The 71,603-nt window shown below is 48.3% G+C and overlaps 1 long non-coding RNA gene and 1 other non-coding gene across 2 annotated transcripts; both read left to right on the plus strand.

The window, feature by feature from the left end:
• The first annotated feature begins 14,470 nt into the window (after nucleotides 1-14,470).
• Nucleotides 14,471-39,201, plus strand: LOC130541168 (uncharacterized). The gene is made up of 3 exons (XR_008955214.1): nucleotides 14,471-15,107; nucleotides 34,925-35,096; nucleotides 37,007-39,201. It is a non-coding gene; the product is annotated as an uncharacterized LOC130541168 (long non-coding RNA).
• Nucleotides 36,575-36,678, plus strand: LOC112438616 (small nucleolar RNA U13). The gene has a single exon (XR_003027018.1). It is a non-coding gene; the product is annotated as a small nucleolar RNA U13 (small nucleolar RNA).
• Nucleotides 39,202-71,603: the final 32,402 nt, after the last annotated feature.

Raw genomic sequence — 71,603 nt, forward strand, 5'->3', positions numbered from 1 at the left:
CCTGCAGTAATAACCCTCGCAATGCATGGAGACTGTTACCAAGCCATTCCTTGGCCTCTCCGTCCCCACTTAAGTAATTAGTTCCCTCTCAGGGCTTATTTTCTAACCCTCTAATCAGAAGCTGGCATCAGAGGGAGAGGATGATAAATGAAATAGGGGGTGGTGGTGCCGCGTGGAGCTGAGCAGCACAGTCACCTGGGAGCCAGGAGCAGCGGGAAGCTCCTACTCAAACCGGAATGTCAGGACCACCGGCTGAAGACACTAATTTGCGTCTCCTTTCTGCACATTTACACCCTGAGGTCAGGAGACTTAATACCAAGAAAATAACATTAGTTAGTTCTGCTTGCTGCAGATACATTAAAGCCAACAGAGAGAAGGTTGGATATGTGGGAAATACAGAAGAGACTATTCAACCTGTTCATGTCGTGCATCGTAGATTTGGAGGGGCAGGAAGGCGCTGAGTGCACGCAGGCCAGGGAGGTGTGTCTGCCCTGGTCTATCACAGTATCACAGAAACAAAGCAGTTGCCAGGAACGGCTGTCCCGCCCCACTGCCTTTTGGTCCAACACTTTCTCGATAAATATCTGTTGACATCAGAGCCTTTGTCTTTCTCTCTGCAGTGCAGTTCCCCGAACAGTATCTCTCCAGAAACTGTTTTCTTTTTTTTTGAGATGGAGTCTCACTCTGTTGCCCAAGCTGGAGTACAGTGGTGTGATCTCGGCTCACTGCAACCTCCCCCTTCTGGGTTCAAGTGATTCTCCTGCCTCAACCTCCTGAGTAGCTGGGATTACAGGCGCCCACCACCACTCCGGGCTAATTTTTGTATTTTTAGTAGAGATGAGGTTTCACCATGTTGGCCAGGTTGTTCTCGAACTCCTGACCTCAAGTGATCCGCCCACCTCGGCCTCCAAAAGTGCTGGGATTATAGGTGTGAGCCACCCATCCCAGCCCAGAAACTGTTTTCTAGGGAGCTAATACTGCTGTAATGGTGGACGTTTCCCTTTTACCTTTCCTAATTCTCCGAAAGAAGCCAAGTGATACGTGACCTATTCCTTCCCTTTGGAGGTCAGGGTCTGCCAGTGGGTAGGGGACTCACAGCCAGATTTACAGCAATAGGGTAACTGACATGGCCTAGAAAGGGGACAGCAGATATCATATTAAGGACACTTTTTGGTTATCTAAAAATTATTTATGATTTAAATACAAAACATGATACACTAGGGGGAAACATCAAGAAACACAAACGCCTAGGGGCAATTCTAGCAACTTTCTGTATAAATTTTATTTCACAAATAAATGCTTACTCGTCCCTTTTTTTTTTTTAAGAGACAAGGTCTCATTCTGTCACTTACGCTGTAACACAGTGGTGCGATCACAGCTCACTGCAGCTTTGACCTCCAGGGCTCAAGTGACCCTCCCTCCTCAGCTTCCCAAGTAGCTGGGAGCACAGGCACATACCACTATGGCTGGCTGATTTAAAAAAAAATTTTTGTAGACACAGGGTCTCGCTATGTTGCCCAGGCTGAAGGAGAACCTTTAATTTACTCTCAGCTAAGTTTTACTGAAGTTTGAAAACCATCAGTCCTGGGCAAATCTTCCAAACTCTTTCATAACTGGGTGTGCCCATGAGGATGATCCAACATCATTTACTGTTTTCTCTCTCTCTCTGTCTCTCTCTCTCTCTATATATATACACACACACACACACGTACCCCCACATACATACATATACCATTAGTAGGTTTTATTTTCTAAAGCAGGTTTAGGTTTACAGGAAAACTGGGCAGAAAGTTTAGAGTTCCCATATAGTGCCCCCCAGTTTCTGCTATTATGAATATCTTGCATTAGAATATTGATTCAATATTGATGAACCACTATCAGTACTGATTACTAACTAATTGCTGACACTTCTTAACTAATGTCCATAGTTTACATCAGGGTTCACTCTTTGTGTTATACATTCTACAATTTTCCACAAATGCATAATCACCATTGCAGTATCACACAGAATAGCTTCACTGCCCTAAAAATCCCCTCTGCAGCTGGGCGTGGTGGCTCATGCCGGTAATTCCAGCACTTTGAGAGGCTGAGGTGGGCAGATCATGAGGTCAGGAGATCAAGACCATCCTGGCCAACGTGGTGAAACCCCGTCTCTACTAAAAATACAAAAATTAGCTTGGCGTAGTGGCACGTACCTGTAATCCCAGCTACTCGGGAGGCTGAGGCAGGAGAATTGCTTGAACCAGGGAGTGGGAGGTTGCAGTGAGCCAAGATTGCACCACTGCACTCCAGCCTGGCAACAGAGCGAGACTCCATCTCAAAAAAAACAACAAAAAACAAAAAAAACAAAAAAACAAGCAAACCCCTCTCCTTCATGAGTTCATCCCTCCTGCCCTGCCCCATAACCCCTGGCAACCACTGATCCTTTGACTATCTCTATGGTTTTTCAATTTGCAGAATGTTATATAGTTGGAATCATGCAGCATACGGCCTCTCCAGGTTGGCTTCTTTCACTTAGTAAGTGGCATTTAAGTTTCCTCCATGTCTTTTCATGGCTTGATGGCTCATTTCTTTTTGGCCCCGAATAAGATTCCATTGTCTGGATGTATATACCCCTTGCTATGTACTAGACATTGATGTCAGAGCTAAAGAGATTCAGAGGAGGCTAAAAATTGGTTTCTACTTTCGAGGAACTTCTAGTCAAGGAGAGAAGACATGCACCCATGCAATGTCATTAACATGAAACAGTAAGGCAGACACATCAGAAGACACACGTGAATGAAGAACCGCTGTGACACTTAGAAGGAAGGAGGGGTGACTGGGCACGGTGGCTCAGGCCTGTAATCTAAGCACTTTGAGAGGCCGAGGCAGGTGGATCACGAGGTCAGGAGATCGAGACCATCCTGACTAACACAGTGAAACCCCATCTGTATTAAAAATACAAAAAATTAGCCAGGCTTGGTGGCGTGCCCCTGTAATCCCAGCTACTCGGGAGGCTGAGGCAGGAGAATCGCTTGAACCCAGGAGGCAGAAGTTGCAGTGAGCAGAGATCACATCACTGCACTCCAACCTGGGTGACAGAGCGAGGCAGAGGACGGAGATGGGCTTTGAGGAAGGCAACGCTTGTCTTGGGGCCTTCTTAACTTTCTTTTTTGTTTTTGAGATGGAGTCTCACTCTGTCGCCCAGGCTGGAGTGCAGTGGCGAGATCTCGGCTCACTGCAAGCTCTGCCTCCCAGGTTCACGCCATTCTCCTGCCTCAGCCTCCCGAGTAGCTGGGACTACAGGGGCCCGCCACCACACCCAGCTAAATTTTTGTACTTTTTAGTAGAGACGGAGTTTCACCGTGTTAGCCAGGATGGTCTCGATCTCCTGACCTCATGATCTGCCTGCCTTGGCCTCCCAAAGTGCTGGGATTACAGGCGTGAGCCACCGCGCCTGGCCTTTTTTTTTTTTTTTGAGATCGAGTCTCACTCTCTTGCCCAGGCTGGAGTGCAGTGGCGCGATCTCGGATCTTGGCTCACTGCAGCCTCCGCCTCCCGGGTTCAAATGATTCTCCTGCCTCAACCTCCCGAGTAGCTGGGACTATAGGCGAGTGTTACCACACCCGGCTAATTTTTTGTATTTTTAGTACAGACGGGGTTTCACCGTGTTAGCCAGGATGGTCTTGGTATCCTGACCTCGTGATCTACCCACCTTGGCCTCCCAAAGTGCTGGGATTACAGGCGGGGGCCACTTCTCCAGGGCTAAACTCTTTATCTCTTTATTTGTTGGGGAAGGGGTTGGGAGTCCTGTTGCCTATACAAGATATGAACTGTGAGTGAACTCAACTCTGCTTGTTAGAGGCCAGCCTTCCCACCTTTGACAGTTCACCTGTGGGGCCTGTCATTTAAAATATGGAGAAAATGTTAACGTCCCTTCCCTACCCTTCCCTGCACTGCATTCTTCTTCCCCAAAGGTTATGGATCCTATTTGTTCATGTGTAAAATGTTCTTCTAAATAGTTAAATGCACACATATATTCGCATATAGTTGTGCCTTATCTTTTGTTAATTCATTTGTAAAATGGCAAGCAAGTCCAAAATACAGGGGCCCCAAAGCCAGAGTTGGGGCAAGGACTGTGCCACCCCAGCAGAAGAGGGCTGGGTGGGTACTGGTAGGGGTATGGCAGTTGGGGGATGGGGGTGACCAGAGGGCCACAGAATTGGGAGCCATTCTTCATGTTTTCCTTTTTCTCCCACTTCTGGTAGCAAGATTTTTTTGTTTTTGCAGCTCGTTCCAGTGTCTATTGTCAAGCACACACAAGACAAGGCAAAGCTGAGGCCAAGGCCTGGTGGATCCAGCTGCTAAAGATGCAGTAGCCATTTTTAGACTCGAACAGTTCATTACTCACATAAACAGTGAAAGGAGGCCGGGTGCGGTGGCTCACGCCTATAATCCCAGCACCTTGGGAGACCAAGGTGGGAAGATCGCCTGAGGTCAGGAGTTCAAAATCAGCCTGGGCAACATGGCAAAACCCCATCTCTACTAAGAATACAAAAATTAGCCGGGCGTGGTGGCAGGTGCTTGTAATCCCAGATACTTGGGAGGCTGAGGCACAAGAATTGCTTGAACCCAGGAGGTGGAGGTTGCAGTGAGCTGAGATGACACCACTGCACTCCAGTCTGGGTGACAGAGTGAGACTCCGTCTCAAAAAAACAAAAACAAACAAACAAAAACAGTGAAAGGAAGATTAGCCAAAGGTGCCAGCTCTCCTGGGTCCTTGTCCCACACCAAAAAGAATGACCCTGAAACAAAAGGGACAGAATGACTGCAACAGAAGTTGAGGGCTGCCCCATTGCCTAAGGGTTCATTCTAGACTGGCTGTATCCAACTGGCCAACTTGATAGGCCTGCTGTACTAACAGGGGGTGGGGCAGGAAGCCTCAGACCTCCTCAGAACCCAGGTGAAGAGAAACTGTCTCCTGACAGTCTCTAAAGAGAGATAGGGAGGCGTTGTGAGCTAAACTGTGCCCCCACCCCCATTCATTCATATGTTGAAGTCCTAACCCGCAGGATCTCAGAATATAACTGTATTTGGAGACAGGCTTTTTACGGAGGTGATTAAATTAAAAATGAGGTCGTGAGGGTGAGCCTTAATCCAATTTGACTGGTGTCCTTATGAGAAGAGGAAATTACGACGCAGACACACACGCAGGGAAGACCACGTAAAGACACAGCGAGAAGCCAAGGACAGAAGCCTAGGACAGATCCTTCCCTCACAGCCTTCACAAAGAACCAACCCTGCCAACACCTTGATCTCAGACTTCCAGCCTCCAGAACTGTGAGACAATAAATATATTTTGTTGAGGCTACACAGTGCATGGTACTTTGTCATGGGAGCCCAAGCGGACTGCTCTAGGAGGCGAGTGGAAGATGGCCTCTGAGCAATTCCTCACAGGCCTCCTGTCTTCTCGTGTTCTGCCAAGAGCAGATAAGTTGCAGTTCAAGCCTTTGCCTGCATGGCCTATGTGGATATGTGCAAGGTAACTGGGGTGCTATGGTAGAGCCCTTCCCCCAGCTGTCACTAGCTTTGTGGATAGTGAGAGATGTTGTGCTATCTGGCAAATATTTCAATGCACACGTGTATTCACTCATATTATTTTAACTTGTTTTTGTTTTTCTTTTTGAGACAGAATCTCATTTGGTCGCCCAGGCTGAATGCAGTGGTGTGATCACGGCTCACTGCAGCCTCCACCTCTCAGGCTCAAGTAATCCTTCCGTCTCAGCCTCCCACATACTTGGGACTACAGGTGTGCACCACCACACCCAGCTAATTTATTTTGTGTGGAGACGGGGTCTCACTCTGTTGCCCAGGCTGGTCTCCAACTCCTGACCTCAGGTGATCCACCCACCTTGGCCTCCCAGAGTGCTGGGATTACAGGCGTGAACCACCACACCTGGCCCTAATTTTTGTATTTTTTAAAGTAGAGACGAGGTTTCACCATGCTGGCCAGGCTGGTTTTGAACTCTTGACCTCATGTGATCCAACCTCCTTGGCCTCCCAAAGTGCTGGGATTACAGGTGTGAGCCACCTCGCCTAGCCTTATAATGTTTTTTAAAAAATATTTTTTATATTTTTAAATTTATTATTATTATTTTTTAGACAGGGCCTTGCTCTGTTGCCCAAGGCTGGAGTGCAGTGGTGCAATCACGGCACACTACAACCTCAACTTCCCTGGCTCAGGTGATCCTCTCACCTCAGCCTCCTGAATAGTTGGGACTACAGCTTCTCGCCACCACATTTGGCTAATTTTTTATTTTTTATATTTATTTTTTGTAGAGATGAGGTCTTGCCATGTTGCCCAGGCTGGTCTTGAACTCCTGGCCTCAAGTGATCCACCCACCTCAGACTCCCAAAGTGCTGGGATTACAGGTGTGAGCCACCAAGCCCAGCTAGAACTCATATTGTTCTCTGTCTTGAGCTATACAATGATTACATGAATGTGTCCAGTTTCTGAGCCACACACACTTACGATGTGTATACTTTTCTATATGCACGCTGTACTTCAATAAGAAGTTTATTTACCTGGGAGGCCGAGGCGGGAGGATCTCCTGAGGTCAGGAGTTCAAGACCAACCTGGCCAATGTGGTGAAACCTCGTCTTTACTAAAAATGCAAAAATTAGCCAGGCGTGGTGGTTGGTGCCTGTAATCCCAGCTACTAGGGAGGCTGAGGCAGGAGAACTGCTTGAACCCAGGAGGCGGAGGTTGCAGTGAGCTGAGATCACACCACTGCACTACAGCCTGGTTGACAGAGAGAGACTCCATCTCAAAAAAAAAAAGTTTATTTACATTTCTTTAAAGGTATATATAATTAAAATAATGACTGGAACTGCCAAATCACCCTCCAAAAAAGATTGCACCAGTTTTCACGCTCACCAATAACACACACAAGTTATCTTTTCCCACATCTTTGCCAACAGCGGATGCTGGAAAGCTTTTTGATTTTGTGCCAGGTTGATGGCTTTTTTTTTTTTAAAGAAAAGGATCCTCTCAATTTCATTGGCATTTTTCTGGTCACCCGTCAGTTGAGCATCTCTCATGTTTATTGCGCATTTGCATTTCTTTTTCTATGACTTACCTGTTTATAGTCTCCCCTTCCCCATGTTTCTATTGAACTGTTTGCCTGTTTCTTGTTTATATATAATGGATATTCACTTTTTGTAGGATGTGTAGCAAATGTAGTCTCCTGAAGTATCTTTTGTTTATTCCTTTTGTTTATTCCTTTTGTTTATGGTAAATCTTGGGCAAGCAGCACAAATAAGTGAAGCAGGTGTGGAGGGCAACTGTCTAGGATTGGCAGCCCCTCCTGGGCTCCAGCCAACCACTGCTGGGTGGGAAGGTGGAAACCTGTGTGCCAAATCTTCTGATTTTTCAGGAGATGCCGTATATACGGGTTTTTACAGGAAAATTTCCATTTTTTTTTTTTTTGAGATGGAGTCTCGCTCTGTCAACCAGGCTGGATTGCAGTGGTGTGATCTCGGCTCACTGCAACCTCTGCCTCCCGGTTCAAGCAATTCCCCTGCCTCAGTCTCCCGAGTAGCTGGGATTACCGGCACCCGCCATAACGCCTGGCTAATTTTGTATTTTTAGTAGAGATGGGTTTTCACCATGTTGGCCAGGCTGGTCTCAAACTCCTGACCTCAGGCGATCTGCCTGTCTCGGCCTCCCAGAGTGCTGGGGTTACAGGCGTAAGCCGCCACGCCCAGCCAAAAATTCCAATTTAAAAACCCTGGCAACTCGTTCAAAAATTTGTAAGCACTATAAAAGACACCACCTGTTTGGGCTAGGTTGCATTTGCAGGACAGCAGTTTGCAACCTCTGGTTGATGATGTATTTTTGTTGCACAGGAGTTTTTTTTTGTTTGTTTTGTTTTTTTAAAGAGTGTTCTTGCTATATTGTCCAGGCTGGTCTCGAACTCCTGGCCTCAAGTGATCCTCCCACCTCAGCCTCCCAATGTCTTGTGATTACAGGCATGAGTCACCACACTTGGCTGCAAAGTTTTGTGTTGTCACATCTGTCCATCTTTTCCTTTATGACTTTGGAGCCCTGTGTTATTCTTTTTCTCTTTCTACCATTCTTTTTTTTTTTTTTTTTTTGAGATAGAGTCTTGCTCTTTTGCCCAGACTGTAGTGCAATGGCACAATCTTGGCTCACTGCAACCTCTGCCTCCCGGGTTCAAGCAATTCTCCTGCCTCAGCCTCCTGAGTAGCTGGGACTAGGAGTGCATGCCACCACGCCCGGCTAATTTTTTGTATTTTTAGTAGAGACGGGTTTCACCGTGTTGGTCAGACTGGTTTTGAACTCTTGACTTCAAGTAATCGGCCGGCCTTGGTCTCCCAAAGTGCTAGGATTACAGGCGTGAGCCACTACGCCTGGCCCTTTCTACCATTTTAGCATTAAAAAAAAAAAACAAAACTCTTTAAATCCTTCTATTTTAAGGATATATACAGAAGCTATCATGCTTTTTATTCATGTGTCCTTAATGAGAAATGAAAGAAAGTGCATACATTACTGGGCTTGGAGGGTAGGGCAAGTCCTGACCTTGGGGACTTGGGTGGCTAGGCCTTGGTATGGCTGAAACACCAGTATTAGAACTCCCATCAGCTCCCCATTTTCTTTTCCTTTTTTTTTTTTTCTTTTTTGAGACAGGATCTCCCTCTGTCACCCAGGCTGATCATAGCTCACTGCAACCTGGCACTCCTGGGTTCAAATGATCCTCCCACCTCAGCCTCCTGAGTAGCTGGGACTATAGTAGCTGGGACTATAGGCATGCATCACCATACCCAGTTAATTTTTTTTTTAAGTTTTTTTTTTTTTTGTAGAGATGGAGGATCTTTCTTTGTTGCCTAGGCTGGTCTCAAACTCCTGGCCTCTAGTGATCCTTCCATCTCAGCCTCCCGAAATAATGGAATTACAGGCATGAGCCACCTTGCCCGGCCTCCATTTTATTTATTTTTTTTCTTTCTTTTTTTTTTTTGAGACAGGGTCTCACTGTGTTGTCCAGGCTGGAGTACAGTGGCATGATCTCGGCTCACTGCAATTTCTGCCTCCCAGACTCAAGTGATTCTCCCGCCGAAGCCTCTGAAGTAGCTGGGGCTACAGGCACATGCCACCATGCCTGGCTAGTGTTTTTGTATTTTTTTTTCTTTTTTTCTTTCTTTTCTTTTCTTTTTTTCTTTCTTTTCTTTTCTTTCTTTCTTTCTTTCTTTTTTTTTTTTTTTTTTTTTTGAGATGGAGTCTCGCTCTGTCACCCAGGCTGGAGTGCGATGGCGCAATCTCAGCTCACTGCAACTTTTGCCTCCTGGGTTCAAGCAATTCTCCTGCTTCAGCCTCCCGAGTAGCTGGGATTACAGGCGCCCACCACCACACCCGGCTAATTTTTTGTATTTTTAGTAGAGACGGAGTTTCACCATTCACCAGGCCAGTCTTGAACTCCTGACCTCAAGTGATCCGCCTGCCTTGGCCTCCCAAAGTGCTGGGATTTCAGGTGTGAGCCACTGCACCCGGCCTGTATTTTTTTTTTTTTAAGTAGAGACACGGTTTCACCATATTGCCCAGGGTGATCTCAAACTCCTGAGTTCAAGCAATCCACCCATCTCAGCCTCTCAAAGTGTTGGGATTACAGGCGTAAGCTACCATGCCTGATCTTCCATTTTCTTATTTAAGGCGAAAGACCCCTGACATGGTGACATTTCAGGGGGAAATAATAAAGCTTCTCATTCCACGATGAAACCAGAGGCCCTGGGACACTTAAATTCATACTAAAGCGTAAATGACTTACCTCAAACTCTTTCTTGGGAGTACATGTGTGAGTTAGAGCAGGGAGAGAGCAACTGGGCACTGTAAGCCTGAAAGTGCAGGAGGGCAGAGGAGTTCAACTTGAGCCCCACTCCTCCGCCTGGGGGAACTTCCCCATTCCCAATTATGCGAGGCCCTCCCTGCAACACTTGGCTTCCACTCTGGATTGGTGCTGGCATAGCTCCAAGCAGAGTGGATGGGAAGCAAAACAAACACCCCCAACCATCTGGGGCTGTTTTATGGCCTTTGGTGGCATCATCTGGGCATTTGTCACCCATCATAATGCACAGCTTGCTTTGGCCAAAGCAGCCCATCCTAGAAATTCCTCCAAGGGTTATTCGGCTGTGTAGAAGGTAGGATCTGATGAGGGGCAAGACAGGAGATCACTGGCTGGGGATGGGGCAGGGCTCATTCCTTTTTCTGGCACAGGATGAGAGAGGTACTGGGCTCACCCAAGAGAGTTGGTGCTGATGGGCATGCATTTATTCCTAATGATTATAATTGCATTTATTGAGCACCTAGTGTGTCCCAGAAGCTGTACTAAGCACTGGATATGCACCACCTCAACTCCTTTAATCCACACCCAGCTTTCGAGGTAAGGCTGCTACTATATATGTGATAGGGCCCAGTGTAAACCAGGAAGCATGCATGAGCCTGGCCTCTCAATGCTAATTCCAGCCCAGGGCTTCCTGTCCTCCCCACCCCAGGCAGGCAGGAGTGGCCCTCCATTCCAGCAACCTCTCCAGCAGGGCCTTGCAGGGCCCTGGTCCCATCTCTCCAGTCCGGAGGAGGGTGGGAAGCAGCCCTAGTTGCTCACTGCGCAGGCTCCATCCTCGCTGGCCCCACCCCTTTTGCCTTCCTGGTTGCTGTTGCTCCCTGCCCATCTCTCCCCTTGTTGAGGACTAACGTGTCTTGAGCCACTCGCTGATAATCCAGGTGTGAACCAATAATGAAGGTGCTGGATGGGAAGGGTTTTAAGGTGTGACTTTTCCAAGCCTCTTGGATTTGTAAAAATCAGCACAGACAATAACAGTTTATGTCCTGATTATGAAAGCAATTCATGGCCTTCATAGAGAAGTCAAAGATACAGAAAGATATAAAGAAGGAAAAACCACATCCTACCACTTGGAGGTAATTATCGTTAATATTTTCAGGTGGTTCTTGCCAGTCATTTTCATATATTTATATATAAATATATAATTTTAAGCAAAATTGAGATCATTCTAGCAATATACTTTCGGATTAGCTCTTCCCACAAATTGCTTCGTGTGCGAGCACTTCTGAAAGGGACCCCTTGAAGGTAAAAGTCTTTTGGGGGCCAGATGTGGTGGTTCACACCTGAATCTCAGCACTTCGGGAGGCTGAAGTGGGAGGATCCCTAAAGTCCAGAAGTTTGAGACCAGCCTCGGCGAGACACTGTCTCTACAAAATAAAAATACAAAAAATTAGCTGAGCATAAAGGTGCATGCCTGTGGGCCCAGCTACTCGGAAGGCTGAAGTAGGAGGATCACTTAAGCTTAGGACTTCAAGGCTGCAGTGAGCTAAGATTGTACCACTGCTACATGCCTGCCTAGGCAAGAGAGAGAGACTCTGTCTCTCAAAAAAAAAAAAAAATTCTTCCTGAGTCAGATGGGTAGAATCAAGGAAAGGAGAGGATGTGGAAGTTTGATCAGCTGGGGAACCCTCACCTCACCTTCACCCTGGACCTCTGCCTGGGGTGGAGAGTGGAGAGTGATGCCATCAGCTTGGGATGAGGGTGAGGGTGAGGGAAGAACGCTCTGCCACCCTGTTCACTCACCAGTTCCAGGGAGGTGGGGAGCCTCCCTGTAACATTCACCTGCCTTTGAGGTAGGGACCTCTGGTCATGTCTCACCCCCACCCCATTGTAAGCCAGGCGCCCCCTCGCCCTGCACAGTCATCCCCTCCCCCGCCCCGCCTCCTCTGTGTGTGTGTGTGTGTGTGTGTGTGTATGTGCGTGTGTGTTGAGGGAGCTATGTCACACAGGGACAAATGGGCTGGCTTCTGGATCCTTGAGGCACTCTAGTGGCGGGGGCAGGGCACCCTTGGCCAAGGCATTTCCTGTCTCTTGAGAAACAAGCTGCCTTTTGGCCGTGATCATAGAGCTACTGATCCCCATTAGCTGTTTTCCTAGAAGTGAAAATGGATTTGTTCTGAGTTGTGTCATCTCTTGTGACCCAGGGCTCACAGAGGCAGGGCCAAGAGCACAGGACTCAACACCCAATGGAGCCATGTTAATCTACTCTCAAGGGGACCTGGGCTTGATGCCAGCCGTGTGAGCATGCTCCCTGGCTCCTTCCTCTAACCACCTGACAATGACAAAGCTCTAGAAAGGTGTGACAGTGGCTGGGTGCGGTGGCTTACGCCGGTAATCCCAGAACTTTGGGAGGCCGAGGTGGGAGGATCACAAGGTCAGGAGATCCAGACCATCCTGGCTAACACGGTGAAACCCCGTCTCTACTAAAAATACAAAAAAAAAATTAGCCGGGCATGGTGGCGGGCGCCTGTAGTCCCAGCTACTCGGGAGGCTGAGGCAGGAGAATGGTGTGAACCTAGGAGGAGGAGCTTGCAGTGAGCCGAGATCGCGCCACTGCACTCCAGCCTGGGCGACAAAGTGAGACTCCGTCTCAAAAAAAAAAAAAAAAGGAAAGAAAGGTGTGACAGTTTGGTGCTTTCCTGGAAGGTGATCCATTCACCGGTGCCGATAGAAGATGCCCTGCTAGATCACAGTGGTTAAAATCCAAGAGAACTGGGTTAGAGTCCCAGCTCTGACCCTGGCTGGGCCACCTTGGACAAGTTACTTAACCCCTCTGAGTTCTGCTTTAAATGGCATACATTCTGCATCTCCCACAGTACCTGAAACACAGCAGGCACTCCATAAATGATCATTATTGTGTCTTAAATTTACTCCTAACTTTTGGCAGCAAATATTATCACCCCATTTTGTGGAGGGGGCCACAGAGGTTCAGAAAGGTTCACCAGTGTTTCAGTTCCTTTTTGCTGTGCAAAAACCACCCCAAATCTTAGTGGCTTAAAATGACAATTAATGATAATTTCTCATAATTCTGTAGATTAATTGGGTGGTTCTTGGGTTCCATATGGTGTCAGCTGGATCTCTCATGGGGATACAATCAATTGGCAGCTAGATTGGGCTGGAAGGTCAAAGAAGGCCTCTCACATGACTAGGGCCTTGGTGCTGGCTGTTGGCTGGGTGGCCTGAGCTCTCTTCTTCACGACCTTTTCATCTGGCTGGCTTGGGCATCTTCAAGTATGGCAGCTGGGCTTCAGGAGGGAGTGTTCCAAGAGGACAAGCCTCAATATGCGAGCAATTATCCTTCCTCTGCTTTTCGTCATGCTCATTAATATTCCATTAGCCAAAGAAAGTCACATGGCCAAACTCAGAGTCAATACATGGGATGTGGGAGGTACGGCTCCTTGAGGGCTGCCTGTGTAACAGTCCAGCCACAAAGGCTTGCCTCGGATGCCACAGCCATTGACTGGTATAGCTGGGATTTGAACCCAAGCCTGTCCGACTCCAGATCCACGCTCCTTCCTCAAGTATTGGTTGAGGCTGGCGTTTGTGGTTCCACTGCCTGAGCCTAGTGGTTAGGCGATTTTCCATCTTGTCTCCAGCCCACCCGTGTCCCTGGTACTCTCTGTGATGTTCTCATCGTACCTCTCCTGCTCCCAACAGAGGGGAGAGAAGCACCCTTCTTCTGCTGGGCTCCCCCTGCCCTTTACTCCTCCATGTTGACTGCAGAGAGCTACTCCTGCTTCCTCCAGAGTCCCAGCCAGGTCGGTGGTGGCCCCATCCCTTCTGACCCCTCCTGCAGCAGCAGCAGCCTGGCTCTGTGGGCCTCATGACCCACATGCCCTTCTGGGCCTCAGCTCAATTTTCAAGGGTACTTTTATTGGGAAAGCGAGGGATCACGAGAACAAAGACAACATCCTTGAGATAAGCCCAAGTTTACAGCACGCTGTCGTCATCCCAGTGGACTTCCGGTCTGCCTACCAGCTGGGCTGTCCCCTGAGATGGGCCCCCTCCCCTGACCCCTGTCTACACTCAGCCAGAAGCTGATTTGAGCTGGTCCCACAGTGCTGCCTGTGGGAACCCAAGCCCTTCCTGCTCCTATCTGCCTCTGGCTGGATGACGCCCCGGGCAATTCCGCCCACTCTTTTGACCCCAGGCCCCAAACCTAGGTGAGGAACGCCCTCCTCACAGTCCTTCCCTGCTTCCAGTTCAGTGTTGACAGTGAGCAGTGCTCGCTTTGCTATGGCTAGGCCCTCACTCTCCTCTCTTTTCAAGGCCCCAAGAGAGTAAGCCATTTATTCACACCCTATCTTGACAGCAAAGCCGGGGCCTTGAACCTGGGGCACTGCTTTCAGCCATTATTCTTGCAGAGGCCCCAGAGCTCCCAGCCTGCATTTTTGGAGTCTGAGCAGGGCCCACAGCTGTTTTGCCTCAGCTAGGAGTGAAGGCTGACAAAGAGCAAGGTCTCTGGAGAAGGAGGAAATGTTTTCTGGATGCCAAACTGGTGACTGTGGGGAGGTGTGGGGCAGCGGGGAGGGAGGAGCTCTCACTTGTGCCTAGGGAAAGGTCATGGTCAATGAGAAAGCCTTTGATGGGGAGAGTCTGAGATGGGACCCAGGAACATCACCATGAAGCTGTCCAGGATGGATGTGGGACCCTCTGTCAGACCAGGCCAGTTCTCTTAATGTAAGATCAGCAGGCCAAGGTCCTGGGATATGGGAGCTCCCAGGAAGTGGACTGGGATGCCTGAGGGATCCAAGAATTAGCAGTGTCCTGTGTGGTCTCGCTGAGGGAAGCCAGGCAAAATCTAGCGGCTCAGCTGTAACAGCCGGAGCTCTTGGCTCCCAAGCAACAGGAAACAATTCTGGCTTATTTAAGCAGAAAAGGACTTTATCAAAAGGATCTTGGGGAACTCACAAAATAACCAAGAGGGCTGAAGAATCCAGTTTGGTGAGTCGACCAAGGAGGCTGCACAGCAGTCAGGACCACAGCCAAAGTCAGGCAATCCAGGGATGACCTCGCTGCCAAATCCAGGACTCCCTGGCATACACTGCCACCTTGGGACGTGGATATGGTCCCTGTTGCCCCAGGAAATGGAATGCCATTGACTTGGCGACTGCCACCATCCACCAGAATGGACTTCTGTGCTCCTTGCATCTCTGTATTATCAGTTCCCAACTCCAAGCCTTTGATGGGGGCATCTGATGGATTGAGCCTAAGGTAGGAGCCTATACCAACTGCAATGGCGGCTGGGAAGGTGCCCCTATCTGGGATTTTTAGCTTTTCTGGTGGGAGGCAACTAGGAAGATGAAGGATTCTCCAAACGTGGGAGGAGAGGCTGGAAGCTAGATACCTCACCTGGAAAAATGCAGGGCAGCTGAGTGTTGAAGAAACATGTCTCCAGGGACAGCCTGCGCGTGTATTCCCCCTCCTCCAGATGTCGATGTCGGGGGGCAGGGAGGTGAGGTCAGGAAGTATACGTGGAGTTAGGAACCCTGGGTTCGATTATGAGTCTCCTCTGTCTGTCAACCTGAGATAAGCTATTCACAACCCCGGGGCCTCAGTTGTACCTCAGTGCCCACTGTCCAGCCTTTGAGCATGCAGAAGGTGTGTGCTAGCTTCTGCTGTCGTGTGGGCCCTCTGGCCGAAAGATGCCCCAAGACTGCCAAAGCCCCAAATGGAATGGGGCTGTTTGCTCAATATAATGATTGAAAGTATGGGTTTTGGAGTCAGGGAGATTGGGGTTTACCAGCTATGTGCCCTTGGATGTGTTCTTTAACCTCTCTGAACCTTAGTTTCCTTATCTGCAAAATGTAGGCATGGTGGCAGGCACACAGCCTCCCTTCCAACCTCGTCCTATGGTGCCCCCATGGTCTGCAGAGACTGGAAGGCTAAAAACTGGATTTCCCAGACACCTTTGCAGCTGGGACTGTGGATGAGAATTCAGTTTTACCAGTTAGATGCACTCGTGTGAAGTCCGGCTGTACCTGCTAGAGGTGTGTGTGTGTGTGTGTGTGTGTGTGTAACAACATTCTAGTGTTTGCTCAGTTACCGGCTTTGTGGGTGTTGAGAGGGGTTGTGGTGGCAGTGGCTTCCTGCTCCTTGGATCGCAGCTATGGTAGTGCACTCTGGAAATCTACATTTCCAGAGGCAGGCTCCCTCACGCCCCACCTTCCTGATGGTGGCAGAGATGGCAGTAGTCTTGGCAGACCAGTTCAGTGGTGTTGTTTTGGGAGTCCAGAGACTGCTCCTCCTGCACCCTTCCAATAATTTTGTCAGCACCTAATTTCCTGTGTTAAATCTCTTCTTGCTTAAAATAGCTGGAGAGGTTCTCTCTTTCCTGCAATTGAACTCCAACTGCTGTCAGGGTAACCCCCATTTGCTCATTGATGGAATGAAACGAGATGGTAAAGCCCTTTATGTATGCTAGGTGTTTTTCTTTTTCTTTTTTCTTTTTGAGGCGGAGTCTCGCTCTGTCGCCCAGGCTGGAGTGCAGTGGCACTATCTCGGCTCACTGCAAGCTCCACCTCCTGGGTTTAGGCCATTCTCCTGCCTCAGCCTCCCGAGTAACTGGGACTACAAGCCCCCACCACCACGCCTGGCTAATTTTTTGTATTTTTAGTAGAGACTGGGTTTCACGGTGTTAGCCAGGATGGTCCCAATCTCCTGACCTCGTGATCCGCCCGCCTCGGCCTCCCAAAGTGCTGGGATTACAGGCATGAGCCACGGCGCCCGGTCTGCTAGGTGTTTTTCAAAAACGGGTCTCTTTTTTCAGAGGTGACTAAATGTGATAGAAACCCTGTGACAAGCCACCCTAATTTGTACAAGCTCTCAGCCAGTTTTACATACAGTTGCTGGGGCAGGAAACAACCTGAAAGAATTCAGATTGAGTGGGTCGCCTGCTTTCAAAGGCTCATCAGGTCCTTGTACTTATTCAGGGGGAGTTCTGCCTCCCTGCCTACCATTAGAGCAATGACTGGCACCACAGGCATGGCACAGGCAGCTGGGAAAGGTGACAGGCTTCCTGGTGTGAGCCCAGAAGGTCAGCTGCCAGAGATCCTCCCCCGTCTGTGACTGTGCTCCACCATGATCGTTACTAGTTCGTGTTGAAGTGCACTGTTTAGGCTGGGCGTGGTAGCTCATGCCTGTAATCCCAGTACTTTGGGAGGCCGAGGTGGGTGGATCACTTGAGGTCAGGAGTTCCAGACCAGCCTGGCCAACATGGTGAAACCCCGTCTCTACTAAAAATACAAAAATTAGCTGGGTGCGATGGCTCACACCTATAATCCCAGCACTTTAGGAGGCAGAGGCAGGCAGATTACTTGAGGCCAAGAGTTCGAGACCAGCCTGGCCAACATGGTGAAACCCTGTCTATACTAAAAATACAAAAATTAGCAGGGGTGGTGTCATGCGCCTGTAGTCCCAGCTACTCAGAAGGCTGAGGCAAGAGAATTGCTTGAACCCGGCAGGCGGAGGTTGCAGTGATTGCGCCACTGTACTCCAGCCTGGGCAACAGAGCAAGACTCCGTCCCCGCCCCCCCCAAAAAAATTTAGCTGGGCGTGGTGGCGTGCACCTCTAATCTCAGCTACTTGGGAGGCTGAGGCAGGAGAATCGCTTAAACTCGGGAAGCGGAAGTTGCAGTGAGCAGAGATGGTGCCACTGCACTCCAGCCTGGGTGACAAAGCAAGACTCTGTCTCAAAAAAAAAAAAAAAAAAGCACGTTGTTTAATTCCTGACTCCTCCCCCAGTTAATCTCCACGTGATATTTACAAAACCTTCCCTTCCCCTCCCATGAAGAACAGGCTGACAAAGGATCTTGCTTTCTGTGGTGAAGAATGTTCTCATGGCCATGGCATTGGCTGCCTGAGTTAAGAGTTTCCAGAGAAAACAACTGAGAGGATGTAAATTGTACAGGGACAGGTTGCTTGGGGAGAAGTTCAAAAGACAAGGCTGGGCTTGGAGGACTGGGCCACCCGTGCAGAAGGGCGCTGGGTGCCGTGAAAGGAGAGGAACAGAACTGGAGAAAGGGTGTGAAAGTAAAGGGGGGATCTTGGAAAGCCCCCCAACCCTGTTCAGTGGACAGAATGCTTCTCTCCCCTCATAGATCCAACTCCCTCATCTTCCCATCTCACCCTCTTGCTGTCATTCGATTTTCTGCCACAAAATGGGGACCCTCTGTGGAGTGAGGAACCAGGCAGGTGGCCCAGGGGGCCGCCAAGCTGGGTGGAAGCTGGGCTGGGGTTGGCTGCCAGAACAATCCAGGCTCCACTCCAGCCCATCAGGGGGCTTGAGGCTGGGTGGGTGAGATAAACTGTTTCAGTGGTTTTCAGGAGCCCTAATCAATTGCGAGGCAGAGCAAAGCCCTCTGCGGACAGATAAAGCCAGTCCTGCGTCGGTGCCCAGTTGGAGTTTGTGTGGTTTGAACTTTTGTGTGGTTTGGACAAGTTCGCCGGGTTTTGCTGGGGCGGTTTATTCTGTTTCCAAACTGCAGTAGAGGGAGGCAAACGGCCCTTGGACCCTACAAGCCACTCCTGAAATACGATAGGTGGCCTGTCCTCTCTCCCGCATGGTCCCAAAGGCTCAGGGAAGAGAGGCAGGGCAGGTCCGGGCCATACCCCGCCCTCCTGGTTCCCGCCGGTGGCTCCGGGTGTAGACATTTCTAGAAACGCTCCCCTGCCCAAGGCTGGCTAGACCTTCGCGTTGGGGAGCTGAGCTGCTGCAGGTTTGATTGTCTTCTCCTGCTTCCAAACTAGAAAGACGAATGCCCACTTTCGGATTCCATCTTCTGCCGCGGACGCCTCCGGGACGCGCAGCCGCCCGGCGCAGAGGAAGCCCGGGACGCTGGGGACACCGCCTGGAGCCTCCGCGCATAGCACCGGGGCGTTTTTTCCTTCCAGCTGGAGGCTTCCCATTTAACCTCTAAGGTGCCAGAAGATCCGGATCCCTCGCGGGCAGGCCTTTGGCTGGCTCCAGGCTAGGCTGGGACCCCAGATCCCAGTGCCGCTGACGAGCACTCGGCGTGCAGATGTCTGGGGGGCTGTGCGCGGGAGAGGAAGTCTGCCCAGCGAGGTGGACGGACACTGGGCCCGCGGGGATCCATCTGACAACGCCCGGTCCCCAGGGAAGCCTGTGCGAGCCTGCGGGGGACCAGGGCAAAATAGAATCAGGAACATGTGTTGTTTGGGAGGGAAGCCGGGGCGCATGGCATGTCTCAATAGTGCTGGCACCCTCCAGGGACCTTCCTGCTTCCACAGAAGGTGGGGACGGGGAGGCGAGCATGGAGAGAGAGAAAGGGAAGTGGGAAGAAATTGGTCACGGAGGAAGCTATTTTTATGCTTTGCTACAGCTGCGTGCGTTTCTCTGACCAACTAGGCAGCGAAAATTAGACCGGCTCCGGCTGAAAACAGGCCCTAAACTTCACGGGGGGGTGGGGGTAGTGGGACACGCGCAGGAAAGGGAAGGAGAGGGGGAAATCCCCGTGGATCTGGCAAACCCCAGTGTCCCGGAAGCTGTCAATGCGCAGAGAACAAGCTCCCCTGCCCTCCCCGACTCCAGATGCCTCAACCTTCACCTTGGATGTCAGAGGCATCCTTTCCCCTCTGTGTGACATCTTGGGCATGACACAGCCAAGACTGAGGGTTAGTTCATCAGTGTCTTCTGCTTTTAGGCCTCAGAGGACTTATCCTTTTTGGCAGGGGATCAGACCTCCTGGGTGGCCTCCATCACCACTAAGTCACTTGGGCACCTGGAGAAATGGCAAAGGTCCCAAACAGGAAACCAAGATTGGGAAGTGAGGGCCCTAGAATTAGAATCTTTTGGGGTCTATGATTGTCTAGGTCAGCAGTTCCCAAAGTGTGGTCTGAGGATCCCTGTGGTTCCCTGAGTCCTTTTCAGACTGTCCTTTTCTAACTGCAAAGCTCCATTAGGCTGGATTTTCTTCAACCAAAACAATGTATCACAACGCATTGGATGCCCAAGCCACTATGAGGAAGCAGCTGTTTTCAATTAAGCCAGATATTAAAGAGGTTTGCAAAAATGTAAAAACGATGCCACTTTTCTCCCTAAACTTTTTTGTTTGTTTTGGAAAATACGGTTTTTTTAAATAAAATTGTGCTATCGATGTTACCATGCATTTTATCCATTGCTGTGTAACAAGTTACCCCCAAAACTTAGTGGCTGAAAACAACAGACATTTATTATCTCACACAGTTTCTGTGGGTCAGGAATCTGGGAGCAGCTTAGCTGGGTGGTTCTGGCTCAGGGTCTCTTAGGAGACTAATCAGGGTGTGTTCCAGGGGTAGGAGCATCTCAAAGCTCAGCCGGGGAAAGATCCACCTCCAGACTCACTCATGTGGCTGCTGGCGGGCCTGGGTTTCTTGCCACGAGGCCCTCTCCACAGGGCTGCCTCGTGACAAGGCAGCTGGCTCCTCCTAGAGAGAGAAAAGAGGGCACCCAAGACAGAAGGCACAGTCTTTTTGTAATCCAATTTTGGAAGCCACATCCCTATAGGACAATAGATCTATTAGGAGTGAGTCTGTAAGTCCAGCTAGCGTTCAAGGGGAGGGAATTACTCAAGGATGTGGGTGACAGAAGGTGGGAATTACTGGGCACCATCTTAGAGGCTGCCCACTACACATGTAATATATTCATAATTGTTATTTTTAGATCAATTAATATATAAATATTAAAAATGTTCCTGTTTTCATTTTTAATGTGGGAAATATTGACAAGACCAATATAACCAAAAGCATTTTGGAGTCCTCAATAATAAATAAAAAAGTCAAGGAGTCCCAAGACCTAAAGGTTTGAGAACTGCTGGTCTAGGTTTGTGGTATTTACAGGAGAAGTACCTTGGTACTATGTGGGGGCCAATCCATCCACCCACCCATCCACCCATCCACCCATCCGTTCATCCATCCATCCATCCCTCCATCCTTGCATCCATCTCAGCTATCCACCTATACATGCAATCAAAATATTCCAACTACTGGGCTAGGGCTGGTGCTTTAACAGTAAACAAGACCGCCAGTGATTGTCCTATGGAGCTATAACATGTTAACAGATGACACAATTAACAAATAAATAAGATAAATTTTAAAACAGTAACTTCAAGTTGTGATAAGTTGGGCCCCCAAAGCCTAGACCCTAGAGAAGCAGGTACTCTTGAATTGACACCATTTTGGGGGGCATCATAATAGGTGGCCCACACTGGGGGTGAGGTGGGCCCAGACTGCACGGTCCAGGGAGAAGGGAGTATGTCCCAGCTGTGGCCAGATAAGTGTAAAGCCCTAGTGAGCCAGAATAATCTGGTATCTCCCAGGTTCTTCATGCCTAGTTAATTTTTGGCCCCCCACCCACAATGAGTTTTTCATAAAAGTCCAGCTTCCTTTAAGTCTCTAGTCTTCCTTTAAGCCTGGGGGGAAATCATCCAGGTTTGTCCTGGAAGCCAGGGTACTGGTGACTGTGAGACTTAGGGTGAGAGGCTCTCAAATGGAAGATGCAACCCATATGGGCAGAATAACTGGGACTACAGGTGCATTCCACCATGCCTGGATAATTAAAATAATTTTTTTTTTTTGTAGAGACCCAAGCTGGTCTCAAACTCCTGAGCTCAAGTGATCCTCCCATCTCGGCCTCCCAAAGTGTTGGGATTACAGGCATGAACCACTGCTCTCCACCTGATAGCATTTTGATAGGAGGAGTAAGGGATAGTCTGGGGCAGAGACAGGCAGCGATCCCAGGCTGGAGACACAAGGAGGCCAGGCTGTGGGACAGGAGAAGCAGGGGTGGGTGGCTGGGATGGGAATAGAGCATAAATGACAAGTAGTGGCTGAGCGCAGTGGCTCAAACCTGTAATCCCAGCACTTTGGGAGGCCAAGGCGGGTGGATCACTTGAGGTCAGGAGTTCAAGACCAACCTGGCCAACATGGTGAAACCCTGTCTTTACTAAAAATACAAAAATTAGCCAGGTGTGGTGGTGCACGCCCACGCCTGTGATCCCAGCTACTTGGGAGGCTGAGGCAGGAGACTTGCTTGAATTCAGGAGGTGGAGGCTGCAGTGAGCCGAGATCACCCCATTGCACTCCAGCTTGGGCGACAGAGCGAAACTCTGTCTCAAGGAGAAAAAAAAAAAAAAGACAAAATAGTGACCTTTCCTACTTCAAACCCTTGCCTAGGCCAGCCCTGCTCTGAGCATCAGCTGAAAGACTTTGAGCATTTTTAAAGAGGAAATGTGCCGCCTCCCGCTCCCCTCAACTCGTGGTTTCACAGTGTAAATTGTGCTTCAGAAGGCAGGGCTCACCCCCTCAGGGGACACAGCAGCTTTAATCTGTTACACCTGCTTTTAGTGACCAGGTCCCAGCGCACAGCAGGCTCCAGAAAGACCGGGCCAGGCCTCTTTGGAATGACAGGGGGCAGAGGTGCTTTTTTCTAGGGTGGGTGGGTCTTTGCGGACCAGGCACAATTCTGCTTCCAGAGCAGCCTTCACCATAATGGTCCATTGGTGGCTTCAGCCTCAGGTTTGAAGGTGGGCTACATCACAGCAAAATGCTAAAACCTGGTGAATATTTGTATGCAAGTTCAAGCCCTATTTGGCTCTTGACCCCTTTTAAGAGAGAACGGGGTGTTGCCATTGGTTTCAGGTCTCATCTGTGGATTAAATTTGTGAGCTAATAATAACCAGTTCAACTGCCCCTGATATCAGTGGTTCTCGAAGCATGGTCTTGGCCCAGCAGCATCACTGGGAAGCTTGTTAGAAACACAGATGTTGGGGGCTCACACCAGACTGGCTGAGTCATACTCTTCGGAGATGGGCTGAGGCCTGGGGATCTGTGTTTTAAGAAGCCCTCCAGGTGATTCTGACGCCCATTCAAGTTTGAGAATCACTGTTTATTAAGTGTATTATCCCTATTTAACAGATGAAGAAAATGCAGTTCAGAGGGGGATAAGTAACTCTACCAGGATCAAGCTGCCATCAAGTGGAGTGCCAGGACTCAAACCTGGGTCTTTCATTGGAGGAATTATGTGGGCCGAGCGTGGTGGCTCATGCCTGTAATCCCAGCACTTTGGGAGACCGAGGAGGGAGGATCTCTTGAGGCCAGATGTTTGAGAGCAGCCTGGCCAACACAGCAAGACCCCCCATCTCTAAAAAAAGAAAAAAAAAAGAGAAGCTGTTTTTTCTTTTGATTCTTCCCATCCATCCATCCATCCTCTTTCAGCCTCGATTCTCTCTCCTGGGGTTCTCAACTTGGCTGCATATTGACACCAGCTGGGGAGCTTTAAAAAATAATATTGACGCTAGGGCTTCACCCTAGGAAATGGCATCTGCAGGGGGTGGCTCCAGCATCCGTACTTTTTTCTTCCCTGCTCACAAGCAGCTTCACCCAGGTTCCACTGCCATTTAAAATGTTTCTTGGCTGGGCACGCTGGCTCACACCTGTAATCCCAGCACTTTGGGAGGCCGAGGCAGGCGGATCACAAGGTCAGGAGTTTGAGACCAGCCTGGCCAACATGATGAAACCCCATCTCTATTAAAAATACAAAAATTAGCCGGGTGTGGTGGTGGGCGCCTGTAATCCCAGCTACTCAGGAGGCTGAGGCAAGAGAATCGCTTGAACCCGGGAGGCGGACGTTGGAGTGAGGCGAGGTCACACCACTGTGCTCCAGCCTGGGTGAAAGAGCGAAACTCCGTCTCAAAAAAAATAAAAGTTTCTGATGAATGCATTTGCACTAAAGTGTGCGTAACTGAATGTGTTACCTTTCTGGGGTATCTGCATTTGAAAAAAGAAACCAAGGACATAAAATAATGAATTGCATAAGCATCCCAGCAAGTGGAAGAGGCCGGCTTTTGATCCCGATTCGCACTTGCGGTAGATTGATTGCTCTTACGCACCCTGCTGGAATCTACCCAGCAGACCTGCTCCTACCCAGCCTTATCTGAGATTTCTGAATATGTTGTGTCTTTTCGAGGGGTGTTTTGGACTAGAAGAACTTGCATGAATCATTCTTGAATGCCCTTAAGCCATCAGCCTTGCCCACACAGGGCTGAGTTTCCCAAACGGCCAGTCAGTTCCATTCTAACTAGCCAGCAAAACCAAAATCGTTTTAAAAAGAACGTTATTTTTAAAGCATTCCAGAATGAATGCTAAGGACCTCTTTCCTCAGGCCTCTTCCCATGTCCATCCAAACATATTCTGCCACAGAAATTGCAGCAGCACCCAAGTCATAAGTTAGAGAAGAGTAATTCCCCAGACCCCAATTCAAACAAATTGTGTGAGACCCATAGTGTGGGTAACTCTAGGACTTGAAAAGATTTAGATGTTGACCTAGGCTGCAGGCTCCCTCCACCCCCTTTAATTTTAAGTTGTGATCAACCTTTGGTCTTTAAAAGCAAAGAGAAAAAAAAGACCACCCTAAAATGATTTTTTTTTTTTAATGGCAGCGACAGTCTCTACCCTGTTTCCCGCACCTGGTGGGGGACACAGAAACACCTCCGCCCTTCAGGAAACAGCCCACTTGTCAGCAGCTGGGCTCCCAGGAACAAAGGCCTAGGTTCATTACCACAGTATCGACCCTGACACGTTCCACCCCGGCCACCTCCCCCAGAGTTCCTCAATTCACACCCCAAATGAAGTGTAATTGGACCTGGACACCTTTGAAGTCCTCTAGCAGATTGCCAGCATTTTGAAATGTCCTTGATTTGCATGGTGAGGACCTGGTTGGAGGTGACATTTTCCTTCCCCTCATCCCACAGTTTTAAAGACAGAATTATTTTAAATGACATTCTCCAACCAGGAAGAGTTACCATGGAAGAAATAAAAATTCTCAAAGCCAAAAAAAAAAAAAAGAAAAGGAAAAATGTCCGATGATTTGATTAATTTCTAATTCACACTTTGGCCCAGTCCTGTATCTAAGGGTGCCACATAGGGAAGCCATGGTTTCCTCCCCAACTTCTCCCCAGGTCTCCAAGCTGGGGGATGACAAAGACCCTGGAGACTAGGCTAGGAGATTCTGACGGCCAGCAGGCCACTTATCAGACCTGAAATCAGAAAACAAGCGCAGCTGCAGGCCCTTGGGTTGGTGAGGGAGGCGGTGTGTTGATTGCAGACCATCTATCTTCCTTCCCAGCTGAGCCAGGGCTGCTCTGCGGAAATCACGTGCACTCCCAGAAATAAGCATGCCTGTGTGCACCATGAGTCTAAAGCTTGATGGTTTCCTGCAAGCCAGAGGAGGAAGGGCCTGCCTGGTGGAGTCATGCCTGCAGACACGTGTCAAGCCTAGGAGGAGCCAGCTTGGCAGTCCATTTTGCTCTGGGAAGCGGCCAGCACCCAGTTTGCAGCCGCCCCCCAACTTGTCTGCTGAGAGCTTCCTTGGGGGCAGCCATCCTCTGAAGCAAATGACCCACTTTCCCCCAGAGCAGCGCTGTCCGACAGAACCCTCTGTGAGCATGGAAAGGTTTTCTATCTGTGCTGTCCAATAGGGGAGCCACCAGCCACATGTGGTTACTGAGCACTTGAGATGTGGCTGGTGTGACTGAGGAAGTGAATTTTATATTTTCTTTGACTTTAATTGAAGTAGCCACATGTGGCTAGTGGGCAAGTGGGATGGCACAAAGACAGATGAACAAATAAAACCCATAAGAAGGCCGGGCACGGTGGCTGACTTCTGTAATCCCAGCACTTTGGGAGGCTGAGGCGTGAGGATTGCTTAAGGCCAGGAGTTCGAGACCTCGTCTCTACCAAAAATTTTTAAGAAGTAGCTGGGTGTGGTGTCGCACACCTTTAGACACAGTTGCTTGGGAGGCTGAGGCAGGAGGATTGCTTAAGGCCAGGAGTTCGAGACCTCATCTCTACCAAAAATTTTTAAGAAGTAGCTGGGTGTGGTGTCGCACACCTTTAGACACAGTTGCTTGGGAGGCTGAGGCAGGAGGATTGCTTGAGCCCAGGAGGTTGAGACTGCAGTGAGCTATGATCGAGCCACTGTACTCCAGCCTGGGGGACAGAGCAAGACCCTATCTATAAAAACAAACAAACAGGCTGGACGCGGTGGCTCACGCCTGTAATCCCAGCACTTTGGGAGGCCGAGGCGGGGGGATCAAGAGGTCAGGAGATCGAGACCATCCTGGCTAACACGGTGAAACCCTGTCTCTACTGAAAATACAAAAAAATTAGCCAAGCGTGGTGGTGGGCGCCTGTAGTCCCAGCTGCTTGGGAGGCTGAGGCAGGAGAATGGCGTGAACCCAGGAGGTGGAGCTTGCAGTGAGCCGAGATCAGGCCACTGTACTCCAGCCTGGGCAACAGAGCGAGACTCCATCTCAAAACAAACAAACAAACAAACAAAACACCCAAGAGTGGAAGTCCCAGTTTGCAGGGTATATAATGTTGACTATCAACTCCCAAAAAAAGACCATCAGAAAAAATCAAGCAGTGCTAAGTTTATTAGACCTGCTTCAATAAGAAAGAGCCCCCTTGACAGAATGTTACTAGCGTCTCAAAGTGGGGAAACTGGGGACATGTATTTATAGTGTTTTAGAGCCCAGACTAGGTGATTTGCAAATTGGGTCTTTCAAGGCAAGAAATTTGGACTGGGGAGAGTTTATGAAGAAATAGCTTTCGGCTCTTGAACACAGCAAGGCCAAAGTGCTGTAGTAACCCTCGATTGGCTAGCTAGCTGTTGGTCTTGACAACAAGTTATTTTAGTTGGTTCCATCTTATCTTTCAGAAGCAAGTATTTCTTAGGGCAAGTAGCTAAGTTATTTTTGCTTGTTTTCAGTATTATTTAAACATGGGGACATGAGCATATGCCTGGTCCCAGTATTGTTTAACATAGGGACAGGGAATAACAAATTACCCCAAAACTTTGTGACTTAAAACAATAAACATTTATTATCTCATAGTTTCTGAGAGTTAGGAATTTGAGAGTGGCTTAGCTGGGTGGTCCTGGCTTGGGGTGTCTCATGAGGTTGCAGCCAGGGTGTTGGCCGGCACTTCCAACAGTCATCTGAAAGCTTTCCTGGGGCTGAAGTATACCCACTTTCAAGGTGGCTCGCTCACATAGATGGTGCAATGTTGTTGGCTGTTGGCAGGAGGGCTCGGTTTCTTGCCATGTGGGCCTGTCCAATGGGACTGCTTGAGTGCCCTTATGGCATGGTAGCTGGCTTCCCTGAGAGCAAGTGACTCAAAAGAGAGCCAGACTGAGCCCACAATGTCTTTTATCACCTAACCTTGAAGTCTCAGTTTATCATTTATACACTATCTTATTGGTTATATAGCTTGGCCTCATTTAATGTGGGAGGTGACTGCACAATGAGTTAATATCAGGGGGTGAGAATCCCAGGGAGAAGGAATAATGTGGTTTCAGTTCTCAGTGGTAAGTGGGGATAGTAGTATAAGGGGGATGGAGGTTTCTGGTTTTCAGAGCTGAGAAGCAGTGGTGGCAAATCTGAACGTGTAGGTTGCGGGGACCCACTGACTGACCCAACCTTCCACCCACTTCTTATGGTATATTGTTCCAGTTATTGTTGCTACATAACAAGTTACTCCAAAATTTAGTGACTTCAAACAAACATTTCATTATGCTTGTGGACTCTCTGGGTCAGGAATTTGTGCAGGGCACAATAGGGGATGGCTTGACTGTGCCCTGCGATATCTGAGGGCTCAGCTAGAAAGACTCAAAGATCAGAGATGATGTGATGCTTAGGAGCTGGGGTCATCTGAAGGTTCCAGCATTTACATGTCTGGTGCCTGGACTAGGAGGACTCAAACACTTGGACTGTGGATTGAAGAGTTTTCAGGTGACCTCTCCATGTAGCTTGGGCTTCCTCACAGCATGGCAGCCTTAGCATAGTGGGACTTCTTACATGGCAACTCAGGGCTTCAAGTGTGATTGTTCCAAGAAACGCAGCGGAAGCTGCATGGGCTCTTATGACCCAGTCTTGGGAACTTCCATGGTGTTGATTGAACGAGTCACAAGCCTGCCTGGATTCAAGGGAAGGGGACACAGACCTCATTTCTCAATGTCAGTGGAGAATGTCAATGTCACATTGTTAAAGAGCACATGAGGTGGATGATATCGTTGCAGCCCTTCTTGGGAAATACAGTCTGCCATGCATGACAATTTCCTAAAGCTTTTGTCTTTGATGGGTGGGAGCAGTGGGGGTGGGAGGAATTTGGGCCCAGGGCATCCTACAGAGCTATCTTTGTTAGACAATGCTTGTTCTGCCCTAATCATAGCTTGCTGGCTGCAATGGTATAAACATTTGTGTCCCCCTAAAATTCATTTGTTAATACTAATCCCCAGTGCAATAGTATTAAGAAATACTAATACCAAAGGCCCAGAGGATGGGCCTTTGGGAAATGATCAGTTCATGAGGGCAGAGCCCTCATGGGATTAGTGCCCTTATAAAAGAGGCCCAAGGGAGCTTATTTGTCCCTTCCACCGTGTCCTCACACATAGAAGGTGCCATCTATGACACAGAGGACCCTCACTAGACAATGAATCTGCTGGTGCCTCGATCTTGGACTTTCCAGCCTCCAGAACTGTGAGCAATAAATTTCTGTTGTTTATAAGCCACCCAGTTTATGGTATTTTTTTATGGCAACCTGAACGACTAAGACACTGGCCCAAGCCCAAGCTGACGGGGACACACAAGGAGGAAGAGATGAATCTAGGAAAGGTGGTTCTTCACACAGGCCCATGGGACAGTGTCCCAGAGGATGGTGCCAGAGAGAGCTCTGCCACTTACTGACTGTGTGGCTTGGACAAGTGGCTTGACACTTGTGTGCCTTACGTCTAAATTGGGAATGATAAGCCCTGTCTCAGGATTTTTTTTTTTTTTTTTTGAGGTGGAGTCTCGCTCCATTGCCCAGGCTGGAGTACAGTGGCTCGATCTTGGCTCACTGCAAGCTCCACCTTCCGGGTTCACGCCATTCTCCTGCCTCAGCCTCCCGAAGAGCTGGGACTACAGGCACCTGCCACCACGCTCAGCTAATTTTTTATATTTTTAGTAGAAACGGGGTTTCACTGTGTTAGCCAGGATGGTCTCGATCTCCTGACCTCGTGATCCGCCCACCTTGGCCTCCCAAAGTGCTGAGATTACAGGTGTGAGCCACCGTGCCCTGCCAGGATCTTTGTAAGGAGCAGGTTACGTACAGTGGGTCAAGTTACAGCAGAGTGGCTGGCACAGAGTGGGCATTCAAGGGATGGTAGCTGCCATCATGATATGATGACTTCCCCACCCCTTATCCAATCTGAGTCCAATGATCTGTGGCATAGTATTAGATGTGTCTGGGTAACAAATCACCCCAAAATTTAGTGGCTTAAAATAATGAAAGTCTTTTTTAAAACAAACAAACAAACAAAAACAACTGCCCTTGTTCCTGTGACTCAGAATCCAGAGCTTGGCTGGGCAGGGTGGCTTAGGATCTCTCAAGAGGTTGGCTTCAGAAATTGGCTCGGGTGCAATTCTCTGAAGGCTTAGCTTCAGAGGTGGTTCACTCACGTGGCTGTTGGCTGGGAGCCTCAGTTCTCTTCACATGGGCCCTCTGCAGGGCTGTGTAAGTGTCCTCTAGGCATGATGGCTGGCATCCCCTAGAGCAGGGCTTCTCCATGATGGCAGAATCTGCGTCTGTCTTAGTCCTGCTAGATCTCCAGAGCTCAGCCTGATGCCTGGCCCAGAGCATTCTGTGAGGTTCCAAAGACTGAGAGCTGCCTTAAGTATTCTGTCCTAGTTCTTTACATTCTTCTGCAAGGTCTTTTGGTGTCTCTGCCTATGTTGGCAGTGAACTCCGGTTTTAAAGAAGATCCACACGCCTCTGATTGGGAGAACCTTGGGGGAAAGAGAAAATTCAGGCCTGCCAAGTCTCAGGCCCCGCTGCCCCTCCTTGCCAGAGACTTTCCTTCTAGAGCTCAGCCTTGGGCTTCTGAGTACATTCTAATAGAGTCCACACTCATAGAAACCCAAATAACTGTTCCACAAGGCAGAGGGTTGTGTGGGCCCTGCGAGAAAGGAGAGAGCATATAGGAAGGAGCTCACATCCTGCAAAGGGTAGCTGAGGGGCCCAGTGTTCCAGCTGGGCCAAGAAGGACTGGTCAAAGTTGCTGTTCTGGTTAAGTAGCATGTGCAAAGGCCCTGGGGTGGGCAGATAAGGAACAGGTTCTGGGGCTGCTGAACAGCAGGGATGGGCTGCGAGGGTAGGGACAGGTGAGACCGGAACAGCCTCCAGAACTGTGAGCAATAAATTTCTGTTGTTTATAAGCCACCCAGTTTATGGTATTTTAAAGCCGAATCAAAGGACGGTGATAACTGAGGCAGCCACAAGAAGGAAAATGGGGCTGGGGTGAAGAAAATGAAGCAGAGAGCTGAACCAAAGCCACAGCCCTGAGAAAGCGATGATGTAAGGGAAGGAAAGACGCACCGGGGAGAGATATTTAGATGTAAATCTGACCAGACTAGATGTCCAGATTAGATTAGAGGGGAGGAGGTGGGACGGGTGGGTGAGTGGTTTTCCCTCTGAATGTTTAGAGGCAGCTGTGTTTAAGGAGGCTTAAGGTGTTTACTCAGTGTCCTGGGACCAGAAAGAGACTCCAGAAAGCCTGGGGCCCGGCAGAGTTTGGGCCATGATGTCATTCACACAGGGAGTCTGGCTGCAGCCTGTCTGGGGTGAGGTCCCCACTGCGGCTTGTCTCCTAGGCAACCGACTCTGCTGAGAAACACGCAGTAATGACTCTCTAGATTTGCAGGTTACCAAGCAGTTGCACATATATCTTTGTCTCATTTAATTGTCCCGGTGGGAATTATCCCCATTCTACAGATGAAGCCACTGAGGCCTCAAGGCTCAGAGAGGTAGGGTATCTTCTCTCAGGCCAAGGAGATGGCAGAGCCAGGCCTGGAACCCAGTGGTCCTAATCCCTAGCCAAGTCTTCTCTCCAACACACTTTCCTGCGTTCTAGTCTCATAGCTCCCTTAAGAGCTATTTCTATTGAATCCAGTTCACAAGTATTTGCAGAGCTCCTCTGTGAGGTGGGCAGGTGTGGCAGGCTTCAGGTGAAGTTGCAGGCATCTCTGGGTTTTTGGGTGGGGGATCCTGAGAGAAGTGTGTTAAGAGTGTGAGTAGTATCATGGGCTGAAAGTGGAGGGGAGGGTCACCAAGATCAGAACCATCAATCAGAAACAGGTCCCTGAAGGCAGACCATCAGGACGACAAGGATCATGGGCAAAGGCCCATCAAGGCAAGTGTCAAGTTCACAGATAACTTGATAACAGGCCTCTCTGCTATCTCCCTCTTCTGGTGCCAGATGTTCATGAACTTGACCTCACCGTTCTGGTTTTGTTTTGTTTATTGTCCCCACCGCACTGCAAGGACCTCCCCTCCCCCTACCACGCCCTTCTTTGTCCGTTCCCTCTTCCAGGAATAGGTGGCCAGGGTAGTACCAGGACCCAGAGAGGAGCTATTAATTCCAGCCTCTTATTTCCTTCCTCAGCTCCCTTTGCCTCCGGAACACCTAAGCGCTTTCTGTGACAAGCTCTCTAAATGATTGGAACTTTCTCCCAAATCAGCAATTTTTCATGCTACATTAGCATTTATTGGTTTGATATTTACATTTGGCAAAGGAGCACCCAGTCCCTGGGTCCCTGGGAGCACACACCATCAACTGAAACAGACGCTAATTGCCATTCATTTCTCTCCCTTCACCCCCTCAGCCCCGCCCCCATCCGCCATCTGCTTTGTCCTCCCCCCACCCCCAGTCCAGTAAAAGAAAGTTCTGAAGGGTTACCTTTACAGACCAAAAGTTCTGCAGGGGCCCTGCAGAGAGGAGAGAGGTATTCCCTACACAAAAGTCCTGGCAGGACCGATCTGAATTTGCATTGCAATAATGCATGTGTATGATAGCTCTCCTTTGGAGTATAATTTCCTTGAGGGCAGGAATCTATTTTGGTTCTTTGAATTTTTCCACATTCCCCTCCAAGACCAATGATCAAGCTGTCAGAGGTGTTTGAAGCAGAGCAACTCGACGTTGAATAGGGGCTCGGTAAAATAAGGCTGAAAACCTACTAGGCTGCATTCCCAGACGGTTAGGCATTCTTTTTTTTTTCTTTTTTTTTTTTTTTGAGACGGAGTCTCGCTCTGTCGCCCAGGCTGGAGTGCAGTGGTGCAATCTCGGCTCACTGCAACCTCTGCCTCCCTGGTTCAAGCCATTCTCCTGCCTCAGCCTCCCGAGTAGCTAGAACTACAGGCGCCCACCACCATGCCCGGCTAATTTTTTGTAATTTTAGTAGAGACGGGGTTTCACCGTGTTAGCCAGGATGGTCTCGATCTCCTGACCTCGTGATCCGCCCGCCTCGGCCTCCCAAAGGGCTGGGATTACAGGCGTGAGCCACCGCGCCTGGCCTCCCAGACGGTTAGGCATGCTAAGTCACAGGATGCGATAGGAGGTCAACACAAGATACAGGTCATGAAGACTTGCTGATAAAACAGGTTGCAGCAAAGAAGCCAGCTGAAACCCACCAAAACCAAGATGGCCACCAGAGTGAACTCTGGTCCTCCTCACTGATACACTCCCACCAGCACCGTGACAGTTTACAAATGCCATGGCAACATCAGGAAGTTACCCTATATGGTCTAAAAAGAGGAGGCATGAATAATTCACCCCTTGTTTAGCATATCATCAAGAAATAACCATAAAAATGGGCAACCAGCAGCCCCAGGGCTATATGGGGTATATATGGGGTAGCCATTCTTTTATTCCTCTACTTTCTTAATAAACTTGCTTTCACTTTGCTCTGTGGACTCACCTCGAATTCTTTCTAGCGTGAAATGCAAGAACCCTCTCTTGGGGTCTAGATCGGGACCCCTTTCGGGTAACAAAGCTAGGCAAATAGTAGTTTCTCTAAGAGCATTTGTCTACTCTGAAATTAGTAGAAAGTTCCTCCCTCCCTCTGTCTGGCAGCTGCAGTGAAAGACAGTGAAGGAATTATCCAGGGAATCACTAGGAGAATGGAGACCACATGGAAAGGAGGTAAGTTCTCCCTTTTCCCTTTCAAAATCCCCTACAGATTTGACCAAGGAGCCTAGCCCTGCAAGGTTGTGGTGGAAGGAGGAAGCTGTGTGGTAATGTGGTTAGAGCTCAGCTAGAACTGGCTCCAAAAGTCGGCGTTGCTATGTGACTAGTGCTGGGCTGTTTACTCCACCTCTCTGGGCCTCAGTTTCCTTTTTGGTAAAATCACACTTCTGATCGTTTCTTTCCTCATGGGCTGGTGGTGAAGATGAAGTGAGATCAGGCATGTATGTAATGGGCTTAGGGCACCCTGCCAGGCACACAATAGGCTTAGGAGATGTTGGTTCCTGGTATTTCTTCAGACCTTTGGGCCCCATGCCTTGTGAGAGTGGAGTCTAAGTGTAAATTATAATTCCCAAGGGTGTCTCAGTATATTTATGCTGTCCCCTGTGGTTTTGAAGGGCAGGCTCTCACATCAGCCTCAGAGCTTTGCTACTCAAAGTAGGGCCTGCAGACCAGCAGCAGCAGCTTCACCATCACCCAGGGGGCTGTTAGAAAGGCCCACTCTAGACCTGCTGAATCCAAATCTGCGTTTTAAGAAGATCCCCCAGTGACTCATATGCACATTAAAGTTTGAGAAGCACTTTAGAAACCCCCTGTGAGATATGCAATGTGGAAATGACTACTCCCAATTTGAGGATGCAAAAATTTCCTCAAAGAATTGATGACATACTTTCCCCAATCCCATGAACATCTAGAAGAGAGAAGAGGGTTTGTAACTCCTGTGTGTCCTGGAAACTTCTCTCTACCCGTGGTTCTTCCTTGAAGGCTCAGCACACTCCAGTGAAAGCCAGAGATGAGTGGGCAAAGAGACTAGGGTTTCATCTGCAGGCACATATCCAGGAAGCGGGCAGGGATGCCTGCCGGCTGTCTGTATCTGGAGTTCACCAGGAGGAGTTTGGGATATTGGCCTATCGGCTTGAGTTGGGATAACAAGAAGGCAGGAGAAAAACGTCATGTCAACAGAGACAAACACTTTTTTGTTAAAATAGAATTTTCAAAAGTTTAAAAAACTTGACTCTCATGCAAATATAAAATGATCACGTCAAAGATTTGATTTAGCTCATTAATTAATGAAGAAACCTGCAAGATGTTAAAACTTATACCCATGAAAATGGGAGTAACTAGTATTTATAGGCAATGTAATAGAAGAATGTTAGGATGAGATGGCTGGGTTGGAAATTATTTGCATTTCTATCGGACAAAAATGTAAAAGTTAACCTCTGCCCCTGCAGGGGCAATCAAGAGTGCAAGCCCAGCTTTGCACTGCAAGAACACCCAATAATCTCTTTTGCCTATTTCCAATTTGGGTTAATTTTTTCTGACACTACCCTCTGCTAGTCCTTGAGAATCCGGAAATAGCTGTTGCTTGAGAATTACCCTTGGAATGGAATGTGGGCCTTGGAAGAAAGGGGGAAAGAAAAGATGAACGAACCCCTCTTCTACCAGATCTGGAGTGTCCTTACCCGTCTACCTTCGCTGAGTCCTTCAAAGCACAGTGCAACTGCTCCCAGAGGGCATGAGTTGGCATCATGCAGAGGGGAATGATGGCTCACAGGAGGGACACAAGGCAGCCTGCTCCTGACTCCTATTCTCTGTAACCTTGGCCGTTGCGCAGAGGGAGATGATGTATCTGCAAACATATGCAGCCTTGTCCAAAATATTTTCCCCTCCTATGTAGTTCTTGCCAATATTGTTAATCTGTGGGTTGACTTCAGACCAAAATAAATCTCCAGGCCCTGGCCACCAGCTAGCTAATTTTACTTTGTAACCAGGGAATAGAAAGTGCGGGCCCTCAGCCGACCATTCTGTGTTTATTTTGTTTTCTCTCTGCTGCAGTTTAAAATCACATTTGGAAAAGTAGACCCTTTATGCAAAAGAACAGACACTGAGAGAAACAGCAACAGAGATGGATGGATTAAAAACGGCAAGTTCTATCATCGCCACCCCCCCCCCGCCACATACTTTTCTCTCTTTTCAGGATTCTGATGGTGCCTGTTGGCTGCTTCCGTGATGTCTGGAGTTGCAAAATGTGCCAGAAAGCAGAAGGATACACCGCTATTCAGAGAGGATTTTCTTAGGGACTTGAAGAAACTGACCTCAAAATTTCAGTAGATGAGAGGACTGTGGCTGGCCTGTGTCTTTGGCACTGGGTATATTCTGTCATTCTTGTTGTACCTACATAAGAGAATTTAACTCTGGGTTCTCCCTGACTAATTCCAGAGGAAGTAAATGGGTAGACCTTTAACACTTCTGTGCCAGAAGTGGGACAGAAGGGACATTGGAGGGCATCTAGTCCAACCTTGCCAGCTGAGAAGCAGGATTACCTAGTGGTTGGGAGCACAGACTTGAAGCCACATAGCCCCAGTTTGAAACTGACTCCACCGCTTACTAGCAGTATGACCTTGGACAAGTTACTAACCTCTGCCTCAGTTTCCTCATCTGTAAGGTGGGGATGGCAATAATTGTCGTTGCATCATGGGACTCTAGTGGGGGACTAAATGAGTTAACACATGTAAAGCACCAAGATCCTGCAAGGCATACAGTAAGCCCTTGATAAGATAAAGAAATGAGGCTCAGAGAGGAGGAGCAACCTCCCCAAGGTCACTCAGGGAATTGGCAAACTTAATTGGATTCAATGAAAAAAGAAAAGAGGTTATTGCCTCTTGGAAATTTTGACTAATAACTGTTTTCTTTGCCTGTGTTACATCATCCTGGCCGAACACTTGGAGAGAATTCTAATGTGGAAGTCAGGGCAGTGCATTCTGTTGTGGGTGCACCTCTCACTGATGGTGGCCCTAGTTTTGGGTGGTCTCTGGGATTCCTGTCAGTACTAACATCTTATAATTCAAAATCAGGGTCTGCACTCTCCATTCAAGCCAAGCCTGTCTTTTCCTACAACACTCTTTGCACTGTTTGTTTCCCTCCCCTGCCAACCCCCACCATTTTCCTCTGACATTTTGCCCACTGTATCTCACAGGCATCAACAACCAGTTTCCCCTTGGCTTTCTGACTCTGCCCCCCTCCTCATTATTCCCTCCCCTTTTCTCCTCTGCTAGGGCAGTTATGGTCATCAACTGCCCCACACCTTAGCCCTGCAGTTGGCATATTTAAGTTGATTGTACATGATCAGTCTTGTAGGTTCCTTGAAAGTTACCATGTTGGCAGCTTGAAAGTAGGGATTTCATTTATTCCTTATCATGACCCACTTTGAGGGCCTGACAGAGTGCCCTTGGCAGGGTTATCCTTTATGGTTTGTTGACTGACTCCAAAACGATTGGAAATATTGGATGAAATCTTACATTATCAAGACTCTTTCTAGTACATTCAGTACAGCTGTCATTGATGTCCTTTGTTTGCAAGGAAGCCAGTATTGTCAAACTCTAAAACCCAACAAAAAGGATATTTTAAAACAATTATAATTTTAAACTTGAAAATGTCCAGCTGGGACACAGGAGTACGTTAGATACTTCTCCTGCCACCCTCCTTTCTCCTCAACATCATCCCACCCCACTCTCCCTAATATACAGGCCCAAGTCAAATGTTACATTACCACCTATTGGTTAAATGAGCCATCGCAGCTCAGCTCTACAAGACATTGTAAATTTCTGGGTAGCAGTGAGTGGTGTAGATCCTTTTATGGTTCATAAGTATGTTGATTATGTTTTCATGCTATTGTGTGAGATGTACCTCCCTCAAACCTTGTTATGATGTCAGCACATTATCCATCTGACGTGAAAAGAAAAATGGTGAGTGGAGAGTGAAATGCTGGGAGCTGAGAAGGTAGAGTCAGGTATGGCCCAGAGAAATATATTTTGGATTAGGCAGATCCCAAGGAAATAGTGAGGGCTAATAGCAGAGGGAGTCGTAGAGTACAAAAGAAATGACTAAGCACTTTAGGGGCTGCAGAGGAAAAGTAAACAGCTATTTGGGGACACCAACTTCTGCACTGCGTACTAATACTAGTGTAAATATAGCAAGGCCCAGTGTATATATAACAATGCAGATATAGTTGGCTGACCACCAATGTAATCCTGCTTTTCCCAAACCTTTTTCCCTAAAGTTGTTGGAGCCCAATGAAAAATTCTACATTGAAGACTAAGGGAAAAAGAGGTTTCATTATAGAGCTGGGACTGATTGCATTTTCAAAAGGTGGCTGCAACAATATCCCACACACTTTTCTGCTGTATAATCTGCCACTTCTCCATCAAGTAGAGGAGACAATTTCTCCCCTCCTTTGAATCTGAGTGAGTTCTGTGACTGTTTTGACTGATAGAATGATGTGGAAGACAGACTGCGTGACCTGAAAGGTGAGGTCACAGAAAGCCTTGCAACTTCCACCTGGCCTGTGAAGAACACTTGCTCTTGTGATACTCCTTCTTGGAACCCAGCCACCATGCTGTAAGAAGCCCAATCTACATGCAGACACCACATATAAGGCATCGTAGTCAACAGCCACAGTTAAGTTCCCAGCCGGCAGCCAACATTAACTACCAGTCTTGTGAGTGAGCTATCTTGGACATCCAGCTTGGTTAAACCTTCAGATGACTCCAGCCCCAGCTGACACCTGACTGCAACCACATGAGAAACCAGGAATGAAAATCCACCAGCTGAGCCCAGTCAACTCATAGAACTGTGAGAGATAATAATAAGTTGTGGTACTAAGCCACTAGGATTGGGGCACCATGCAATAATAGGTAACCAAGACAGTAGCAACTTTGGTTAGACACATGAGCCATGGGATGACACATAATTAGGTATATTTTTAAAAACTTGGATTCAGCTTTAGGGCAATGTGTCCCTAACATAGAGAGGCACTATTTCAGTTCACATCTGCTGCCTCTGATCAAAACACTCTCTTGCACTTCCAGAGAGAGAGAGAGAGCGAGCAAATGTGTGTATTTACTGACAGGTGTCCCTTTGTGTCCCCATCTGTGTGACTGTGGAGCTCAGTGTCTCTCACACATTCTAGTATGATACTTGGTGCCATATTTGCAGGTCCTGAGGTAAGAACCCATGCTGTCGTCTTCAGAGAGTTTCATGGGTTGGACTGTGCCATATATGGGCAAAAATCCACTCACACGTTTTCTTTTAATCACCTTTATGGATGTATAATTTACATATATACTTTTTTCTTATTACTTTTTATTTATGTAATTTATTCATTTTTTGAGATAGGGTCTCACTCTCTTGCCCAGGCTGCAGTGCAGTGGAGTGATCATGGCTCACTGCAGCCTTGACCTCCTGGGCTTAAGCAATCCTCCCACTTCAGCCACCTGAGTAGCTGGGACCACAGGCACACACCACCACTCCTGGCTAATTTAAAAAGTTGTTTTTTTTGTTTTTTTTTTTGTAGAGACAGGGTCTCACTATGTTGTCAAGGCTGGTCTCAAACTCCTGGGCTCAAGCGATCCTAGTGCCTCAGCCTTCCAAATTTCCGGGATTACAAGCATGAGCCACCATGCCTGGCATCTTTTGTGGATGTATAATTTACATACGTACAATAATATGTACCTATTTTAAGTATACAGTTTGATGAGCTTTGACGAATGTAGCCCACGAAACCACCACCATAATCGAAGTATAGAACTTTTTTTTTTTTTTTTTTGAGACGAAGTCTCTCTCTTGTCACCCAGGCTGGAGTGCAATGGCATGATCCCGGCTCACTGAAACTTCCGCCTCCCAGGTTCAAGCGATTCTCCTGCCTCAGCCTCCTGAGTAGCTGGGATTACAGGCGCCTGCCACCACGCCCAGCTAATTTTTGTATTTTTAGTAGAGACAGGGTTTCACCATGCTGGCCAGGCTGGTCTCGAGCTCCTGACCTCAGGTGATCCCCCCTCCTCGGCCTCCCAAAGTGCTGGGATTACAGGCATGAGCCACCGCGCCCGGCCTATAGAACATTTTAATCACCGCAGAGACGTGCCCCCTGTGCAGCCAGTTCCCTCCTCTCACCCCCCAGCCCCTGGCAAGCATTGATTTGCTTTGCCGCTATCAATCAATTTTTGTCTTTTCTGGTATTTCATATGAATGGAATCATATAGGATAGATTTTTATGTGACTACACACTATTTTAGCATAATATTTTTGAAGTTCTTCCATGTTGTTGTGTATATCTATAGTTAATTTCTTTTTCTCACTGAATTGTATACCACTGTATGATGTATCACAATTTGTTTATTCATTCTCCTGTTGCTGGACATTTGGACTGTTTATTGTTTGGGGCTACTATGAATAAAACTGCTATGGATGTTTATGTACAAGATTTTGTGGACATACGTTTTTATTTCTTTTCGGTAAATATCTAAGAGTGCTATTACTGGATATATTAGTCCATTTTCATACTGCTATAAAGAACTTCCCGAGACTGGGTAATTTATAAAGGAAAGAGGTTTAATTGACTCACAGTTCAGTACGGCTGGGGAGGCCTCAGGAAACTTATAATCATGGCAGAAGGTGAAGGGGAAGCAAGGCATCTTCTTCGCAAGGTGGCAGGAAGGAGAAGTGCCAACTGAAGGGGAAAGATCCCCTTATAAAACCATCAGATCTCTTGAGAACTCACTCACTATCATGAGAACAGCATGGGGGAAACTGCCCCCATGATTCAATTACTCTGCCTGGTCTCTCCCTTGACATATGGGGATTATGGGGATAATGGGGATTACAATTCATGATGAGATTTGGGTGGGGACACAAAGCTTAACCATATCACTGGGTTATATGATGTGTATATTTAACTTCATAAGAAACTGACAAATTTTTTACATACCAGCAAAGTATGAGAGTTCCAGTTACTCCATATTTTTATCAACACTTGACATCATCGGTCTTTTTACTTGTGGCATCCTTGGTGAGTCTAATGGCACCTCATTTGCCCATAGGTTTTTAACTGCCTACCCAACTAGGATGTCAGCAGGGATTTTTTTCACTGTTACATCCCCAGCCCCTGGAATAGCATGTAATAAATATTTTTGGAATGAATGGGTTCATGTCTCTGAGCTTCTGTGTTTTTCTGAAATATTGATTTCTCTAAGGGGTATTGTGCACAGAGGATTTATGTACTTATAATTGTGAGAGATACTGTCAAATTGCTTGCTTTTTAAAAAATGCTGAACCAACTTACTCTCCCACCAACACTGGTTATTGTAAATTGTTTACATTTTTCTGCCAATCAAACAAGTTAAAAATAGTATTTCATTGTGGTTTTAATTTTGCATTCTCCTTATCATTGGGCAAAATCAAGCATCTTTTTGTATGTCTATGGGTCTTTTATACTTCTTCATCTGTGATTTGTGTTCCTATATTTTGCTTATTTCTTATTAGACTATTTTTCTAATTAATTTATAGAAACTCTATGCTTATTGGTGATAGTAACATTTTGTCTGTGATGTATGTTGCAAACATTTTGTAGAGTGACAAGCAGAATGGTCTAGTGATGACTCCAGAACCTTTCTCATGTTGCCTGCTTGAGATGAGAGTCCCTCCTTCCCCCTAGTTGAAGTGGCTGTGACAAACCCAAATTGTTCTGGACTGAGGGCTCTCCTTTTTCCAGCATGTTTGCTCCCATATCCTGACTGTTTATTCCCTGTATGCAAAGCCACTCCAAGCTTACACAATTAAAAGATGGTGAACCAGGGTGGGGAGGCATGGGCCACTTCCCTGGATCACAATGGGCTGTGCTTCATGCTGCCGAGTGTTTACTTGAAAACTTCCCCAATAAAACCTGCTCCTTATACATGGTGGCATTTACCTTTATCTTCTCCAGGCAGTTTCTTCCAGTCTGTCATTTATTGTAGACAGTGTTTATGCTTCTTTTTTCATACATAAGGTTTTACTTTTTTTTTTTTTTTTTAAAGACAAGGTCTCACTATGTTGCTCAGGCTGGCCTCAAACTCCTGGGCTCAAGCAATTCTCCTGCCTCAGCCTCCCAAGTAGCTGGGATTACAGGCACATGCCACCACACCCAGCTTAAGGTTTTGCTTTTATATAGTTAAATCTGTCAGTCTTTTCCATGACTTCTGGATTTCATGGCTTGCCTAGGAAGGCTTTTCTCACCCCAATAGTGTAAAAAATTATTTTGTATTTTTCTCTAGTACTTTTTGAGGTTTCTAATGTTTGGCTCCTTCATCTGTCTGGAATACACTATTGGATGTAGGGATGCCAACCTTCCAGGGATCAACAACAATGTTTCTGTCCTTGGAGCTGATTGTAATGTTACTGTACTCCACTTGTTGTTTATTGCTGTATGACATATTATATCAAAATTTAATGGCTTAAAACAAAACAAATATTTATTACCTCATAGTTTCTGTGGGTTAAGAATTCAGGAGCAATTTAACTGGGTGGTACTAGCTCAGGGTCTCTCATGATATTACAGTCAGGATGTTGGCTGGGGCTGCTATCATCTGAAGGCTTGACTGTGGCCAAAGGATTCACCTCCAAGATAGTTCACTTCCACTGCTCTTGGCAGGAGGTCTCAGTTCCTTACCACATGGGCCTCTCCCTGGGGCTACTTGAGCAACCTCACAATATGGCAGCTGGCTTCTCCCAGATAGGTTGATCCATGAGAGAACAGGGCCAAAGCCAAAAAGTCTTTGAAAATTCGGCCTCAGAAGTCATACTCACAACAACATCCTATTGGTCAGGGAAGGAATACACAAAGGCATGAATAACAGGAGGTGGGGATCAGTGGCCATCCTGGAGATGGGCTATCACATGCCATCACATGCATTGTCAGGCCAACATTCTTGACTCTGTGATTCTTAGCTGTGGGTCCAAAGTACACTCAAGAACATGAAGAGCTATCAGATAACTACTCTAAATGTCTGAAGAGGAAATTGAAAATTCTGGCTATGAACATATGGGCCCCAAAGACTCTTAATTTTGCTGTTTTTGATCCAAGGGGAGAGACACATTTTTCCAAGTGAATCAATCTGAGTGACAGATGGGGCCAAGGCTTGATCCCAGCATTTCCGATACAAATTCTATGATCTCCTCTGCTCTCCTGCAAGCACTCATTGGTCCTTGCTAATTATATTGGTCAAAGTCCAGTCCAGAAAACAGAAACTACTCTAGGTATTTTGAACAGATGGGATTTAATGCAAAAAATTATTTACACATATAACAGAGAAGCCGAAAAGGCAAATAGGAGACCGTGAGACAACCCAGAGATAAGTAACTGCAGGAAGCTTCAATCGCCCTAAAGCTGGAAGGATTTCGCGAAGAGCCAGGTCACTGGACCCCAGCAGCTGGGGTCAGCCGGCAGAAGCTAGAGATGCTGTGAGCCTGTCCACTGGGATCTGGGGCCACAGAGGAGCTCCAGCTGCTGAGGCCGAAAGCCAAAGAGAAGAAATACCCTGGCTTTTCCCTCCTTCCTGTCCTCCAGTCTCCTTCTAGTGCCTTTGACTGTTGAATGCAGCTAGATGCCAGGAAACATGTAGACAAAACAGAGAAGGGGAAGAGCAGGGAGGGGGCATCTGAGGGCACGAGGCCCAGGACTGGCATGTTGGTGTTGGGCGTGTGGCAGATCTTATTTTTCCAAAATGACCAAACAATATTTCCAGCCCTACATGTTCATTTAGAACCATGACAGTCTTCTGTTGTGTCAGGCCATTATTGAATTGTTATAAAGAAATACCCGAGACTGGATTTACAAAGAAAAAAGGGTTAATTGGCTTGTGGTTCTGCAGGATGTACAGGAAGCATAGCAGCATCTGCTTCTGGGGGAGCCTCAAGAAGCTTCCAATTATGGCAGAAGGCAAAGGGGAAGCAGGTGCATCACATAGCCGGAGCAGGAGCAAAAGAGAGAGAGAGCAGGGGTTAGATGTCACACCACACACTTTTAAACAACCAGAACTCACTATCACAAAGACAGCACCAAGCCATGAGGGATCTGCCCCCATGATCCAAAAACCTCCCACTGGGCCCCACCTCCAGCACAGTGAGGATTACAATTCAACATGAGATTTGGGTGGGGACAAATATCCCAACTATATCACATATCAACAGGTAGAGTCTGAATCCCCATCCTTCATCCTGGGTAGGACTTTGCTATTGCCAGGATGAATAGAGTGGGGCAGAAGTGTAGCTCTGTGACTCCTGAGGCTGAGTCATAAAAGGTGATTCAGCTTCCACCTGGCTCTCTCTTGCTTTTGGGATGCTCTCCCTTAGAATTCAGCCACCATGCTGTGAGCAAGTCCAGATCAGCCCAGCAGATAGTGCACGTGGAAAGGTAGGGTGTCACCAGGAGAGAAACTGAGGCTCCAGATGATAATCAACATAATCCTTCAGCAACCAGCCTCCATGTCTTCCATCTGAGGCTCCAGGTCTCATAGAACAGAAACAAGCTGTCTCTGCCATTCCCTCTGTGAATTGGTGGCCATAATTATTTTTATCCTTTTGCCACAAAGTCTTGGGAAAATTTGTTACACGGCTATTATAACCGGGACAGCTAGGGAGAAGGGCAGGAGGAGTTTGGGTGAATAGTTGGGGCTCAGAGCAATATCAGCCTCCTCTTGGATCTTCTCTGTTAGGGTAGAATCCCAATCGATAATTGCATTTGGTTGGAGAGCCTGTGGAAGTTGGTCTCACCCCTCTGCAAATTCTTAAAACCTTGCTTTTTGACCCACCCCCTTAAATAATTCATTACTTGACTTAACACATATTTCGTGGGTGCCTAAACTGTGCTAGACAATGGGTATATGCTTGATTTAAATAAAACAGGCACAGTTCTTAACCTTAGACATAAAACAAATTACCTTATAAGTAAATATATAATTACAAATTGAGAAAATGCTCTGAAGGAAAAACATTGGATGCCAAGAGACAGGATAATAGAGGGTCTGGATTTTGTTTGGGGTGTTAGTGAAGCATCTCTTAGGAAGCAATATTTCTCTCTCTCTCTCCTCTCTCTCTCTCTCATCCCTCCCACCCCGGCTCTTGCACACTCTCTCTCTCCTCATTTATCCCTTAGCTTTCCTAAACTTACTTACTTCTTTAAAGCAATGAAATGTTTTATAGTACACTTTTTTTTTTTTTTTTTTTTGTGATAAGAGTCTCACTCTGTCGCCCAGCCTGGAGTGCAGTGGCATGATCTCAGCTCACTGCAACCTCTGCCTCCTGGGTTCAAGTGATTCTCCTGCCTCAGCCTCCTGAGTATCTGGGACTACAGGCACACACCACTACGCCCGGCTACTTTTTGTATTTTTAGTAGAGACGGGTTTTCACCATGTTGGCCAGGCTGGTCTCGAACTCCTGACCTCAAGTGATCCACCCGCCTCGGCCTCTCAAAGTGCTGGGATTACAGGCATGAGACACCATGCTTGGTCTATAATACACTTTTAAAAGTTAGCAAAAAGAAATTTTTCATTGAGAATGGCAGTTGGATATACGTACATTAAAAAGCATTTACCCGGCTGGATGCGGTGGCTCACGCCTGTAATCCCAGCACGTTGGGAGGCTGAGACGGGCGGATCACAAGGTCAGGAGATCGAGACCAGCCTGGCTAACATGGTGAAACCCCGTCTCTACTAAACAAAATACAAAAAATTAGCCGGGCGTGGTGCCGGGCGCCTGTAGTCCCAGCTACTCGGGAGGCTGAGACAGGAGAATGGCGTGAACCCAGGAGGCGGAGCTTGCAGTGAGCCGAGATCATGCCACTGCACTCCAGCCTGGGTGACAGAGCGAGACTCTATTTCAAAAAAAAAAAAAAAAAAAAAAAAAAGCATTTACCCACAAGAAACCAGAGATCACTGAGTGTTTGTGGGGAGACACATGAAAATTCGGGACTCCCTCCCCCAAAAAATGGTCAGCTGTGCCAGTGCGCTGAGTGTGCCATAGAGTTTTAGGGGAATGACTCTTAGTCCCTGGGAGCCAGGGACTGCAGGTTATAGGTTATGTGTGGCTGGTCTCAGCTGTGACCTGTTTCCAGAAAGCAAGCACAGTGGAATTGGCTCCAGGAAAAGAGAAGGGGGTCAGTGTTAAAGGATGCAGGCGGGGCCAGGTGCTGTGGCTCATGCCTGTAATCCCAGCACTTTGGGAGGCCAAGGCGGGTGAATCACTTGAGGTCAGGAGTTCAAGACCAGCCTGGCCAACATGGCGAAAACCCATCTCTACTAAAAATACAAAGATTTGCCAGGCGTGGTGGCACACGCCTGTAGTCTTAGCTACTCGGGAGGCTGAGGCAGGACAGTCGCTTGAACCCGGGAGGTGGAGGTTGCCGTGAGACGAGATCACGCCACTGCACTCCAGCCTGGGCAATAGAGTGAGATTCTGTCTCAAATTAAAAAAAAGAAAAGGATGCAGGGGGATGGGGGGGGGTGCTGCACCTCAGACTCCCAGGGGAGGGAGGACTGAGTTGCAGAATGGGGACAAGCCCAAGGAGCAAGTCAGGTCCTCCTCATAGCCACTGTGTCATGCCCTGAGTCTGTCAGTCACTGCATAGAAAGATGGAGGGAGATCGCTACTTGCAGCAGTTCCTGTGAGGAAAGGCGCAGGTCTGAGACCATTCCTGAGGCTCTTGATTTCTGTTTCACCAGCGAAAGAGGCTTCCCATGAAGATGGGCCTGAGGTCTTCACATCTGACTTCTCTCTTCACAGGGCCCTCCTGCCTGTGGTGCTATCTGTCTGGTCAACCCACAGTAACCTCACACACAGCACTCTTCCAATTGCATTGCAAACGTAGACTTGACAGTGAACATTGATGGTTGGTTATTCCACCTCTTCTAGGAGTGGCAATGGTGGCTGCTGATGCCGGCTGCATCCCCATAGCCTGACACCTAGAAGGTGCTCCCTATAGGTTGCTTGCAGAGATGTTTTTCAAACACGAAGCCAGACTTTTTTTTTTTTTTTTTTAAATGAGACAGTCTCGCTCTGTCGCCCAGGCTGCAGTACAGTGGCACGATCTCGGCTCACTGCAAGCTCCACCTCCTGGGTTCACGCCATTCTCCTGCCTCAGCCTCCCGAGTAGCTGGGACTACAGGTGCCCGCCACCACGCCTGGCTAATTTTTTGTATTTTTAGTAGAGACGGGGTTTCACCATGTTAGTCAGGATGGTCTCGATCTCCTGACCTCGTGATCCGCCTGCCTCGGCCTCCCAAAGTGCTGGGATTACAGGCATGAGCCACCATGCCCGGCCGAAGCCAGACTTTTAAAGCTGCAGTCCTGCTTCCCGATGCTATGAGGAACACCCAGGGCTCTTGCAATAGATAGGAAAATATGAGTGGGGGGCTTTAAGCCATGGCTGCCTTGATGGTGCTGCTTGGGCTCACTTCTGGCTCACTCCATCCAGCGGGCTCCCTACTCTGATGATTTCCTCCCCAAAGACATGAAGACCAGACTTACTAATGGATGATCATCTCAGACAGGGTCACCCTTAACTTTGTTGGGATCCGGTCCAAGAGTGCACCCAGAAGCCCACATACCATATCTGTAAATATTTTATTTTATTTTTTAGAAGGAGTTTCACTCTTGTTGCCCAGGCTGGAGTGCAATGGCACGATCTTGGCTCACTGCAACGTCCGCCTCCTGGGTTCAAGTGATTCTCCTCTCTCAGCCTCCCAAGTAGCTGGGATTACAGGCCCCCGCCACCACACCTGGCTAATTTTTGTATTTTTTTAGTAGAGACGGGGTTTCACCATGTTGGCCAGGCTGGTCCTGAACTCCTGACCTCAGGTAATTCACCCGCCTCAGCCTACCAAAGTGCTGGGATTACAGGCGTGAGACACTATGCCCGGTCTATAATACGCTTTTAAAAGTTAGCAAAAAGAAATTTTTCATTGAAAATGGCAGTTGGATATACGTACATTAAAAAGCATTTACCCACAAGAAACCAGAGATCACTGAGTGTTTGCAGGGAGACACATGAAAATTCGGGACTCCCTCCCCCAAAGAATGCTGTAAATGTTTAAAGACTAAAATAAAGCTTCCAAACCATTATGTCCAATCTGTTGATGAATATAACTTCACAGTGATAGGAAAGGCTACGTTTGAATTTAGACTGCTTGGATTCCCCCATGGTTCTGCATGGGAGCACAGCAGCGTGGGGAGAGCCGGCTCCTGGCCCGTCTGTTCCCTTTTCTTGTCCTACCTCTGAGGCTCTGTCTCCCACTGGGAGAGGCCTTGTGTGCATACATGCATCTCCCCCACTGGCCCAAATGTCTCTGCTCTGTCTGATTCCCTCCCTCTACCCCAAACACCTCCCCTCTAAACAGTCATGTCTTGGCTACCACTCCGACTTAAGGGAGGGCTGTGGTTTGAATGTGTCCCTCTCAAATTCGTATGTTGAAACTTAATCATCAATGGGATGGTGTTAAGATGTGGGGCCTTTAGGAGGTGATTAAGTCATGAGGGCAGAGCCTACATGAATGGGACTGTGACCTTATCAAAGAGGTGTGAGGGAGCTGTTTGTCCCTTCTGTTATGGGAGGCCAAAGCAAGAGGTGCCATCTGGGAAGCAGAGAGCAGCCCTCATCAGACACTGAATCTGTGGGTGCCCAGATCTCTGATTTCCCGGCCTCCAGAACTGTGAGAAAATAAAATTCCATTCTTTATCAGTTACCTTATCTCAGGTATTTTGTGTTATAGCAGCAGAACAGGACTAAGATAGGGTGTGAACAGACAGTGACATGCCCCCTTGGGACATGGGGAGGCCTGGGAATCCCCTGATAGTGAGCTTAGGGCTTTCAGGTAGGGAATTCTGGGTCCTAGGATCCCAGAGTGTTTCCAGAAGGGGAAAACAGGCTCCAGGCGGGTGTCCCTTTCGTCCTATAGACTACGTGCCCACCGGGGTGGCCAGAGCAGGGGCCTCTGCAGCATGGGACCCAGTTCTAAGGTTGCTCTTGTCCTAGAGAGCAGACTAGGCCTTGCTCAGTAGAAGTGCTGTGTCCTTTGAGCTATCACTCATTTCCTTTCCCTTTTTTCCTGAGCAGCTGCTAGAAACCCTTGTTTGAGCTATTCACTTGCCTGGAACCCATTCTTCCAAGGGTGATGTTTCAAATATTTTCGCCACTGTATAGGATAGGCAGTGGCCCATCAGAGCAGATGCCTACTTAGTGCCGAACCCTCTGCTGCGCCAGGCATTGATCCTTCTGTTGCTGGGTCATGGGGAGATAGAGGAGGGGCCCGAGCCACAAGGAGAGATATTGAAGGAGAGGCTTGGGGAAGGAGCCATTTATTATCAGTAAAAATATTTCAATATTTTAACAACTATCCCACTGTACCTGTGAATGTCAGCTCTGCATTCTCTGCATCCTCCTTGGGTTTTATTAGGGGCAGCACTGTGTTTAGCTAAAAGACTATACCCCCAGCTTCACTTGAAGCTTAGAGGTGGCTGACGACATATAAGGGCAAACCTTCAAAGAGGCTCCTTGAGCTGGGAGGATCCCTTTTGCCCTTTGCGGTTCTTCTTCCTAAACCTGTCTGCCTGGAATGATGATGGTTGGAGCTCTAGTAGCCATCTTGTCATCTTGGAGATGGAAGCTCCATGCTAATGAAAGCAAAACAGAAATATCCAAGGAGGCTGGGTCCCTGGTGACTACCATACCAACCCCAAACTGCCCACCTCTGGACTTCATTTTATCAGACATTAAACCTCAGATTTGGCTGGGTGTGGTGGCTCACGCCTGTATTCCCAGCACTTTGGGAGGCCGAGGCGGGTGGATTGCTTGAGGTCAGGAGTTCGAGACCAGCCTGGTCAACATGGTGAAACCCCGTGTCTACTAAAAATAATAATAATTAAAAAAATTAGCTAGGCATGGTAGCGCATGCCTGTAGTCCCAGCTACTCGAGAGGCTGAGGCAGGAGAATCGCTTGAACCTGGGAGGTGGAGGTTGCAGTGAGCCGAGACTGCGCCACTGCACTCCAGCCTGGGTGACAGAGCAAGACTCCTTCTCAAAAAAACAAAACAAAACAAAACAAAACCCCCCTCAGATTTGTGTAAGCCTCTGTAGTTAGGTCTCTGTTATTAGCACCTGAACTCAAGTGCTAATTCATTTCCATGCCAGTCCTCAATGCCCATGTCTCCTCAGGGCTGGTCCAGAGTCAGGGATGCAGATGGAAAAGGAAACTTCATTTGGCGAGCACCTTCCATGGGCTCGATGTGTTTTGTCAACTAATCCTGAAAACCATTCTGGCCATGAGTGTTGCTCTCCTCAGTTTGACAGGTGAGAAAACTGGTCTGAGAGGTTACATGGCTTGACAGTGGGGAGGAAGGAGCAGAACTGGGGCCAGGGCCTGGGTCTCACAGCCTGTCTGCTCCACCACAACTGAGGTCCCCTTCGTGTCCCTGGAGGAGTGCCCTGGGTGACCCTCTGAGGCTGGGCATTGTTGGCTTGGACTGATCCTCATTGGCACCCAAGTGGACGTCTGTCTGTCCAGAAAATTAGGGGAAATGAGTGTCAGAAAAGAGCCTTTATAAATCTCCTGTCTTTCCTCATTCTTACTCATGAGAGAAAACTCCAGAAAACTTCAATGAGGATAGGTGCCAGAGGGTAGGGAGGAGCTGTGAGGCAGGCAGGCAGTCTTCTGCCCTTTGTGCTCAGGGAATCACAAATCCCTCGGCAGAGGAGGAGGAGGAAGGGACCCATCTCTGAGGCAGGGGCCTCTGAGGGGCCTGAGAAGGTGTTCAGGCTTTGAAGGCTTGGAGGCTGCGGTGTCCTCGGCCTGGAACACTTGTTCCCCGTGAAACCTGAAAGTCCACCTTCTCCCTGACCTCTAAGGGCAGCTGCAGCAGGAAGATAATTTTCTGGGGCAGATTTATTATCTCAAAGGTCACTAGTAAGCACCGGTGAGCCCAGCTCCTGGAAGACAGGTCCTCCCGCCGCTCTGCCTGACTCACTTCCATTTCTAGTACATTTTGAGGAGAGGGAGAATTTTCCAGAAGCCCGAATTCTTCCTTTAGATCTCCCTGAGTTCTACATTTCCAGTTTTCCCCTTCAGGGGCCAGGGCCTCTCTTTCCTCCCCCTCTCCATCTGCCCAGGAACTTGCAGAGGTGAAGCCCAGCCCTGACACCCCTGCAGAGCGCAGCCCTGACACCCCTGCAGAGCGCAGCCCCGAGCAGGAGAGAGGAGCAATGGATTTCTCAGCACTGGAGGAAGAGCGAGGCAGACGCAGGGCAGGAGCACAGGCTGGAGGCTCAGAGGACCTCCTCAGGGCCCTGGCTGCCTCTAACAGCCTTTCCCTGTCCCTGACTCCCCTCGGAAAATGTGACCGGCCAGGCCCTCCGGACAAGCCCCCGACGCGCCTCCCCCTTCACAGGCTCTCAGGCGGAGGAGATGGAAAGCAGACCCTCCCGAATGTTTAACTTCAGCGGAGATGATAATAACTTTCCCATGGACGCAACTGTATCCTTTCCCTGTGTTCCTTCGGGGATCCCGAAACTCCATACGGTTCTCATTTGCAGCTCGTTCCTGAGGAGGCCTCATTTCCTCGCCACACACCCCTGATGTGGTCAGGGTCTCCCTCCCACAGCCCGGGCGGGGGCGGGGCGCGGGTGGGGGAGGGAGCTTCCCTGAGCTTTTCTCTAACGCCTGCCCCCACCCCACTTTGCCAGCCCTGGCCTCCCCGATCCCTCCCTTAGCCTCTGCCCTTTCCCTACCACGGCCCCCAGCTCCAACACCTTAGGCCTTTCAGCTCCTGCTCTCCACGCCCAGGGACCGCGGTCAGGGCTGGGGCTGTTCCCTAGGCAGAAGTGTCCTTTCTAGAATTTTCTAGCACCCAGCCCGATGGGCATGTGCAATGACTCCAGGGGTCACCATTAGCATTGTATCCTATGTGAATGGCGCCTCCTGGAGTTATAAGACGAATGGTTCCCCTGCTAGGTCCTAAAAGGAGAGTCGCTTCCCAGCCCCTTTCCAGCCAGGAAAAGACCCCAGCGGCTTTTTCCCACACCTCAACCCCCTCTTGCCAGCCAGCTCTGCTCCTTAAGCTACTCCCACCGCACCCCTCTCATAACTTTGATTTGCAGGAAACCAAGAGGAGTCCGAAGAGGAAAGAAAAAACAGGAGACTCTCACTTTGCCTAGCACTTTGGTTTGGTTGATATTAACACTTTCACGTTTACTGTACCTTTCAAGCTTCAAAACACCCCTGTCGGGGGCTTTGGGGAGGAGGTTTGTTATCACATTTGACAAAAGAAATGAGCAAGCAGAGACCCAGAGAGCATTAGAGGAAGAGCCTGGGTCCATTAGGTCCTGTTTCTGCCCCTCCATTTCAGAGGTCAGGAGGCAGGAAAGGAGGAAACGGAAGGTGAAGTCTCCTGCTCCAGCATATGTCAGCTGTGTAACCGCGCATGAGTCACGTAACCGCTCCGTGCCTCGGTCTCTTCATCTGTAAAATGGGCACGATGATAGCATAGCTCTGGGTTAATAAAGGGGAAGTATTAAGAACAGTGCCAGGCATGAAGTAAATGCTATTACTATTCTTGCTGCTGATATTATGAGATGTGAATGAAAGATCACGGAACTCTGCTTCTCTTTTCCTCTCAGTCCCCAGTCTCCAATACCCACAGTCAGAGAACTTGGATGACAAGTAAACCCCGTTGATGGTGCTGCTGTCTTCTCTGCATCTGGCTGTCACTTCAGATCTGGCCATCATGTTTGGTTTTCCAGGCCTGGTTCCAGTGCATTCGATCCCCCTCTCCCCGTTGCCAGCCGGCCAGGGTCCGCCTGGGCCTCAGGGGTCCCAGATTTGCCTTCTTGGTTGCCCAAGGTCTCAGTAACCCACAGAGAAGCTCAGGAGCGAGGCTTGCCCTCAAAGGCTGGCTCTTCAGGGCGGTTCTTTTGTCTCAGGCTGGACCCAAGATAAATAGATGTGATTAGGAGATCAAAGCCTTTTCCATGGGTTTGGCCTGAGGGGGCCCTTTGATCGGCCAGCCATCCCTTCACTGCCACCCACATCACCCCCACCACCCCTGTGTCCTCTCTGCTCAGAAACCCTTCCCTGCTCTCCAGCTGCCGCCTCTGCTCCCCAAGCTGGGCCAGGCAAGCCTTGCCTGGTGAAGGGTAGCTGGGTTTCCCCCGTCCAGGTTGTTTACTAAATCACCAGTTCGAAGCCGAAGCCAGCACGCTGCAGCAGGTCTGCGAAACCCAAATGGTTTCATTTTGACCCTCAGTTGCAAAACCTGAAATCTTGATATGCTTGTAAATGATGGGCGGTGAATCACGCTCTCCGGGTATCTAATTAGATGCAGGTCCTGCCCGGTCGCCTAGAACTTCATCCAGTAAAGAGAGGGATCATTACGAGCATTCTTTCTTTTTCCTTTGAAAAGAGTAGGCATTCCCGTGTAAGTGCTTATTGCGGAGAACCTGTGGAATTTTCCTTAATTGCTCAGAATGTACCCTCTGCCATTGATGGGCTCCTGTTCAGGCTGTGCAGGCAGCTAAGCCCGAAACTAGAAGGGATGTATGTTTATTACTGGGCACATTACAGGACAGGACACCTCCTTGCCATCAATACAGGCCATGGGGGTGTTGGCTGGCCTGTCCCTGGGGCTGTCATCCCTCTGTCTTAACACCATAGGTCTCTGGGCCCTGCTCAGGGAGTTGACAATGTGCAGGGCAACTGTGTGTCTGTGAGGGGAGAATTTCCTTGTAAGAACACAGTGGTCTGGGAGATGGAGGACCGTTTCAGGAGAGAAACTCTAGGGGGGAGGGACACCCCTGCTCTGAGATTCCCTCGGGATGGGGGCAGACAAATGGGGAGCTCTGGCTGCTTTTATACTTTCATCTCCAGAATGACAGGCCTTGGGGAAACTGTTTTTCCTAATCCAAGAGGGATGGATAACCTAGGTTCATTCGTTGAACAAACATTTAGTGAGTGCCTACCATGTGCTAGGAGCTGGTCCAGGCACTGGGGATATATCAGTGAACAAGATGGATACAAGATTTCATCTCTCATGGAGTGGGAACAGGAAATGTAATCACTGAGTAAATTTTCTCATCTGCTAAAAAAGGAGAGTGTGCTATGGACAAAAGTAAAAGGATGGAAGGGGAAGCGGGGGATTGGGCAAGTGAGCCGGGGGTGGTGGCTGTATTGATAGGGCGGTCAGGGAGGTCTTATCAAGAAGGCGACATCAGCTGGGTGCGGTGGCTCACGCCTGTAATCCCAGCACTTTGGGAGGCTGAGGAGGGTGGATCACTTGAGGTCAGGAGTTCGAGACCAGCCTGGCCAGCATGGTGAAACCCTGTCTCTACTAAAAATACAAAAATTAGCTGGGCGTGGTGGCATGTGCCTGTAGTCCTAGCTACTCGGGAGACTGAGGCAGGAGAATTGCTTGAACCTGGGAGGTGGAGGTTGCAGTGAACAGCAATTGTGCCACTGCACTCCAGCCTGGGCAACAGAGCGAGGCTCTGTCTCAAAAAATAAAATAAAATAAAATAAAAAGATGAAGGGCCAGGCGTGGTGGCTCACACCTGTAACCCCAGCACTTTGGGAGTCTGAGGTGGGCGGATCACGAGGTCAGGAGATTGAGACCATCCTGGCTAACACAGTGAACCCCTGTCTCTACTAAAAATACAAAAAATTAGCCGGGCGTGGTGGCGGGCGCCTGTAGTCCCACCTACTCGGGAGGCTGAGGCAGGAGAATGGCATGAACCCGGGAGGCGGAGGTTGCAGTGAGCTAAGATCTCGCCACTGCACTCCAGCCTGGGCGACAGAGTGAGACTCTGTCTCAAAAAAAAAAAAAAAAAAGTAGAAGAAGATGAAGAAGGTGACATTGGCGCAAAGGCTTGAAGGAGGTGAGAAATTAGACCAGGCTAATTATCTGGAGTAATAGTGGTTCAGGCAGGGGAACTGACAGTGCAAAGGCCCTAAGGCAGGATTGCCTGGAATGCCTCAGAAATAGCAAGGAGATCTTGGCTGGGGCAGAGGGAGAAGGAAAATGGGAAATGCAGGCCCAGAGGTGAGGGCTGGGGCAGATGATCGTAACATCTTGATGGCCATTGTCAGGACTCTGGCTTTTACTTAGAGTAAAATGGGGAGCCACTGCAGGGTGTTGAGCAAAGGGGTGACATGATCCAACTTAGGTCTTAAAAAGATTACTTTTCTTTCTTTCTTTCTTTCTTTCTTTCTTTCTTTCTTTCTTTCTTTCTTTCTTTCTTTCTTTCCTTCCTTCCTTCCTTCCTTCCTTTCTTTCTCTCTTTTCTTTTTTTTTTTTTTGAGACAGAATCTCGCTCTGTCGCCCAGGCTGGAGTGCAGTGGGGCGATCTCAGCTCACTGCAACCTCCGCCTCCTGGGTTCAAGCGATTCTCTTGTCTCAGTCTCCCGAGTAGCTGGGATTACAGGCACCGGCCACCATGTCAGGCTAATTTTTTTTTTTTTTTTTTTTTTTTGGTATTTTTAGTAGAGACAGGATTTCACCATGTTGGCCAGGCTGGTCTCGAACTCCTGACCTCAAGTGATCCTCCTGCCTTAGCCTCCCAAAGTGCTGGGATTACAGGCATGTAAAAGGACTACCTTTCTAATACACACTTTTCAAATTTCTCATGCAGAATAAAAAGGGAATAAGCGTTATTAAATTTCAACACTGAGTTTCTAATATGTGCTAAGCATTGTGTGTTCCAGATGCTAGAAATATAGCAGGCTCTTCATTCAAGGAACTCACTGTGTTGTTTGGGGGGAGGATGTCCTGTCGGAGACAGGAAACAAATTCAATTACAACACTAAGTGAAGAAGCACAGAGGTGACAGGTGAAGGGAGTAAATTGCTTCCTGGGATGGGAAGAGTCAAGGAAGGCTTCCTGAAGGGATATCTGACCTGGGTTTTGAAGGCTGAATAGGAGTTTTCCAGGTGGACAAAGGGGGAAAGGTCATTTCAGCAGAGAAAAGTACCTGTGGAAAGGAATGGAGACTTGAAAGAGCAGAGAACTGTAAGTAATTCAGAGAATGAGTGGACATTGTATTGTGGAATGTGCTGGAGGGGGTGGCAGAGATGAAGTTGAAGAGATAAAGGAGAGTGAGAGACAGAAAGAGTGAAAGAGAAGAAATGCCCATCTCCTTTTCCATGGCAGTTGAAGATGCAGTCTCTGCCCAGGTAATATGGTTTGGCTCTGTGTCCCCATACAAATCCCATGTCGAATTTTAATCCCCACATGTCAGGGAAGGGGCTTGGTGAGAGGTGCATGAATCATGGGGACGGACTTCCCCCTTGCTGTTCTCATGATAGTGGGTGAGTTCTCACGAGATCTGGTTGTTTGAAAGTGTGTGGCACTTCCCCCTTTTCTCTCTCTCTCTCTCCTGCTCCTCCACAGTAAGATGTGCTTACTTCCCCTTCACCTTCTGGCATGATTGTAAGTTTCCTGGGGCCTCCCAGGCATGCTTCCTGTTAAGCCTGCAGAACTGTGAGTCAATTAAACCTCTCTTCTTCGTAAGTTTAACTCAGTCTCAGGTAGTCCTTTATAGCAGTGTGAAAACGGACTAATACACTAGGCTTCACATGTCAACAACCATGTATCTGGTTTCTGATATTTCACCAGATCAAGTCTGATATGTTCTCTGTGATGTATTTCTTCCTAGTGTGGGTTCCCCCAGAAGCAGACCCTGAGTGCAAGGAGTTTATTTGAGGGATGATCCCCAGAGACACTAGCAGGGGCACAGGGGACAGAGATAAGGAAGGGAAGCAGAGCTGTAGAGGGCGAGTGAATGGCAGGTGGGAAACAGCCTTAATCCTGCCAGGGTCCCCTGGGAACCAGCAAGGAATTTGCCCCAGAGTCGTCTCACTTGAGGGGTGAAGGGGCTGGGGCATTTATCCTCCTGTCCCATCACTCATGAGTTAAGGGCTGTTGCCTGGGGTTGATGATTCCTTGGCCCTCCCAGCCTGCCCTGCAGCCAGGGCCACCCCCATGCAAACAGCTGGAGATATGAAAGTGAGTACCTAGGGTGTATGCTTAGGCACCTACCACGTCTGTCACAATTTTTTCAAGGACCCACTAGGTATACACCACTGTGCCAGAGGGGCCTTGGGCCCACCTGTGGCCAAGGAGGACGCTGATATGAGTAGAGTCAAAGGGAGACCAATTGAATCCCACCCTCGGGCGTTGGGGGCTCCATCTTGCTGCAGTCCACGTGACATAGGCTCAGAGGAAAAGGGAGAGAGGGATGAGGAAAGGGCTGGCTGGGACATTGGTTCTGGTGTTAGTTGTAGTAGAAGAGTCAAAAATCTCTTTCTTTTAGGCTGGGCGTGGTGGCTCACACCTGTAATTCTAGCACTTTGGGAGGCCGAGGCGGACAGATCACCCGAGGTCAGGAGTTCGAGACCAGCCTGGGCAACATGGTGAAACCCCATCTCTACTAAAAATATTTAAAAATTAGCTGGGTGTGATGGTGGGTGCCTGTGTTCCCAGCTACTCGGGAGGCTGAGGCACAAGAATCGCTTGAACCCAGGCGGCGGAGGTTGCAGTGAGCCAAGATTGCTCCACTGCACTCCAGCCTCAGTGACGGAGCAAGACTCTGTGTCAATAAAAAAACTCTATTTTTAAATCTTGGTTAAATATATATAACATAAACATTCACATTGTTCTATAACCATTAGCGCCATCCATTTCCAGGACTTTGTCATCTTCCCAAACAGAAACTCAGGACCCTTTGAACAGAAGCTCCCTGCTGCCCCCTTACCCCAGCCTCTGGTAGCCTCCAGTCTACTTTCCGTGTCTACTTGACTACTTAGGTATTTCATATAAGTGGAATCATACAGTATTTGTCCTTTCATGTCTGGCTTCTTTCTTTCATTTTTTTGAGATGGAGTCTCTCTCTGTGGTGCCCAGGCTGGAGTGCAGTGGTGCAATCTTGGCTTACTGCAACCTGCACCTCCCTCCCAGGTTCAAGTGATTCTCTTGCCTCTGCCTCCTGAGTAGCTGGGACTACAGGCACGCATCACCATGTCCGGGTAATTTTTGTATTTTTTTGGTAAAGACAGGGTTTCGCGATGTTGGCCAGGCTGGTCTCCAGCTCCTTATCTCAGGTGATCTGCCTGCCTCAGCCTCCCAAAGTGCTGGGATTACAGGCGTGAGCCACGGCGCCCAGCCCATGGCTTCTTTCACTTAGCATACTGTCTTGAAGGTTCATCCATGTTGTAGCATGTATCAGAATTTTCTTCCTTTTTAAGGTTAATAGCCCATTGTATGAGTATACCACATTTTGTTTGTTTATGGACATTTGGGTTGCTTCCACCTTTTGGCTATTATGAATAAGGCTGCTATGAACAAGAGTGTACAAATATCTGTTGGAATCCCTGCTTTCAGTTCTTTGGGATATATGCCCAGAAGTGGCATTGCTGGATCATATGGTAATTCTATGTTTAACTTTTTGAGGAACTGCCACGCCATTTTCCACAGTGGCTGCACCTTTTCTCATTCCCACTAGAAGAAATACATGAGAATCTCTTAAAGACAATGGTGCAGCTCTCTATGCCAGCTGGTGAGGCGGGGACAGGATGAGGACCACCCTCTACCTGGAGAGATTTTGGCAGAGTCACTTGAGGACACACCCAGATTGACAAGGCAAGGCCTAGTGACAGTGGAAGGGACCCTTTTGGTCTTTGAGTTTCCTGTTCATTCCATGCATAGCTGCATCACTTTGGTTGGATTATGTCATAGTGTTGAACAGCGAGAAGGACATGGGTTTGAGTCCTGCCTTTACTGTGGCTGTGTGACCTCAGGCAAAGGACTTCATCTTCCTGAGCCTTGGTTTCCTTCTCTGTACAAATAAATCAGAAGAGTAACAGGGTTGGGGTGGGCACTCAGTGAAGTAGTGCAAGTACAGGGCTTAGTGCAGGTCCTGGTAGGTGGCATGTGCTCAGTCAGGGGGTGCCATTGTCATTATGATCTATTCCTGGGGAGTCCTCTGAGGGCAAGCCTCTTGGTGACAACTTATGCACCTAAAGCCCAAGGTTAAGAGCCTATGTGGTATCGATTACTGTGCTAGGATTTGAGGCTGGAGTGCTGCAGTAGGGGCTGTGAGATGTCACCCAGACCCCCTTCAAGGAAGGACTTGCTGTCCCACTTTGCGGGGGTGCTTTCAGGGGCCCCCTCCAGCTGTTGGCACCTTCAGGGTCTGCCTCAGCTACAGAGAGTGCCTTGCTCAAAGTCACACTCTTCCAATGACCTTTTAATATGGGGGAATAAAGGCTTAGTCACCTCTGGACATATCTGGACAACTCTATGGTGGGCTGAATAATTTCTCCTCCTTCCCACCAAGATGGCCGTGTCCTAGTTTCCAGAACCTGTGAATGTGTTCGTTACCTTACAGGGCAAAAGGGACTTTGCAGGTGTGATTAAGTTAAGGATCCAGAGATGAGGAAATTGTCTGGCATTACCCTGGCTGGCCCCATGTCATCACAAGGGTCCTTATAAGGGAAAGGTAGGAAGATCAGAGTCAGAAAAGAAGACATGACAACACAAGCAGAGGTCAGAGTGAATGTGATGGCCGGCTTTGGACGTGCAAGAAGGGGCCACAAGCCAAGGGATGCAGGTGACTTCTAGAAGTTGGAAAGGGCAAGGAAATGGATTATCCCCAGAGCCTCCCGAAGGAATCAGCCCAGCTGACACCTTGATTTTAAGCTTCTGATCTCCAGAACTGTAAGAGAATAAATGTGTTGTAAGCCCGTAAGTAAGTGGTCATTGGTTCTGCAGCCGTAGGAAAGGAGTCCAACTCTCCAACACTGAAGGGCTATCCTAGCTGCAGGGCTCCCCAGGGTCTGGCGGTCAGCAGAGGCTGTCACTGAACCTGCCTCACAGCTGTCAGCTCCCTCTGTCCAATCCTGCTCTCTTCCCCTCCCTTCCCCAGGTCATGGTGCCACAGGATCTCCCTAATAAACCCCTGCTCCTTAAACTGCATCTCTTGAGTCTGCTTCATGAGGAACCCACCCTGAGACAGTTGGCAATTTTTTTTTAATGCTTTATTGTGGAAAAGTTCGAACATATACAAAAGTAGCCAGAATAATGTACTGATCTCCCATGATCCCATCACCCAGCTTTGACAAACAATCGTGTTTGCTCTATATGGCAATGGTATCTTTATTTTTTTATTTTTATTTTTTGAGACGGAGTTTCACTCTTGTTACCCAGCCTGGAGTGCAATGGTGTGATCTCGGCTCACGGCAACCTTCGCCTCCCAGGTTCAAGCAATTCTCCTGCCTCAGCCTCCCAAGTAGCTGGGATTACAGGCACGTACCACCACGCCTGGCTAATTTTTTTTGTATTTTTAGTAGAGACGGGGTTTCTCCATTGTTGGTCAGGCTGGTCTCGAACTCCCATCCTCAGGTGATCCGTCCGCCTCGGCCTTCAAAAGTGCTGGGATTACAGGGGTGAGCCACTGCGCCCGGCCAGCAATGGTATTAGTAGCTTAAAGGGAGAAGCAGAGCTCCTGCCCCGGAGATGACGACAGTCTAGCTGAGGAGTGAAGATGTTGCAGACACCTCAAGGGCCAAGAATGCCCGGCAGCAGCGACCACGCCAGCCAGGACTGTCAGGCCAGGGGAGCAGAGAAGCATCCTTGTGGACAGGCAGCAAAGGAGAGAGCCGGCAGGGTGGGCCATGTCATTGTGAAGGAGTGGCTCCTGTGGTCCTGGGCACACCTGAGTCTGAGGCAGGGGGCATAGAGCCCTTAGAGAGAGTAGATACAGCATCACCCGCTTTTGTTTTTCATTCCATTGTCTTTCCAATCTGTTTTTGTTTCATTTTAATGGCCCTCCATCTGTTTCTCCGGACTCTGTTAATAGCAACCATGCTAGAATACTGCCAGGTACTAGGCTAAGCACTTTCCACAGCTTATCTCCCTAATCCTCCCAACCGCCGGAGGAGGCAGATACTATTTTTATCTCCATTTCATTTATCCCTATTTCACTGAGACTCAGTGAAGGAAGGCCACTTGGCCAGGGTTCCATGGATGGCGCATTCATTTCCTGGGGCTGCTGGAACAAAGTACCCCAGATTAGGTGGCTGACAACAGGCATGGATTCTCTCGCTGTTCTGGAGGCCAGCAGTCTGAAATTAAGGTGCCGGCGGGGTCACACCCCCTCTGGAGGCTCTCGGGGAGGATCCTTCCCTGCCTTGACCAGCTTCTGGGGGTTCCAGGTGTTACGTGGCTGTGGCTGCATCACTCCAATCTCTGCCTTCGTCTTCTCGCCACCTTCTCTCCATGTGTTTTTCCTCTATGTGTCTCTTATAAGGACCCCTGTCATTGGATTTAAGGCCCACCTGAATAATACAGGATCATCTCATCTCAAGATCCTTAATTGCATCTGCAAAAACCCTTTTTCCAAATAAGGTCACACGCACAGGTTCTGGGGATTAGGACACGGTCATAGGTTTTGTGGGGCCACCATTCAACCCACTACGGGTCCCATGAGGCAGAACAGGGGTCAGAACCCAAGAAAAAGGATAGTTGTCACTTCAGTGTGATAGGATCTTGTTGAGAAGGGCTGCACCAGTAGGAATCCCTTGTGGTGGTTTTAAAACCTGTCCACAAATTCTTTAACACTCCTCCCACCAAAATGTGGCATCTCTGCCATGCCCGTTGAATCTGGGTGGGCTTGTGATTCACTTGTAACCCAAAGAACGTGGCGAAGGGATGCCACGTGACTTCCAATGGTGGGTCAGAAACTATGATGCAGTGACTGCCTTTTTCGAAGAAACATTTACCTTTGGAGCTCTGAGCTACCATATGAGCCGTCTGACTGCCCTGCAACAACCACGCTGGGAGGAAACCCAGGTCACATGGAGAGGTCACCTGTAGGTGTTCTTTCTTTCTTTTCTTTTTTTTTTTTTTTTGAGTTGGAGTCTTGTTCTGTTGCTCAGGCTGAAGTGCTATGGCGTGATCTTGGCTCACTGCAACCTCTGCCTCCCGGGTTCAAGCGATTCTCCTGCCTCAGCCTCCTGAGTAGCTGGGACTACAGGTGCCCACCACTGCCCAGATAGTTTACCTTTAGATGTTCTGATCTGCAGTCTAGCTGGGATCCCATTGACAGCCAGCATCGTCCCCCAGGCCTGTGAGTGAAGAGACCTCCACATATTCCAGCCCCGCCCCCAGCCATGGAGTCTTCCCAGCTGAGACGCCAGACATCATGGAGCAGAGATAAGCAGTCCCTGCTGTCCCCTGGCTGAATTCCTGACCCTCAGAATCTGTGAGTCTAATCAAATGGTTGTTTTCTGCCACTTAGTTTGGGGGTAGCTTGTCACACAGCAACAGTAACCAGGACACCTCTCCTTATTGGGAGAGAGAAAGCCTCAAATTGGGGGTTAGCCGTTCCTGAGAAATAGATCAGATTGAGAGACAAAAACAAATCTCCAAACAAAACAAAACAAAAAAACAAAAAAAAGAGAAGATCTCTTGTGCGCAAACCCTCCCCTCACCCCAATTCCCGGTGGTTCTGAGAGATGAGGTGAGGTGGGGAGGGGGCACAGAAAATGGAAGCAGCCCCTCTCAGCATGAGAAAGCATCCCTCAGGCCTTCCACAGCTGTCTTCCCTCCAGCCCCAGCCGGAGAGAGGCTCGCAGCCCCTGAACGTGGGCTTCGGTGGAGCCCAGCTGCAGTCACAACTTCCCACGCAGCTGCGGTGGACTAGAGGCTCCAGCCACATTCCTCCCCAGGTCCTGGCCACCTGACTGACCACACCATCCCCAAGGTCCAGGCTCCCCTGCAGCAGGGGGCCAGCTGCTCCCCAGTCCTGTCTGCCAGGGCCCAGGCTTGTGTGCAGTGCCGGCCACCAATTACAGCACAAGCCCATTCATTTGCTGGATTGGATTTTTTGGATTTTGTCATTTGCTATGCGGAGGTTTTCTTTCTGACTAATTTGTTTACCAGGTTTAATTCTTCAATCATGTTTTCATTTTAGGAGATTTCAGGGTAATTATGAACTTTGAATAAATCCATCTGAGGCACCAAAGTGCTCTGAGCACAGCTCTGTCAGGGCCTGCCATTTCCTTGCTACGTTGAGACTTGGTGGGAATAGGACCTTTCCTGCCCACCCCCACCTCAGCTCCTGCAATTGGAAACAGCTGGGCCTCTAGGAGAGGCCAAGGTCAGGATTTGGGAAAAGCCCCAGCTGAAAACCACACTGGGGTTGGGGAGAGATGGAATCAGGCCGGTGTGTGAGTGAGGCTGCAGAACCTTCGAGAGTCCGGGGCCCCACCCCACCCACCTTGCCAAGGCTACTCCCCAGGGCATGGAGCAGAGGGAGCGGAGACTGGGGCTGCCTCAGCATTGCCAGCCGCGTGTTTGTCGAAGCAGGGTGCAAGGCATTGTTGGGGAGGGAAAAATGCTTCCCTGCACCCACCTAGATTCTTTAGCTGGGTTATCAATTAAATTGACATGAAACAGATTAGCAGGAGAAAAAATTTTTTTATACACATTTTAATTATACACATTCATATGGGAGTCCCATAAAGCCATGAGACCCAACGAAGGGCCAGATGATGGAAGCTTGCATCGTATCATGAGCTACAGAAAAGAATAGGGGTTCCAGGCTTTTGGGGGGTGCTGGAGAGAAATTTTGGGCAGGTGAGAAGAAGAAATGTCCGGAGAATAAAGGTTGCCTTGTTATGCAGATAAAAGTCTCTCAGGTGATAAAAGTTGAGCAGCTCTCTTCCCGCTACTGATACTTTCACTAATGAAAATGTCCTTTACAAAATGGGAGTTTTTCAGAGCTACTGCTGTGTCTGCAGTTTCTCAAACTAACCAGCTTGAAATAATCAATATGCCAAAGAGGTATATTTTGGGGTGGCATTTTTCTGGTTTCCTACAGTCATGTTTTGGGGTGGTGTGTCCTGAGCCCCAGCAGGTGTAGAGACCAGAGGCTACAACTCTAGTTTCAGTAACGTAGCCCCTGAGCAGTGGGGCAGAGAGCGTTTCTGAGCCCTCAGGAGTAAAATAGAAATATATCAAGGATGATGATGTGATGAGGACAATTTCTGTTCCATCAGTTTGCAGACTTGTCGCAAAGAAGCTGAGGCAGGAGGAGACACTCTGTAAACTGTATCACGTGGCACAGTTGTGAGGTGGTGGTGGTGCTGTAGAACAAGGTCTCTTGGTCATAACAGCAGGGTCACACTGGCAGGCTGGGGAGATGTGATACCCAATCAACCAATATAAAGGTAGGAAATGCCACCAGGCCCCCAGATGTCTTGACTCTGTCACTGTTTCTCAACCCAGTGGGTCTGGCTCCTGAGTGTGCTGGGATGGTCTCTATGGGAGTATGTGAGTGTATAAATTGGGTTCTGGTCTCAGCACCTTAACAACACCACACAGGAGGGCTGTCTGTGTCCGGAATCTTATTAGCACTAACAAATTAGGGTTGCTTAATCTGCATATCCATATCAAACCTACAGCCAGCTGGGTGGGTGTGTGGTGCAGAACTGGCATGTGCACTAATCATAACTAGGATCAATGCATTAGGCTTAGCAAATTTACATGCAGCCAATCACAGCAAAAGTGTAAAGAGCAAAACTGCCAAGAGAACCAATCACATACAGGGAATTCTTCACTGCAGAGTGTAAGACCCCTGAGCTCCTAGAGCTTTATGGCACTTGGTCCCACCACAGAGTATAGGCTGAATGGGAACTCCAGACTTGCTCTGATGAGAATTCGGCAGTAGATCAGGTCCACAGTGACAGTGACACCCTAGGCAGGGGCTGGTGCAAGGGAGGGAGTGTCCATACTGTCTTCATTTGGGTTCTCACAGAATCAAGCCTTGGAGAAAGAAACGCCAGCAAGGGCGTGCAGGTGTAAGGCAGGACAGCTAATGAAGGGTGCACGATCAAGCCAGGTACTCCTGTGCGAAACTGCTATGGCTGAATTCTGTCCCCCTCCCAAATTCATGTGTTGAAGTCCTAAATGCCAGGACCTCAGAATGTCATCTTATTTGGGAACAGGGTCCTTAAACAGGTAATTAAGTTAAAATGAAGTCGTTAGGTTGGGCCCTAATCCAGTGTGACTGATGTCCTTTTAAGAAGAGATTAGGACACAGACATGCACAGAGAGAAGACCATGTGAAGACGCAAGGAAAAGACAGCCATCTACAAGCCAAGAAGAGAGGCCTCAGAAGGAACCAACCCTGCTGACACCTTGATCTTGAACTTCCAATCTCCAGAGCTGTGGGAAAATACATTTATGTTGTTAAAGCACCCCAGTTGTGTGGTGCTTTGTTATGCTGGCCCTCGCAGACTAAGACAGTGAATACGACCCCTTTCCTTTGGGGGAGACAGTGTAAAACACAGGCTTCTGAGTTATCCCACCTGAGAGGTAAGGAGGCTAGGGTGTTTATCCACCAATTTGTATCAGCCATTTCCTGGGGGTTGTTCTCAGGGGGCATTAACTCCCACACTTACAGCCTGCCGCAGGGGCAGGCAAAGTGGTTTGGCAACCCGTGGAAGCCCCCAGATGAAGAAATGCAGGGATGGCCACTGGGAAGCTGAGCCTGAATGCACTCAGAAGTTAAGAGCAAGGGGATTTGTAAGAGGCAATGATGATGGCATCTGCTACACAGACCTATGAGACAGTGATGGACTGTCTTAGGTACCCGCCCAGAGGGTAAGGTGCTGTAGACTTTTACCTCTAACCCGAAGGAATATGCATGTGTGCGGTGTGTCTATTACTAGGGAGATTTTGTCTAGATAGAATACAGACGTTTCTATTGGATGATCCTGTGTAATGTTGTATAACCCTATAATAAATGTTATTTGCAAAGGTTACCTCTGGTTAGTTTCCATGCCAAAGCTGGTGAATTCAAGGGAACATGTACTAGGGTTCACTGTGGTCTTGGACCCCGGTAACTTTGCTGGTTTCGCTAGTGAGGCCTAGAGCAGTTCACTGCCTCTTGCTAATTTTAGACTTGTGTACTGGGCACAGCTAAGATGAGGGTGCTTTCAGTTAGGTTTCTTGGTTTCAAGCAGCCGAAACCAACAATAGCTGACTTCGATAGGAAAGGGATTTCTGGAAGACTGTGTTCACAGACCTGAGGGAAGGTAACAGGACTCACAGCCAAGAACACTCGGGTGGAGGGGTGCATGGGGGGAGGGGACTTTTTAGCATAGTATCTGTAGGATACTGTCACTACTCTGGACCCTGGAGGTTGCCACCATGGTGACATTGTCCCTGCTTCTTTATGATGTTCAGTGTTAGTGGGGATGGAGATCTTAGCTGCTGGGAATGGGGGGTTTAGGGAGAGGAGGTTGGCCATGAGCTTCTCTAAGGGGGATCAGAACATGTGTTTCCCCTCTATTACCCAAACCAGGGCATGCCTCCCAAATGGGATAGACACTTGTCTTTGTCACGTGGGTGGGGGAAAATTCCAGAAGGGAGGGAGGAGTAGGGCGAGGATTTGTTCCTGTGACTCCTGGCTCATTTGCTCAGTTTCAGGTCAGGCTAGTGGAGACAATGGGTAGATCTGAGGTTTGGCTGGGTGTGGGGTGGGTTCCCTTGACCGGGGATCCCTGTGGGCCTCATTTGCCACCAAGGGGCAGAAGCAGGAAGACTGAGGGATGCTGGGTGGTCTTATCTACTACTGCACAACAAACCACTCCAAAATAGTGGCTTAAAACCATAGCAGTCACTTACGTTGCTTACTAATCTGGGCATTGACTGGGCTCAGCCAGGCAGTTCTCACTAGGGGTCGCTAGGGTTGCAATGGCCTGGGGCTAGAGCTGGAGTCATCTCACTCACTTGTCTGCCTCCTGAGCTGGGAAGACTCAAACTGCCGGAGTGGAACCAGATGGGGACTCTTTGGGCCTCCTTCTCTCTGTGTGGTCTTGCCACACGGCCTTTCCAAGATGGCAGCTCAGGACAATTGAGCTTCTTACATATCAGCTCACAGCTTCCAAGAAAGAGAACCAGACAGCTGGGCGCAGTGGCTCATGCCTGTAATTCCAGCACTTTGGGAAGCTGAGGAGGGTGGATCAACTGAGGTCAGAAGTTCAAGACCAACCTGGTCAACATGGTGAAACCCCGTCTCTACTAAATATACAAAAATTAGCCAGGCATGGTGGCAGGCACCTGTAATCCCAACTACTCAGGAGGCTAAGGCAGGAGAATCGCTTGAACCCGGGAGGTGGAGGTTGCAGTGAGCCGAGATCGCACCATTGTGCTCCAGCCTGGGCAACAAGAGCGAAACTTCATCTCAAAAAAACAAACAAACAAACAAAAAAACAAAACCAGACAAAAGCTGTATCACCTTTTATGACCTAGTCTTGGAAATCACTTCCAAGTGATAGAGTGGAAGCAGCATCACTTCCACTGTATTCTATTCATTCCATGTGAGTCAGGAAGGCCAGCTTTTGGGGAGGGGCAGGGGATTAGACTCCTCCACCCTTTGATGAGAGGACTGCCACAGAATTTGTGGACATGTTTAAAACCATCACAGTGAGCTGGGCAGTGGCTGACACCTGTAATCCCAGCAATTTGGGAGGCCGAGGCAAGAGGATTGCTTGAGCCCAGGCAGTTCGAGACCAGCCTGGGCAACATAGAGGGACCTCCATCTCTCAAAAAAACAAAAACAAAAACAAAACAGAGAGAGAGAGAAAAAAAAAATAAAGTAAACCACTACAGTGGCTAGGAGATGGTGAACAGCCACTTCACTTGATGGTTTGACTGGACCAACACATTTTTCATTCTCAATTTTCTAACTTGGCTGCTTGTTTCCCACGCTGCAGAAAGGCCAGGGCTCAAACTCCCCAGCAGCATATTAGTAACTAAAATGTTTGCACTTAGTGGGCTGGACTCTAGTTAATCCAGCTTCATCATTATGCCAGGAGAGCTCATTCCAACTGAAATTTGACTATTGGTTTTCAATTTTGGTGCCATTTTTCAAGCTGATGGCTCTTCTGGCTGACAGTGAATTACCCGGGGTGCAAATTAAATACAATAGAATTGCTAATCAGGCCATTAGAATACATGGACAGGAGGAAAGCTACAAGTTGTCAGACCTGGGTGGGTTCTCTCCTTGCTTTTTGGACAGAATTTGTGTGACTTTGAATGGGCTTATGCATAGAACTCGTACAAATATTGGAAACAGACGCCTGCAGGCAGCGAGGGGGACAGAGCAAGTGGCTGCAAAGCCTGTGATGGTACACTGGTTTGGTTGGTTCCCCTTTGCAGGAAAAATCTTGTCCTATAAGTACTCATGTCCCTGGGGATTGCTGTCTAATGTTCCATACACTCTTCTCATGCAAGGAAGTGTCGAGATTTAATTCTCAACCTCCAGGCCCACAAGGAAGGCACCAAATATCTGACATAATGAACAGTGTTTTCGGATTTCTAAATTTAGAGGGAAGGCGAGAATGCACTAGTGGTTTTTCTCATGTCTAATTCTAAGCAAAGACAGAAAGACCGTCAAAGACTTCATGTAGCACATTCAGTCACAGTTTCTTTGTGTGTGTGTGTGTGTGTTTCTTTAACCCCCACAAGACTAACTGAGAAGAAATAGATTCAGGAGCCACTTCCTAAGGAGGCAGTGCTTGATGCCAAGAGGTAGTTCAGTAAATCAGGAAGTGTTTGACCATTGGAGAAGATAGAGTGTGGTTTTCAAGGGCAAAGATGCAAGCCAGGATGCTGTCCAGTAATGCTGCTAGGAGTGGGGGTGAGCTGGGGATCATATCTGCAAGTGAGGGAGGACTCCTACTGAATCAATCACAGCAAACACTTACCAAGGCCTGCCAGCCATGTCTGACCACTTGAAGTGCTTGCAGCATTTAATTTTCACAGCAGCCGTCTGAGGTGTGGATTATGATCACCCCCATTTAATGGATGTTAACTTGGAGGTTAGGTAACTTCCTGGAGTGTGTTAGTCAGTTTTGCATGGCTATAAAGGAATACCTGAGGCTGGCTAATTTATCAAAAAAAGTACGTTTCTGCAGGCTGTATGAAAAGCATGGCACTGGTGTCTGCTTCTGTTGAGGACTCGGGAAGCTTCCAATCATGGCGGAGAGCAAAGGGGGAGCTGGTGTATCACATGGCAAGAGAGGGAGCAAGAGAGAGATGGGGGAAGGTGCCAGGCTCTCTTAAACAACCAGATCTTGTGTGAACTCATAGAGTGAGAACTCACTCATCACGGCAAGGACAGCACCAAGCCATTCACGAGGGATCCTTCCCCATGACCCAAACACCTCCCACCAGGCCCGCCTCCAACATCAGAGGTCACATTGCAACATAAGATTTGGAGGGGACAAAAACCATCTAAACCACATCACCAGGGTCACCCAACAAGTTCATGGCAGAGCTAGTGTTTATTAGATTGGGTTCAGCTATCAGAGACAGGAGAAAAAATCTGAGTAAGGCATAAACAAGATAGACATCCTTTCTTACAAAAACAAAGATTCAGGGCCAGGTGCGGTGGCTCATGCCTATTATCCCAGCACTTTGGGAGGCCAAGGTGGGAGGATCACTTGAGGCCAGTGATCTCAACATAATGAGACCCTGTCTCTACAAAATTTAAAAAGTAGCCAGTTGTGGTGTGTGCCTGTAGTCCCAGCTACTTGGCAGGCTGAGGAGGGAGGATCACTTTAGACCAGGAGTTGGAGGCTTCAGTGAGCTATGATTGTGCCACTGCACTCCAGCCTGGTTAACAGAGTGAGACTCTGTCTCTAAAAAAGCCCCCAAACATACGATGTTTTGAGGTATACAGTCTAATTCCATTACAGCAGCTCCATAACCATCTGCCACCCAAGTTCTTCTTTCTTGTTCCTTTACCATCTTCAACACATGATCTCTGCCTTGGGTTGCCAGATAAAATACAGGACAGCCAGTTGAATGTGAATTTCAGATAAATAACAAATAATTTTTTTAGTATGTGTCCCATGCAATATTAAATAATCAAATGACATTGTTTTGTTCTTGTTTGAGTTGCGGTCTCACCCTATCACTTGAGCTGGAGTGTAGTGGCATAATTGCGGCTCACCACAGCCTTGACCTCCTGGCTTAGGTGATCCTCCCGCCTCAGCCTCCTAAGTGGCTGGGACTGCAGGTGCACCCTACTATGCCTGGCTAATTTTATGTATTTTTAGTAGAGACAGGGTTTCACCATGCTGTCCAGGCTGGTCCCGAACATGAAATCTTAAAATTAAATGAAGTATTAAAATTGTAAAATATTAAAAATTTAAATATTTTTATTTGCTAAACCTGGCAATCCTATCTCTGCCTCATGGTTCAAGATGGCTGCTTATGCTCCAGCCTTCAGGACGACCATACTTCAGGCAGCAGGAGGAAAGGGGATTAAAGAAGGGCCTCCCTTCCTTTGAACACACCTCATGGGAGTCATACCCAAATCAATTTCTCAACTCACATTGGCAACACATTGGTTTTAGGGAGGCTGGGAAATATGGTTTCTATTCTGGGCAGCCACAAACTCAGCCAACAATCAGGGCTTCTATATTAAGAAAAATGGGTATCAGGGGTCAACTTAGTTTCTGTCACAGCTTTCGAGTCTTGAGGCTTAATCACCCTGCTGTTCTGCCTTTTCTCTATTTCATGAAAGAAAGGGTAGAGAAGACACGTGTGTATTTCACACAGACTTCTTTGGTTCCTTTTGACGATTTCTGCGTGCCTCTTCCCTGATCCCTCCTTGTGTTTGCTGCTAACAGCCTGCCCATGTGAAATGCTTCAGAGCCCTGCCCTTGGGCTCACGGAGTCATGTTGCCTACACCTGGGAATTTGGATGGCCCTTAGCAAGTGACTTACTCTGTGGGAGCACAAAAACCCAGCTCCCTTGGCTGGGGTCAGGACGAACATGTAAGTGTAATTTACACCCCAGAGCCCATCTGCAAGATCAGGCTGAGGCTGGGACTCCCCTGAGTGTGTGCCCTGGCTTGGCTTCTTCTCTTCCCTGTCTTGTTTTCCTGACTTCTTTACTGGTCTGTCCTGGAAGCACTTCCTTCATAAATCATGTGCACACAAATCCTGGTCTCAGTGTCTTAGCAGGCTCAGATAAGGGTTTACCCTGGAAAATATAAATAGGAAGTGGGCCAGCACTTTTGAAGACAAAGCTCTTCAGTTGCTGCATACCCCTCTGTGATGAAGAGGCTAAAGTGACTGGCAAAGCCCTTGAGTTTGAATCAGGTCACACCCAGCCTTATGGGGCAAATCCTGAGCTGTGACAACTTCTACTTAGTTGGACATTTAATATTTATTTCAATCTTCTCCAAGCCGTATGTTTTCTAAGAGAATGTGTATTAGTCAGGATTTGGTCAGGAAAACAGATGGCACTTGGAATTTCAAATAGGGATTTAACACGGAAGGTTAGGTACTTACAAACCAGTTGGGAGAGCTGGAAGAGCAAAAGTCTCTCAGATTTCCTCCCAACTCCCAGAGCATCAGAAAGTACAGTGAAGAAAGAGCCCGCCAGCCTGTGGGACCAAGATAGCTGATTCTCGGGTAAGTGCCTGGAGGTGGCTGCGAAAGCTGTACTTCCTGTGCCCCTTGTGTCTGTCTGCTGTTGCAGGAGAAGCAATAATAATCATGGCTTCTGCTTCTCTGGCCTTCCAGGTCTTGTGCCAGTACAGTCAATCCTCATTATTTGTGGGTTCCATATTTGCAAATTCACCTGCTCACTAACATTGATTTGTAACCCCAAAATCAATACTCACAGTCCATTCGTAGTCACTCTCGGAAAGAGCTGCAAAAAACTTGAGTCACCTAAAGCCCACGTTCCCGGCTGAGCTGAATAAGGGACCTCTCTGCCTGGTAGTTTGAGCTCTCGTACTGTAAACAAGTGTTATTTTGGCCGTCTGGCTACTGCCATGTTTTTCACATTTTTGTGCTTTTTGTTGGTGATTTCACTGTTTAAAATGGACCCCAAGTGTAGTGCTACAGTGCTGTTCAGCGTTCCTAAATAAGAGAAGGCAATGATGTGCCTTATGGAGAAACTGTGTGTTAAAAAAAGCTTTGTTCTGGCCAGGCGTGGTAGCTCGTGCCTGTAATCCCAGCACTTTGGGAAGCCGAGGCGGGTGGATCACTTGAGGACAGAAGTTCGAGACCAGCCTGGCCAACATGGTGAAACCCCATCTCTACTAGAAATACAAACATTAGCCAGGCGTGGTGGCAGGCACCTGTAGTCCCAGCTACTCAGGAGGCTGAGGCACGAGAATCGTTTGAACCTGGGAGGTGGAGGTTGCAGGAAGCCAAGATCACGCCACTGCACTCCACACTCCAGCCTGGGTGACAGAGCAAGACTCCATCTCAGGAAAAAAAAAAAAAAAGGAAAGATTTTTTCAAGCATGAGTTATAGCGCTGTTGGCTGTGAGTTCAATGTTAATGCACCAACTATATATATTAAATAAGGTGTCTTTAAACAGAAACACACAAAAGACAAAGTTACATGTTGACTGGTTCACAAAAATATTGTGACCAGAGGCTTGCAGGAACCTAACTGCCTATCTCCCCTAGGAGCAATTGTTCAGTATTTGCTAATTCAACGTTTGAAAACTGAATAGATCATAACTACTGTGAATAATGAGAATCAATGATACTTCTCATTGATAGAATCTAACTAGTAACCTATTTGGGAAGGAATGCTGAAAAATGTAGTTCCCCAGCTTCCAGATGCTGTGATATATGGAAGATAATAGAAGGAAAAAATGGTGCTAAGTTTTTGACAGACAATCCAGAGCAGTATGTTAAATTATGTAATGCTTTCAAAACTTTTTAAAGCGTTGCTCTAGGGTTTACAATATACGTATTTCATTAATCAA

This window comes from Pan paniscus, chromosome X (assembly GCF_029289425.2).
Source record: "Pan paniscus chromosome X, NHGRI_mPanPan1-v2.0_pri, whole genome shotgun sequence".
Lineage (NCBI taxonomy): Eukaryota > Metazoa > Chordata > Mammalia > Primates > Hominidae > Pan > Pan paniscus.